Raw genomic sequence first — 68,230 nt, 5'->3', positions numbered from 1 at the left:
TATCGGCTGTGGATCTGCTCCGTTGGATCTGGATCTGGATCTGGATCTGGACATTTGCTCTGCGTCTGCCTGGTCTACTGGCCCCCTGCCGCCCCCCCCCCCCCGTCTGCTGCCCCCCCAGCAGACCAGGGAGACTCCGAGCAATGCTGCAGGGAGCAAAGCCACTCCGCGTCTCCCTGGTCCGCTGGGGGGAACCCCCAGCGGACCAGGGAGACGCGGAGCGTACTTTCTCGCTGCGGCATTGCTCTGCCTCTCCCTGGTCTCCTGGGGGAGGTTTTTCCAAAGGCAGCATTGGCAAGCCGCCGCTTTTTTTCATTTTCCTTTTCCTTTTTTTTTTTTTTTTTTTTTTTTTTTTTAAATCAGGAACGGGAGTGAGGGCTCGGAAGAGCAGAGGCAAAGACAAAAAGACTGTGGGGAGAGGGGGCGGAGCCTGTCTGCAGATGAGCCCCGGGGGCTGCCGGGAAGGGAGGAAGGCAGGAGGGAGGGAGGGAGGAGAGCTGGGCGCCGCCCAGAGGGACCCCGGCGCCCCACCACCACCTGGGCCTCCCTGGGGCGAGGGAGGGTAGGCCGGAAGAGGCACGCGGGGTGGGTGAGTCGGTCGGTCTTGCTCCGGTCGCCGTGAGCCAGGAGAGGGTGGCGGACGGTGAGCGAGCGGGCGGGACTTAGAAAATTTCTATTCCCCCGCGCTGGGGGGTGTCTTGGGAGGGGGAGAGTACGTCTGTGTGCGCCGTAAGGTGAGGTAAGCTCGAGTGTAGTATCCGCCCGGGGTCCTGTTTGAAGATCGCCTGATTAAGCAACCGCCTGGGATCGAATCCTTTGCTCCCTGGGACCCGGTCTGATCCAGCCCTTTTTAGGGCTTCTGACACCAAAACTCTGCAATCAACAGCCTTATTTCTAGGCCCCTTGGAAACCGCTCCGGAGCCTTAAAGGCTCCAGTTGTGTGCGGTTTCTTTTTTTTAGCCTGGAAGGGATTTAAACCCCTACCGCGGTTTTTCTGCCGGCCGCTCTACAGCTGATCTGCAATCAGCTGTTCAGGCCCCGCCCAGGCACGTCCTTTGAGACTGCCTATTGGCGGAGGCTCTTCTGTTGCCTTAAAGCAACAGCTGCTCTTTCCTTTTTGCTGCACTGGATCCTCTGCTATCGGCTGTGGATCTGCTCCGTTGGATCTGGATCTGGATCTGGATCTGGATCTGGACATTTGCTCTGCGTCTGCCTGGTCTACTGGCCCCCTGCCGCCCCCCCCCCCGTCTGCTGCCCCCCCAGCAGACCAGGGAGACTCCGAGCAATGCTGCAGGGAGCAAAGCCACTCCGCGTCTCCCTGGTCCGCTGGGGGGAACCCCCAGCGGACCAGGGAGACGCGGAGCGTACTTTCTCGCTGCGGCATTGCTCTGCCTCTCCCTGGTCTCCTGGGGGAGGTTTTTCCAAAGGCAGCATTGGCAAGCCGCCGCTTTTTTTCATTTTCATTTTCCTTTTTTTTTTTTTTTTTTTAAATCAGGAACGGGAGTGAGGGCTCGGAAGAGCAGAGGCAAAGACAAAAAGACTGTGGGGAGAGGGGGCGGAGCCTGTCTGCAGATGAGCCCAGGGGGCTGCCGGGAAGGGAGGAAGGCAGGAGGGAGGGATGGAGGAGAGCTGGGCGCCGCCCAGAGGGACCCCGGCGCCCCACCACCACCTGGGCCTCCCTGGGGCGAGGGAGGGTAGGCCGGAAGAGGCACGCGGGGTGGGTGAGTCGGTCGGTCTTGCTCCGGTCGCCGTGAGCCAGGAGAGGGTGGCGGACGGTGAGCGAGCGGGCGGGACTTAGAAAATTTCTATTCCCCCGCGCTGGGGGGTGTCTTGGGAGGGGGAGAGTACGTCTGTGTGCGCCGTAAGGTGAGGTAAGCTCGAGTGTAGTATCCGCCCGGGGTCCTGTTTGAAGATCGCCTGATTAAGCGACCACCTGGGATCGAATCCTTTGCTCCCTGGGACCCGGTCTGATCCAGCCCTTTTTAGGGCTTCTGACACCAAAACTCTGCAATCAACAGCCTTATTTCTAGGCCCCTTGGAAACCGCTCCGGAGCCTTAAAGGCTCCAGTTGTGTGCGGTGTGACGTAGTGGGGGTACCTGGCTGGTTTCTATGCTGCTGGCTCTGGGGGAACCCCCACTGGCTGCTGTGGGTACCACGACCCAGCAAAACAGGATGAGTCACTATGCAAACCAGTGGCCAGACACCCCCCATGGAGAGGAACAAAGGAAGGTGGAATGCTGCCTTGGCTGGGGGGCAGGGCTGGAAGTGAGTGAGTTGGTTGCTGGCTGTCGGAGGGCATGGATGAGACAGCCTAGGGAGAGGAGCTGGAGTTTAGGGGCCCAGTCTCCCCCATCTCAAGGGGGCCTGAGGCATCCTAGCCCAGTTCCTGTGACCAGATTACATCTGTGCTGCGCTGTGCTGGAGGAGCAGTAAACCACCCTCAATTCCACTGGCTGGTGCAGTCTGTTTGCGCCATTTCGGGGTGCAGGAGACGGGGGACCCCAACGCGCCGTCACACTGGTGTCAGAAGTGGGATGCACTGCACCCCGTGGATGGAGCTTCCAGCGGCAAGCGACAAGGCGCAGTAGAAGCAAGAGCCCTGGAGCCAGGCATGCTGGAGACAGAGCGAAGCGGTTCCTGGGAATCGTGGGGCGCTGCAGCACTAGACTGGTGAGTCTGCACCGAGGGGCCCAGCGGGCAGATGGCCTACGCCCGACTCTTGAAGGCAGAGCTGGTGGGGCTGTGCAGAGAGAGGGGCTTGCCTGTGCGGAAAGCAGCCAAGGCCCAGCTGATTACCCAGCTGGAAGAGAATGACCAGCCACAGGGCCAGGATCTTGTCCCCAGGGGAAGCAGCCAGACCCCCCCTGAGAGTGTGTCAGGCTCAGAGAGGGGGAGGAGCGCTGGAACCCAACGGAGAGATGAGACAGCGTCTCCCGGGAGGCCTGCAAGCCGTAGCCCATCTAGGGCAGGGGCCAGCCCAGCGGAGCTGCGGCGGCTGGAGATCCAGCTGCGGATCAGGGAATTGGAAGTAGAGGACCGAGAGAAGGAGCGCCAAGATCGAGAGAGGCAGCGACAGCATGAGCTGGCCATGGCAGAGCGGAGAACCGGCGGGGCACCGGCTGCGCCAAGTGCGGATGGGCCCCAAGGTCCCAGGGCTGCCAGCCACTTGGAGAGGCTCGTGGTGGCCCAATTGAAGGACATGGGTGACATAGACGGGTTCCTCAGCTCCTTTGAGAGGGCCTGTGGACTGCAACGGGTTCCCCCGGCTGACTGGCTGCAGGAGCTCATCCCTGCACTGAACCAGGAGGCGGCCGGAGTGCTCAGTCAGCTGGAGGACCTACAGCCAGGGGATTACAACCGAGTCAAGGAGGCCCTGCTGCACAAGTTCGGGCTGACCCCCGAGATATACAGGAAGAAGTTCCGGGGGGTACAGAAAGGGCCACGGGAGACCTATGTGGACCTGGCCTCCCGCCTGGCGCAATACTGCCGCAAGTGGGTGTCTGGAGTTGGAGCCCAGACCGCAGAGGAGCTGCTCAAGCTGGTCATGATGGAGCAGTTCTATGAAGCGTGCCCACCCAAACTGAGGCTGTGGCTCAAGGACCGGAGACCAGAGAACCCCCAGGAGGCCGGGAGACTGGCGGATGAGTTCACGGAGAGCCGGTCCGGGTGTGAACGGGAGTCCCGGAGAGAAAGGGAACCGCGCAGAGACCGGATCTCGGCTGAGCGACGGAGGGAGTCAACTACGGGGCGAGACCAAGGAACAGGTCGTCTGCGCCCCAGAGAACCAGCCAGGGCCTGGACAGAGACAGCCCAAAGCCTAACTTGCCATCGCTGTGGGCAAAAAGGCCACAAGAGGGCTCAGTGCACCAGGTCCCAGGACCGGGGACTGTCCAGGGTTAACTGGCTGGGGCGGGAGGAAGGGCAGGCTGCCCCAGAGGCAGGGGCTGGCAGGCAAACCTCAGCTCAGAGAGAGGGGAAGGATGCTCAGTGCACCTCCCCTGGGAGGTCTGATTCTCAGGAGGCGGATTCCTCCGTGTACCGGATGGGGGCAGGACGGCCCCTGCGGAGCGAGTGCCTCATACCCCTGGAGGTGGATGGTAGGAAGGTGACGGGCTTCTGGGACACGGGGGCGGAGGTGACTCTGGCCCGATCTGACATAGTGGCCCAGGAGCGGATACTACCCCACGCGCAGCTGACCCTGAAGGGCATAGACGGGTCCCCGTTTAAGGTGCCTGTAGCCAGGGTGCATCTGAAATGGGGGGCGAAGGAAGGCCTCAAGGAAGTGGGGGTGCACCCGCACTTGCCCACCGAGGTGCTGATGGGGAACGACCTAGAGGAGTGGCCCCATGAATCCCAGCGGGCTCTAGTCACTACCTGGAGCCAGAGCCAGCGGGGGGCTGACAACGTGGGTCCAGGGAAGGACTCCTGGCAGCGTCCTCAGGGTCCCATCCCAGTGGACACGGGGTCCAGCCAGGCTGGGACTCCAGACCTAGGCAGAGGTGGGGGACAGGTCCCGATCCCTGCCTCAGCAGCTGAATTCCAGGCTGAGGTGCAGGCAGACCCCTCCTTGCAGAGGCTGAGGGACCAGGCTGGCCTCCGTGCAGCTCAGCCCCGGGGGAGAGGTGGCCAGGAGAGATTCCTGCGGGAGCGTGGGCTCCTGTTCCGTGAGTGGCTCCTCCCCAGGAAGGCGAGGGCATGGAGGGTAGAGCGGCAGCTGGTCGTCCCCCGAAAGTATCGCCTCAAGCTGCTGTATTTGGCCCACGATGTCCCCGTTGGGGGCCACCGGGGGATCCGGAGCACCCGGCTGAAGCTGCTCCAGCACTTCTATTGGCCGGGAATCTTTACAGCCGTGCAGCGGTACTGCCGGTCCTGTGACTCCTGCCAGAGGGGCGGGAAGGCCCAAGACAGTAGGAAAGCGGCTTGGGGGTCTCTACCCCAGATAGACCCTCTGGGCTGGCTGAGAGAGTTATGGGAGGGGAAGTCCTCCCTGGATGGAGCATCGGGGGTGGAAGCCGCCCTGGCTGTCCAGAGAAGGCTCGCTGGGCTCATGGCCCTGGCCCGAGAGACCCCGGCCAGAGATCAAGGCCAGCGGAAGGGTGGGTGTGACCCCCGAGGACAGGCCTGGGCCAGTCACCCTGGAGCGGGGCGGCGAGTGGACAGAGGGAAGCCAATTCATGTGGGGCCTCGCCACGGCCGGCCCGAGTCAAGGGGAGCACCCATGTCCTCAGGGCGGGTTCCCACGCAGAGGACCCGAACTTCCCTAGGTCACGAGCGGAGTGACCCTGCTCAGTTCGCTCTCGGAGGGGGGAGAACTGTGACGTAGTGGGGGTACCTGGCTGGTTTCTATGCTGCTGGCTCTGGGGGAACCCCCACTGGCTGCTGTGGGTACCACGACCCAGCAAAACAGGATGAGTCACTATGCAAACCAGTGGCCAGACACCCCCCATGGAGAGGAACAAAGGAAGGTGGAATGCTGCCTTGGCTGGGGGGCAGGGCTGGAAGTGAGTGAGTTGGTTGCTGGCTGTCGGAGGGCATGGATGAGACAGCCTAGGGAGAGGAGCTGGAGTTTAGGGGCCCAGTCTCCCCCATCTCAAGGGGGCCTGAGGCATCCTAGCCCAGTTCCTGTGACCAGATTACATCTGTGCTGCGCTGTGCTGGAGGAGCAGTAAACCACCCTCAATTCCACTGGCTGGTGCAGTCTGTTTGCGCCATTTCGGGGTGCAGGAGACGGGGGACCCCAACGCGCCGTCACATGCGGTTTCTTTTTTTTAGCCTGGAAGGGATTTAAACCCCTACCGCGGTTTTTCTGCCGGCCGCTCTACAGCTGATCTGCAATCAGCTGTTCAGGCCCCGCCCAGGCACGTCCTTTGAGACTGCCTATTGGCGGAGGCTCTTCTGTTGCCTTAAAGCAACAGCTGCTCTTTCCTTTTTGCTGCACTGGATCCTCTGCTATCGGCTGTGGATCTGCTCCGTTGGATCTGGATCTGGATCTGGATCTGGACATTTGCTCTGCGTCTGCCTGGTCTACTGGCCCCCTGCCGCCCCCCCCCCCGTCTGCTGCCCCCCCAGCAGACCAGGGAGACTCCGAGCAATGCTGCAGGGAGCAAAGCCACTCCGCGTCTCCCTGGTCCGCTGGGGGGAACCCCCAGCGGACCAGGGAGACGCGGAGCGTACTTTCTCGCTGCGGCATTGCTCTGCCTCTCCCTGGTCTCCTGGGGGAGGTTTTTCCAAAGGCAGCATTGGCAAGCCGCCGCTTTTTTTCATTTTCATTTTCCTTTTTTTTTAAATCAGGAACGGGAGTGAGGGCTCGGAAGAGCAGAGGCAAAGACAAAAAGACTGTGGGGAGAGGGGGCGGAGCCTGTCTGCAGATGAGCCCCGGGGGCTGCCGGGAAGGGAGGAAGGCAGGAGGGAGGGAGGGAGGAGAGCTGGGCGCCGCCCAGAGGGACCCCGGCGCCCCACCACCACCTGGGCCTCCCTGGGGCGAGGGAGGGTAGGCCGGAAGAGGCACGCGGGGTGGGTGAGTCGGTCGGTCTTGCTCCGGTCGCCGTGAGCCAGGAGAGGGTGGCGGACGGTGAGCGAGCGGGCGGGACTTAGAAAATTTCTATTCCCCCGCACTGGGGGGTGTCTTGGGAGGGGGAGAGTACGTCTGTGTGCGCCGTAAGGTGAGGTAAGCTCGAGTGTAGTATCCGCCCGGGGTCCTGTTTGAAGATCGCCTGATTAAGCAACCGCCTGGGATCGAATCCTTTGCTCCCTGGGACCCGGTCTGATCCAGCCCTTTTTAGGGCTTCTGACACCAAAACTCTGCAATCAACAGCCTTATTTCTAGGCCCCTTGGAAACCGCTCCGGAGCCTTAAAGGCTCCAGTTGTGTGCGGTTTCTTTTTTTTAGCCTGGAAGGGATTTAAACCCCTACCGCGGTTTTTCTGCCGGCCGCTCTACAGCTGATCTGCAATCAGCTGTTCAGGCCCCGCCCAGGCACGTCCTTTGAGACTGCCTATTGGCGGAGGCTCTTCTGTTGCCTTAAAGCAACAGCTGCTGTTTCCTTTTTGCTGCACTGGATCCTCTGCTATCGGCTGTGGATCTGCTCCGTTGGATCTGGATCTGGATCTGGATCTGGACATTTGCTCTGCGTCTGCCTGGTCTACTGGCCCCCTGCCGCCCCCCCCCCCCCGTCTGCTGCCCCCCCCAGCAGACCAGGGAGACTCCGAGCAATGCTGCAGGGAGCAAAGCCACTCCGCGTCTCCCTGGTCCGCTGGGGGGAACCCCCAGCGGACCAGGGAGACGCGGAGCGTACTTTCTCGCTGCGGCATTGCTCTGCCTCTCCCTGGTCTCCTGGGGGAGGTTTTTCCAAAGGCAGCATTGGCAAGCCGCCGCTTTTTTTCATTTTCCATTTTTTTTTTTTAAATCAGGAACGGGAGTGAGGGCTCGGAAGAGCAGAGGCAAAGACAAAAAGACTGTGGGGAGAGGGGGCGGAGCCTGTCTGCAGATGAGCCCCGGGGGCTGCCGGGAAGGGAGGAAGGCAGGAGGGAGGGAGGGAGGAGAGCTGGGCGCCGCCCAGAGGGACCCCGGCGCCCCACCACCACCTGGGCCTCCCTGGGGCGAGGGAGGGTAGGCCGGAAGAGGCACGCGGGGTGGGTGAGTCGGTCGGTCTTGCTCCGGTCGCCGTGAGCCAGGAGAGGGTGGCGGACGGTGAGCGAGCGGGCGGGACTTAGAAAATTTCTATTCCCCCGCGCTGGGGGGTGTCTTGGGAGGGGGAGAGTACGTCTGTGTGCGCCGTAAGGTGAGGTAAGCTCGAGTGTAGTATCCGCCCGGGGTCCTGTTTGAAGATCGCCTGATTAAGCGACCGCCTGGGATCGAATCCTTTGCTCCCTGGGACCCGGTCTGATCCAGCCCTTTTTAGGGCTTCTGACACCAAAACTCTGCAATCAACAGCCTTATTTCTAGGCCCCTTGGAAACCGCTCCGGAGCCTTAAAGGCTCCAGTTGGGTGCGGTTTCTTTTTTTTTAGCCTGGAAGAGATTTAAACCCCTACCGCGGTTTTTCTGCCGGCCGCTCTACAGCTGATCTGCAATCAGCTGTTCAGGCCCCGCCCAGGCACGTCCTTTGAGACTGCCTATTGGCGGAGGCTCTTCTGTTGCCTTAAAGCAACAGCTGCTCTTTCCTTTTTGCTGCACTGGATCCTCTGCTATCGGCTGTGGATCTGCTCCATTGGATCTGGATCTGGATCTGGATCTGGACATTTGCTCTGCGTCTGCCTGGTCTACTGGCCCCCTGCCGCCCCCCCCCCGTCTGCTGCCCCCTCCAGCAGACCAGGGAGACTCCGAGCAATGCTGCAGGGAGCAAAGCCACTCCGCGTCTCCCTGGTCCGCTGGGGGGAACCCCCAGCGGACCAGGGAGACGCGGAGCGTACTTTCTCGCTGCGGCATTGCTCTGCCTCTCCCTGGTCTCCTGGGGGAGGTTTTTCCAAAGGCAGCATTGGCAAGCCGCCGCTTTTTTTCATTTTCATTTTCCTTTTTTTTTTTTTTTTTTTTTTAAATCAGGAACGGGAGTGAGGGCTCGGAAGAGCAGAGGCAAAGACAAAAAGACTGTGGGGAGAGGGGGCGGAGCCTGTCTGCAGATGAGCCCCGGGGGCTGCCGGGAAGGGAGGAAGGCAGGAGGGAGGGAGGGAGGAGAGCTGGGCGCCGCCCAGAGGGACCCCGGCGCCCCACCACCACCTGGGCCTCCCTGGGGCGAGGGAGGGTAGGCCGGAAGAGGCACGCGGGGTGGGTGAGTCGGTCGGTCTTGCTCCGGTCGCCGTGAGCCAGGAGAGGGTGGCGGACGGTGAGCGAGCGGGCGGGACTTAGAAAATTTCTATTCCCCCGCGCTGGGGGGTGTCTTGGGAGGGGGAGAGTACGTCTGTGTGCGCCGTAAGGTGAGGTAAGCTCGAGTGTAGTATCCGCCCGGGGTCCTGTTTGAACATCGCCTGATTAAGCAACCGCCTGGGATCGAATCCTTTGCTCCCTGGGACCCGGTCTGATCCAGCCCTTTTTAGGGCTTCTGACACCAAAACTCTGCAATCAACAGCCTTATTTCTAGGCCCCTTGGAAACCGCTCCGGAGCCATAAAGGCTCCAGTTGTGTGCGGTTTCTTTTTTTTAGCCTGGAAGGGATTTAAACCCCTACCGCGGTTTTTCTGCCGGCCGCTCTACAGCTGATCTGCAATCAGCTGTTCAGGCCCCGCCCAGGCACGTCCTTTGAGACTGCCTATTGGCGGAGGCTCTTCTGTTGCCTTAAAGCAACAGCTGCTCTTTCCTTTTTGCTGCACTGGATCCTCTGCTATCGGCTGTGGATCTGCTCCGTTGGATCTGGATCTGGATCTGGATCTGGACATTTGCTCTGTGTCTGCCTGGTCTACTGGCCCCCTGCCGCCCCCCCCCCCGTCTGCTGCCCCCCCCAGCAGACCAGGGAGACTCCGAGCAATGCTGCAGGGAGCAAAGCCACTCCGCGTCTCCCTGGTCCGCTGGGGGGAACCCCCAGCGGACCAGGGAGACGCGGAGCGTACTTTCTCGCTGCGGCATTGCTCTGCCTCTCCCTGGTCTCCTGGGGGAGGTTTTTCCAAAGGCAGCATTGGCAAGCCGCCGCTTTTTTTCATTTTCATTTTCCTTTTTTTTTTTTTTTTTTTTTTTAAATCAGGAACGGGAGTGAGGGCTCGGAAGAGCAGAGGCAAAGACAAAAAGACTGTGGGGAGAGGGGGCGGAGCCTGTCTGCAGATGAGCCCCGGGGGCTGCCGGGAAGGGAGGAAGGCAGGAGGGAGGGAGGGAGGAGAGCTGGGCGCCGCCCAGAGGGACCCCGGCGCCCCACCACCACCTGGGCCTCCCTGGGGCGAGGGAGGGTAGGCCGGAAGAGGCACGCGGGGTGGGTGAGTCGGTCGGTCTTGCTCCGGTCGCCGTGAGCCAGGAGAGGGTGGCGGACGGTGAGCGAGCGGGCGGGACTTAGAAAATTTCTATTCCCCCGCGCTGGGGGGTGTCTTGGGAGGGGGAGAGTACGTCTGTGTGCGCCGTAAGGTGAGGTAAGCTCGAGTGTAGTATCCGCCCGGGGTCCTGTTTGAAGATCGCCTGATTAAGCAACCGCCTGGGATCGAATCCTTTGCTCCCTGGGACCCGGTCTGATCCAGCCCTTTTTAGGGCTTCTGACTCCAAAACTCTGCAATCAACAGCCTTATTTCTAGGCCCCTTGGAAACCGCTCCGGAGCCTTAAAGGCTCCAGTTGTGTGCGGTTTCTTTTTTTTAGCCTGGAAGGGATTTAAACCCCTACCGCGGTTTTTCTGCCGGCCGCTCTACAGCTGATCTGCAATCAGCTGTTCAGGCCCCGCCCAGGCACGTCCTTTGAGACTGCCTATTGGCGGAGGCTCTTCTGTTGCCTTAAAGCAACAGCTGCTCTTTCCTTTTTGCTGCACTGGATCCTCTGCTATCGGCTGTGGATCTGCTCCGTTGGATCTGGATCTGGATCTGGATCTGGACATTTGCTCTGCGTCTGCCTGGTCTACTGGCCCCCTGCCGCCCCCCCCCCCCCGTCTGCTGCCCCCCCCCAGCAGACCAGGGAGACTCCGAGCAATGCTGCAGGGAGCAAAGCCACTCCGCGTCTCCCTGGTCCGCTGGGGGAAACCCCCAGCGGACCAGGGAGACGCGGAGCGTACTTTCTCGCTGCGGCATTGCTCTGCCTCTCCCTGGTCTCCTGGGGGAGGTTTTTCCAAAGGCAGCATTGGCAAGCCGCCGCTTTTTTTCATTTTCATTTTCCTTTTTTTTTTTTTTTTTTTTTTAAATCAGGAACGGGAGTGAGGGCTCGGAAGAGCAGAGGCAAAGACAAAAAGACTGTGGGGAGAGGGGGCGGAGCCTGTCTGCAGATGAGCCCCGGGGGCTGCCGGGAAGGGAGGAAGGCAGGAGGGAGGGAGGGAGGAGAGCTGGGCGCCGCCCAGAGGGACCCCGGCGCCCCACCACCACCTGGGCCTCCCTGTGGCGAGGGAGGGTAGGCCAGAAGAGGCACGCGGGGTGGGTGAGTCGGTCGGTCTTGCTCCGGTCGCCGTGAGCCAGGAGAGGGTGGCGGACGGTGAGCGAGCGGGCGGGACTTAGAAAATTTCTATTCCCCCGCGCTGGGGGGTGTCTTGGGAGGGGGAGAGTACGTCTGTGTGCGCCGTAAGGTGAGGTAAGCTCGAGTGTAGTATCCGCCCGGGGTCCTGTTTGAAGATCGCCTGATTAAGCGACCGCCTGGGATCGAATCCTTTGCTCCCTGGGACCCGGTCTGATCCAGCCCTTTTTAGGGCTTCTGACACCAAAACTCTGCAATCAACAGCCTTATTTCTAGGCCCCTTGGAAACCGCTCCGGAGCCTTAAAGGCTCCAGTTGGGTGCGGTTTCTTTTTTTTTAGCCTGGAAGAGATTTAAACCCCTACCTGGGTTTTTCTGCCGGCCGCTCTACAGCTGATCTGCAATCAGCTGTTCAGGCCCCGCCTAGGCACGTCCTTTGAGACTGCCTATTGGCGGAGGCTCTTCTGTTGCCTTAAAGCAACAGCTGCTCTTTCCTTTTTGCTGCACTGGATCCTCTGCTATCGGCTGTGGATCTGCTCCGTTGGATCTGGATCTGGATCTGGATCTGGACATTTGCTCTGCGTCTGCCTGGTCTACTGGCCCCCTGCCGCCCCCCCCCCCCCCGTCTGCTGCCCCCCCCAGCAGACCAGGGAGACTCCGAGCAATGCTGCAGGGAGCAAAGCCACTCCGCGTCTCCCTGGTCCGCTGGGGGAAACCCCCAGCGGACCAGGGAGACGCGGAGCGTACTTTCTCGCTGCGGCATTGCTCTGCCTCTCCCTGGTCTCCTGGGGGAGGTTTTTCCAAAGGCAGCATTGGCAAGCCGCCGCTTTTTTTCATTTTCATTTTCCTTTTTTTTTTTTTTTTTTTTTTTTTTAAATCAGGAACGGGAGTGAGGGCTCGGAAGAGCAGAGGCAAAGACAAAAAGACTGTGGGGAGAGGGGGCGGAGCCTGTCTGCAGATGAGCCCCGGGGGCTGCCGGGAAGGGAGGAAGGCAGGAGGGAGGGAGGGAGGAGAGCTGGGCGCCGCCCAGAGGGACCCCGGCGCCCCACCACCACCTGGGCCTCCCTGGGGCGAGGGAGGGTAGGCCGGAAGAGGCACGCGGGGTGGGTGAGTCGGTCGGTCTTGCTCCGGTCGCCGTGAGCCAGGAGAGGGTGGCGGACGGTGAGCGAGCGGGCGGGACTTAGAATATTTCTATTCCCCCGCGCTGGGGGGTGTCTTGGGAGGGGGAGAGTACGTCTGTGTGCGCCGTAAGGTGAGGTAAGCTCGAGTGTAGTATCCGCCCGGGGTCCTGTTTGAAGATCGCCTGATTAAGCAACCGCCTGGGATCGAATCCTTTGCTCCCTGGGACCCAGTCTGATCCAGCCCTTTTTAGGGCTTCTGACACCAAAACTCTGCAATCAACAGCCTTATTTCTAGGCCCCTTGGAAACCGCTCCGGAGCCTTAAAGGCTCCAGTTGTGTGCGGTTTCTTTTTTTTAGCCTGGAAGGGATTTAAACCCCTACCGCGGTTTTTCTGCCGGCCGCTCTACAGCTGATCTGCAATCAGCTGTTCAGGCCCCGCCCAGGCACGTCCTTTGAGACTGCCTATTGGCGGAGGCTCTTCTGTTGCCTTAAAGCAACAGCTGCTCTTTCCTTTTTGCTGCACTGGATCCTCTGCTATAGGCTGTGGATCTGCTCCGTTGGATCTGGATCTGGATCTGGATCTGGACATTTGCTCTGCGTCTGCCTGGTCTACTGGCCCCCTGCCGCCCCCCCCCGTCTGCTGCCCCCCCCAGCAGACCAGGGAGACTCCGAGCAATGCTGCAGGGAGCAAAGCCACTCCGCGTCTCCCTGGTCCGCTGGGGGGAACCCCCAGCGGACCAGGGAGACGCGGAGCGTACTTTCTCGCTGCGGCATTGCTCTGCCTCTCCCTGGTCTCCTGGGGGAGGTTTTTCCAAAGGCAGCATTGGCAAGCCGCCGCTTTTTTTCATTTTCCATTTTTTTTTTTTTAAATCAGGAACGGGAGTGAGGGCTCGGAAGAGCAGAGGCAAAGACAAAAAGACTGTGGGGAGAGGGGGCGGAGCCTGTCTGCAGATGAGCCCCGGGGGCTGCCGGGAAGGGAGGAAGGCAGGAGGGAGGGAGGGAGGAGAGCTGGGCGCCGCCCTGAGGGACCCCGGCGCCCCACCACCACCTGGGCCTCCCTGGGGCGAGGGAGGGTAGGCCGGAAGAGGCACGCGGGGTGGGTGAGTCGGTCGGTCTTGCTCCGGTCGCCGTGAGCCAGGAGAGGGTGGCGGACGGTGAGCGAGCGGGCGGGACTTAGAAAATTTCTATTCCCCCGCGCTGGGGGATGTCTTGGGAGGGGGAGAGTACGTCTGTGTGCGCCGTAAGGTGAGGTAAGCTCGAGTGTAGTATCCGCCCGGGGTCCTGTTTGAAGATCGCCTGATTAAGCGACCGCCTGGGATCGAATCCTTTGCTCCCTGGGACCCGGTCTGATCCAGCCCTTTTTAGGGCTTCTGACACCAAAACTCTGCAATCAACAGCCTTATTTCTAGGCCCCTTGGAAACCGCTCCGGAGCCTTAAAGGCTCCAGTTGGGTGCGGTTTCTTTTTTTTTAGCCTGGAAGAGATTTAAACCCCTACCTGGGTTTTTCTGCCGGCCGCTCTACAGCTGATCTGTAATCAGCTGTTCAGGCCCCGCCTAGGCACGTCCTTTGAGACTGCCTATTGGCGGAGGCTCTTCTGTTGCCTTAAAGCAACAGCTGCTCTTTCCTTTTTGCTGCACTGGATCCTCTGCTATCGGCTGTGGATCTGCTCCGTTGGATCTGGATCTGGATCTGGATCTGGACATTTGCTCTGCGTCTGCCTGGTCTACTGGCCCCCTGCCGCCCCCCCCCCCCCCGTCTGCTGCCCCCCCCAGCAGACCAGGGAGACTCCGAGCAATGCTGCAGGGAGCAAAGCCACTCCGCGTCTCCCTGGTCCGCTGGGGGAAACCCCCAGCGGACCAGGGAGACGCGGAGCGTACTTTCTCGCTGCGGCATTGCTCTGCCTCTCCCTGGTCTCCTGGGGGAGGTTTTTCCAAAGGCAGCATTGGCAAGCCGCCGCTTTTTTTCATTTTCATTTTCCTTTTTTTTTTTTTTTTTTTTTAAATCAGGAACGGGAGTGAGGGCTCGGAAGAGCAGAGGCAAAGACAAAAAGACTGTGGGGAGAGGGGGCGGAGCCTGTCTGCAGATGAGCCCCGGGGGCTGCCGGGAAGGGAGGAAGGCAGGAGGGAGGGAGGGAGGAGAGCTGGGCGCCGCCCAGAGGGACCCCGGCGCCCCACCACCACCTGGGCCTCCCTGTGGCGAGGGAGGGTAGGCCAGAAGAGGCACGCGGGGTGGGTGAGTCGGTCGGTCTTGCTCCGGTCGCCGTGAGCCAGGAGAGGGTGGCGGACGGTGAGCGAGCGGGCGGGACTTAGAAAATTTCTATTCCCCCGCGCTGGGGGGTGTCTTGGGAGGGGGAGAGTACGTCTGTGTGCGCCGTAAGGTGAGGTAAGCTCGAGTGTAGTATCCGCCCGGGGTCCTGTTTGAAGATCGCCTGATTAAGCGACCGCCTGGGATCGAATCCTTTGCTCCCTGGGACCCGGTCTGATCCAGCCCTTTTTAGGGCTTCTGACACCAAAACTCTGCAATCAACAGCCTTATTTCTAGGCCCCTTGGAAACCGCTCCGGAGCCTTAAAGGCTCCAGTTGGGTGCGGTTTCTTTTTTTTTAGCCTGGAAGAGATTTAAACCCCTACCTGGGTTTTTCTGCCGGCCGCTCTACAGCTGATCTGCAATCAGCTGTTCAGGCCCCGCCTAGGCACGTCCTTTGAGACTGCCTATTGGCGGAGGCTCTTCTGTTGCCTTAAAGCAACAGCTGCTCTTTCCTTTTTGCTGCACTGGATCCTCTGCTATCGGCTGTGGATCTGCTCCGTTGGATCTGGATCTGGATCTGGATCTGGACATTTGCTCTGCGTCTGCCTGGTCTACTGGCCCCCTGCCGCCCCCCCCCCCCCCCCCGTCTGCTGCCCCCCCCAGCAGACCAGGGAGACTCCGAGCAATGCTGCAGGGAGCAAAGCCACTCCGCGTCTCCCTGGTCCGCTGGGGGAAACCCCCAGCGGACCAGGGAGACGCGGAGCGTACTTTCTCGCTGCGGCATTGCTCTGCCTCTCCCGGGTCTCCTGGGGGAGGTTTTTCCAAAGGCAGCATTGGCAAGCCGCCGCTTTTTTTCATTTTCATTTTCCTTTTTTTTTTTTTTTTTTTTTTTTTTAAATCAGGAACGGGAGTGAGGGCTCGGAAGAGCAGAGGCAAAGACAAAAAGACTGTGGGGAGAGGGGGCGGAGCCTGTCTGCAGATGAGCCCCGGGGGCTGCCGGGAAGGGAGGAAGGCAGGAGGGAGGGAGGGAGGAGAGCTGGGCGCCGCCCAGAGGGACCCCGGCGCCCCACCACCACCTGGGCCTCCCTGTGGCGAGGGAGGGTAGGCCAGAAGAGGCACGCGGGGTGGGTGAGTCGGTCGGTCTTGCTCCGGTCGCCGTGAGCCAGGAGAGGGTGGCGGACGGTGAGCGAGCGGGCGGGACTTAGAAAATTTCTATTCCCCCGCGCTGGGGGGTGTCTTGGGAGGGGGAGAGTACGTCTGTGTGCGCCGTAAGGTGAGGTAAGCTCGAGTGTAGTATCCGCCCGGGGTCCTGTTTGAAGATCGCCTGATTAAGCAACCGCCTGGGATCGAATCCTTTGCTCCCTGGGACCCGGTCTGATCCAGCCCTTTTTAGGGCTTCTGACACCAAAACTCTGCAATCAACAGCCTTATTTCTAGGCCCCTTGGAAACCGCTCCGGAGCCTTAAAGGCTCCAGTTGTGTGCGGTTTCTTTTTTTTAGCCTGGAAGGGATTTAAACCCCTACCGCGGTTTTTCTGCCGGCCGCTCTACAGCTGATCTGCAATCAGCTGTTCAGGCCCCGCCCAGGCACGTCCTTTGAGACTGCCTATTGGCGGAGGCTCTTCTGTTGCCTTAAAGCAACAGCTGCTCTTTCCTTTTTGCTGCACTGGATCCTCTGCTATCGGCTGTGGATCTGCTCCGTTGGATCTGGATCTGGATCTGGATCTGGACATTTGCTCTGCTTCTGCCTGGTCTACTGGCCCCCTGCCGCCCCCCCCCCGTCTGCTGCCCCCCCAGCAGACCAGGGAGACTCCGAGCAATGCTGCAGGGAGGAAAGCCACTCCGCGTCTCCCTGGTCCGCTGGGGGGAACCCCCAGCGGACCAGGGAGACGCGGAGCGTACTTTCTCGCTGCGGCATTGCTCTGCCTCTCCCTGGTCTCCTGGGGGAGGTTTTTCCAAAGGCAGCATTGGCAAGCCGCCGCTTTTTTTCATTTTCCATTTTTTTTTTTAAATCAGGAACGGGAGTGAGGGCTCGGAAGAGCAGAGGCAAAGACAAAAAGACTGTGGGGAGAGGGGGCGGAGCCTGTCTGCAGATGAGCCCCGGGGGCTGCCGGGAAGGGAGGAAGGCAGGAGGGAGGGAGGGAGGAGAGCTGGGCGCCGCCCAGAGGGACCCCGGCGCCCCACCACCACCTGGGCCTCCCTGGGGCGAGGGAGGGTAGGCCGGAAGAGGCACGCGGGGTGGGTGAGTCGGTCGGTCTTGCTCCGGTCGCCGTGAGCCAGGAGAGGGTGGCGGACGGTGAGCGAGCGGGCGGGACTTAGAAAATTTCTATTCCCCCGCGCTGGGGGGTGTCTTGGGAGGGGGAGAGTACGTCTGTGTGCGCCGTAAGGTGAGGTAAGCTCGAGTGTAGTATCCGCCCGGGGTCCTGTTTGAAGATCGCCTGATTAAGCAACCGCCTGGGATCGAATCCTTTGCTCCCTGGGACCCGGTCTGATCCAGCCCTTTTTAGGGCTTCTGACACCAAAACTCTGCAATCAACAGCCTTATTTCTAGGCCCCTTGGAAACCGCTCCGGAGCCTTAAAGGCTCCAGTTGTGTGCGGTTTCTTTTTTTTAGCCTGGAAGGGATTTAAACCCCTACCGCGGTTTTTCTGCCGGCCGCTCTACAGCTGATCTGCAATCAGCTGTTCAGGCCCCACCCAGGCACGTCCTTTGAGACTGCCTATTGGCGGAGGCTCTTCTGTTGCCTTAAAGCAACAGCTGCTCTTTCCTTTTTGCTGCACTGGATCCTCTGCTATCGGCTGTGGATCTGCTCCGTTGGATCTGGATCTGGATCTGGATCTGGACATTTGCTCCGCGTCTGCCTGGTCTACTGGCCCCCTGCCGCCCCCCCCCCCCGTCTGCTGCCCCCCCAGCGGACCAGGGAGACGCGGAGCGTACTTTCTCGCTGCGGCATTGCTCTGCCTCTCCCTGGTCTCCTGGGGGAGGTTTTTCCAAAGGCAGCATTGGCAAGCCGCCGCTTTTTTTCATTTTCCATTTTTTTTTTTAAATCAGGAACGGGAGTGAGGGCTCGGAAGAGCAGAGGCAAAGACAAAAAGACTGTGGGGAGAGGGGGCGGAGCCTGTCTGCAGATGAGCCCCGGGGGCTGCCGGGAAGGGAGGAAGGCAGGAGGGAGGGAGGGAGGAGAGCTGGGCGCCGCCCAGAGGGACCCCGGCGCCCCACCACCACCTGGGCCTCCCTGGGGCGAGGGAGGGTAGGCCGGAAGAGGCACGCGGGGTGGGTGAGTCGGTCGGTCTTGCTCCGGTCGCCGTGAGCCAGGAGAGGGTGGCGGACGGTGAGCGAGCGGGCGGGACTTAGAAAATTTCTATTCCCCCGCGCTGGGGGGTGTCTTGGGAGGGGGAGAGTACGTCTGTGTGCGCCGTAAGGTGAGGTAAGCTCGAGTGTAGTATCCGCCCGGGGTCCTGTTTGAAGATCGCCTGATTAAGCAACCGCCTGGGATCGAATCCTTTGCTCCCTGGGACCCAGTCTGATCCAGCCCTTTTTAGGGCTTCTGACACCAAAACTCTGCAATCAACAGCCTTATTTCTAGGCCCCTTGGAAACCGCTCCGGAGCCTTAAAGGCTCCAGTTGTGTGCGGTTTCTTTTTTTTAGCCTGGAAGGGATTTAAACCCCTACCGCGGTTTTTCTGCCGGCCGCTCTACAGCTGATCTGCAATCAGCTGTTCAGGCCCCGCCCAGGCACGTCCTTTGAGACTGCCTATTGGCGGAGGCTCTTCTGTTGCCTTAAAGCAACAGCTGCTCTTTCCTTTTTGCTGCACTGGATCCTCTGCTATCGGCTGTGGATCTGCTCCGTTGGATCTGGATCTGGATCTGGATCTGGACATTTGCTCTGCGTCTGCCTGGTCTACTGGCCCCCTGCCGCCCCCCCCCCGTCTGCTGCCCCCCCCAGCAGACCAGGGAGACTCCGAGCAATGCTGCAGGGAGCAAAGCCACTCCGCGTCTCCCTGGTCCGCTGGGGGGAACCCCCAGCGGACCAGGGAGACGCGGAGCGTACTTTCTCGCTGCGGCATTGCTCTGCCTCTCCCTGGTCTCCTGGGGGAGGTTTTTCCAAAGGCAGCATTGGCAAGCCGCCGCTTTTTTTCATTTTCCATTTTTTTTTTTTTAAATCAGGAACGGGAGTGAGGGCTCGGAAGAGCAGAGGCAAAGACAAAAAGACTGTGGGGAGAGGGGGCGGAGCCTGTCTGCAGATGAGCCCCGGGGGCTGCCGGGAAGGGAGGAAGGCAGGAGGGAGGGAGGGAGGAGAGCTGGGCGCCGCCCTGAGGGACCCCGGCGCCCCACCACCACCTGGGCCTCCCTGGGGCGAGGGAGGGTAGGCCGGAAGAGGCACGCGGGGTGGGTGAGTCGGTCGGTCTTGCTCCGGTCGCCGTGAGCCAGGAGAGGGTGGCGGACGGTGAGCGAGCGGGCGGGACTTAGAAAATTTCTATTCCCCCGCGCTGGGGGATGTCTTGGGAGGGGGAGAGTACGTCTGTGTGCGCCGTAAGGTGAGGTAAGCTCGAGTGTAGTATCCGCCCGGGGTCCTGTTTGAAGATCGCCTGATTAAGCGACCGCCTGGGATCGAATCCTTTGCTCCCTGGGACCCGGTCTGATTCAGCCCTTTTTAGGGCTTCTGACACCAAAACTCTGCAATCAACAGCCTTATTTCTAGGCCCCTTGGAAACCGCTCCGGAGCCTTAAAGGCTCCAGTTGGGTGCGGTTTCTTTTTTTTTAGCCTGGAAGGGATTTAAACCCCTACCGCGGTTTTTCTGCCGGCCGCTCTACAGCTGATCTGCAATCAGCTGTTCAGGCCCCGCCCAGGCACGTCCTTTGAGACTGCCTATTGGCGGAGGCTCTTCTGTTGCCTTAAAGCAACAGCTGCTCTTTCCTTTTTGCTGCACTGGATCCTCTGCTATCGGCTGTGGATCTGCTCCGTTGGATCTGGATCTGGATCTGGATCTGGACATTTGCTCTGCGTCTGCCTGGTCTACTGGCCCCCTGCCGCCCCCCCCCCCGTCTGCTGCCCCCCCAGCAGACCAGGGAGACTCCGAGCAATGCTGCAGGGAGCAAAGCCACTCCGCGTCTCCCTGGTCCGCTGGGGGGAACCCCCAGCGGACCAGGGAGACGCGGAGCGTACTTTCTCGCTGCGGCATTGCTCTGCCTCTCCCTGGTCTCCTGGGGGAGGTTTTTCCAAAGGCAGCATTGGCAAGCCGCCGCTTTTTTTCATTTTCCTTTTTTTTTTTTTTTTTTAAATCAGGAACGGGAGTGAGGGCTCGGAAGAGCAGAGGCAAAGACAAAAAGACTGTGGGGAGAGGGGGCGGAGCCTGTCTGCAGATGAGCCCCGGGGGCTGCCGGGAAGGGAGGAAGGCAGGAGGGAGGGAGGGAGGAGAGCTGGGCGCCGCCCAGAGGGACCCCGGCGCCCCACCACCACCTGGGCCTCCCTGGGGCGAGGGAGGGTAGGCCGGAAGAGGCACGCGGGGTGGGTGAGTCGGTCGGTCTTGCTCCGGTCGCCGTGAGCCAGGAGAGGGTGGCGGACGGTGAGCGAGCGGGCGGGACTTAGAAAATTTCTATTCCCCCGCGCTGGGGGATGTCTTGGGAGGGGGAGAGTACGTCTGTGTGCGCCGTAAGGTGAGGTAAGCTCGAGTGTAGTATCCGCCCGGGGTCCTGTTTGAAGATCGCCTGATTAAGCGACCGCCTGGGATCGAATCCTTTGCTCCCTGGGACCCGGTCTGATCCAGCCCTTTTTAGGGCTTCTGACACCAAAACTCTGCAATCAACAGCCTTATTTCTAGGCCCCTTGGAAACCGCTCCGGAGCCTTAAAGGCTCCAGTTGGGTGCGGTTTCTTTTTTTTTTAGCCTGGAAGGGATTTAAACCCCTACCGCGGTTTTTCTGCCGGCCGCTCTACAGCTGATCTGCAATCAGCTGTTCAGGCCCCGCCCAGGCACGTCCTTTGAGACTGCCTATTGGCGGAGGCTCTTCTGTTGCCTTAAAGCAACAGCTGCTCTTTCCTTTTTGCTGCACTGGATCCTCTGATATCGGCTGTGGATCTGCTCCGTTGGATCTGGATCTGGATCTGGATCTGGACATTTGCTCTGCGTCTGCCTGGTCTACTGGCCCCCTGCCGCCCCCCCCCCCCGTCTGCTGCCCCCCCAGCAGACCAGGGAGACTCCGAGCAATGCTGCAGGGAGCAAAGCCACTCCGCGTCTCCCTGGTCCACTGGGGGGAACCCCCAGCGGACCAGGGAGACGCGGAGCGTACTTTCTCGCTGCGGCATTGCTCTGCCTCTCCCTGGTCTCCTGGGGGAGGTTTTTCCAAAGGCAGCATTGGCAAGCCGCCGCTTTTTTTCATTTTCATTTTCCTTTTTTTTAAAATCAGGAACGGGAGTGAGGGCTCGGAAGAGCAGAGGCAAAGACAAAAAGACTGTGGGGAGAGGGGGCGGAGCCTGTCTGCAGATGAGCCCCGGGGGCTGCCGGGAAGGGAGGAAGGCAGGAGGGAGGGAGGGAGGAGAGCTGGGCGCCGCCCAGAGGGACCCCGGCGCCCCACCACCACCTGGGCCTCCCTGGGGCGAGGGAGGGTAGGCCGGAAGAGGCACGCGGGGTGGGTGAGTCGGTCGGTCTTGCTCCGGTCGCCGTGAGCCAGGAGAGGGTGGCGGACGGTGAGCGAGCGGGCGGGACTTAGAAAATTTCTATTCCCCCGCGCTGGGGGGTGTCTTGGGAGGGGGAGAGTACGTCTGTGTGCGCCGTAAGGTGAGGTAAGCTCGAGTGTAGTATCCGCCCGGGGTCCTGTTTGAAGATCGCCTGATTAAGCAACCGCCTGGGATCGAATCCTTTGCTCCCTGGGACCCGGTCTGATCCAGCCCTTTTTAGGGCTTCTGACACCAAAACTCTGCAATCAACAGCCTTATTTCTAGGCCCCTTGGAAACCGCTCCGGAGCCTTAAAGGCTCCAGTTGTGTGCGGTTTCTTTTTTTTAGCCTGGAAGGGATTTAAACCCCTACCGCGGTTTTTCTGCCGGCCGCTCTACAGCTGATCTGCAATCAGCTGTTCAGGCCCCGCCCAGGCACGTCCTTTGAGACTGCCTATTGGCGGAGGCTCTTCTGTTGCCTTAAAGCAACAGCTGCTCTTTCCTTTTTGCTGCACTGGATCCTCTGCTATCGGCTGTGGATCTGCTCCGTTGGATCTGGATCTGGATCTGGATCTGGATCTGGATCTGGACATTTGCTCTGCGTCTGCCTGGTCTACTGGCCCCCTGCCGCCCCCCCCCCGTCTGCTGCCCCCCCAGCAGACCAGGGAGACTCCGAGCAATGCTGCAGGGAGCAAAGCCACTCCGCGTCTCCCTGGTCTGCTGGGGGGAACCCCCAGCGGACCAGGGAGACGCGGAGCGTACTTTCTCGCTGCGGCATTGCTCTGCCTCTCCCTGGTCTCCTGGGGGAGGTTTTTCCAAAGGCAGCATTGGCAAGCCGCCGCTTTTTTTCATTTTCATTTTCCTTTTTTTTTTTTTTTAAATCAGGAACGGGAGTGAGGGCTCGGAAGAGCAGAGGCAAAGACAAAAAGACTGTGGGGAGAGGGGGCGGAGCCTGTCTGCAGATGAGCCCCGGGGGCTGCCGGGAAGGGAGGAAGGCAGGAGGGAGGGAGGGAGGAGAGCTGGGCGCCGCCCAGAGGGACCCCGGCGCCCCACCACCACCTGGGCCTCCCTGGGGCGAGGGAGGGTAGGCCGGAAGAGGCACGCGGGGTGGGTGAGTCGGTCGGTCTTGCTCCGGTCACCGTGAGCCAGGAGAGGGTGGCGGACGGTGAGCGAGCGGGCGGGACTTAGAAAATTTCTATTCCCCCGCGCTGGGGGGTGTCTTGGGAGGGGGAGAGTACGTCTGTGTGCGCCGTAAGGTGAGGTAAGCTCGAGTGTAGTATCCGCCCGGGGTCCTGTTTGAAGATCGCCTGATTAAGCGACCGCCTGGGATCGAATCCTTTGCTCCCTGGGACCCGGTCTGATCCAGCCCTTTTTAGGGCTTCTGACACCAAAACTCTGCAATCAACAGCCTTATTTCTAGGCCCCTTGGAAACCGCTCCGGAGCCTTAAAGGCTCCAGTTGTGTGCGGTTTCTTTTTTTTAGCCTGGAAGGGATTTAAACCCCTACCGCGGTTTTTCTGCCGGCCGCTCTACAGCTGATCTGCAATCAGCTGTTCAGGCCCCGCCCAGGCACGTCCTTTGAGACTGCCTATTGGCGGAGGCTCTTCTGTTGCCTTAAAGCAACAGCTGCTCTTTCCTTTTTGCTGCACTGGATCCTCTGCTATCGGCTGTGGATCTGCTCCGTTGGATCTGGATCTGGATCTGGATCTGGATCTGGATCTGGACATTTGCTCTGCGTCTGCCTGGTCTACTGGCCCCCTGCCGCCCCCCCCCCGTCTGCTGCCCCCCCAGCAGACCAGGGAGACTCCGAGCAATGCTGCAGGGAGCAAAGCCACTCCGCGTCTCCCTGGTCTGCTGGGGGGAACCCCCAGCGGACCAGGGAGACGCGGAGCGTACTTTCTCGCTGCGGCATTGCTCTGCCTCTCCCTGGTCTCCTGGGGGAGGTTTTTCCAAAGGCAGCATTGGCAAGCCGCCGCTTTTTTTCATTTTCATTTTCCTTTTTTTTTTTTTTTAAATCAGGAACGGGAGTGAGGGCTCGGAAGAGCAGAGGCAAAGACAAAAAGACTGTGGGGAGAGGGGGCGGAGCCTGTCTGCAGATGAGCCCCGGGGGCTGCCGGGAAGGGAGGAAGGCAGGAGGGAGGGAGGGAGGAGAGCTGGGCGCCGCCCAGAGGGACCCCGGCGCCCCACCACCACCTGGGCCTCCCTGGGGCGAGGGAGGGTAGGCCGGAAGAGGCACGCGGGGTGGGTGAGTCGGTCGGTCTTGCTCCGGTCACCGTGAGCCAGGAGAGGGTGGCGGACGGTGAGCGAGCGGGCGGGACTTAGAAAATTTCTATTCCCCCGCGCTGGGGGGTGTCTTGGGAGGGGGAGAGTACGTCTGTGTGCGCCGTAAGGTGAGGTAAGCTCGAGTGTAGTATCCGCCCGGGGTCCTGTTTGAAGATCGCCTGATTAAGCAACCGCCTGGGATCGAATCCTTTGCTCCCTGGGACCCGGTCTGATCCAGCCCTTTTTAGGGCTTCTGACACCAAAACTCTGCAATCAACAGCCTTATTTCTAGGCCCCTTGGAAACCGCTCCGGAGCCTTAAAGGCTCCAGTTGTGTGCGGTTTCTTTTTTTTAGCCTGGAAGGGATTTAAACCCCTACCGCGGTTTTTCTGCCGGCCGCTCTACAGCTGATCTGCAATCAGCTGTTCAGGCCCCGCCCAGGCACGTCCTTTGAGACTGCCTATTGGCGGAGGCTCTTCTGTTGCCTTAAAGCAACAGCTGCTCTTTCCTTTTTGCTGCACTGGATCCTCTGCTATCGGCTGTGGATCTGCTCCGTTGGATCTGGATCTGGATCTGGATCTGGACATTTGCTCTGCGTCTGCCTGGTCTACTGGCCCCCTGCCGCCCCCCCCCCCCCCGTCTGCTGCCCCCCCAGCAGACCAGGGAGACTCCGAGCAATGCTGCAGGGAGCAAAGCCACTCCGCGTCTCCCTGGTCCGCTGGGGGGAACCCCCAGCGGACCAGGGAGACGCGGAGCGTACTTTCTCGCTGCGGCATTGCTCTGCCTCTCCCTGGTCTCCTGGGGGAGGTTTTTCCAAAGGCAGCATTGGCAAGCCGCCGCTTTTTTTCATTTTCATTTTCCTTTTTTTTTTTTTTTTTTTTTTTTTTTTAATCAGGAACGGGAGTGAGGGCTCGGAAGAGCAGAGGCAAAGACAAAAAGACTGTGGGGAGAGGGGGCGGAGCCTGTCTGCAGATGAGCCCCGGGGGCTGCCGGGAAGGGAGGAAGGCAGGAGGGAGGGAGGGAGGAGAGCTGGGCGCCGCCCAGAGGGACCCCGGCGCCCCACCACCACCTGGGCCTCCCTGGGGCGAGGGAGGGTAGGCCGGAAGAGGCACGCGGGGTGGGTGAGTCGGTCGGTCTTGCTCCGGTCGCCGTGAGCCAGGAGAGGGTGGCGGACGGTGAGCGAGCGGGCGGGACTTAGAAAATTTCTATTCCCCCGCGCTGGGGGGTGTCTTGGGAGGGGGAGAGTACGTCTGTGTGCGCCGTAAGGTGAGGTAAGCTCGAGTGTAGTATCCGCCCGGGGTCCTGTTTGAAGATCGCCTGATTAAGCAACCGCCTGGGATCGAATCCTTTGCTCCCTGGGACCCGGTCTGATCCAGCCCTTTTTAGGGCTTCTGACACCAAAACTCTGCAATCAACAGCCTTATTTCTAGGCCCCTTGGAAACCGCTCCGGAGCCTTAAAGGCTCCAGTTGTGTGCGGTTTCTTTTTTTTAGCCTGGAAGGGATTTAAACCCCTACCGCGGTTTTTCTGCCGGCCGCTCTACAGCTGATCTGCAATCAGCTGTTCAGGCCCCGCCCAGGCACGTCCTTTGAGACTGCCTATTGGCGGAGGCTCTTCTGTTGCCTTAAAGCAACAGCTGCTCTTTCCTTTTTGCTGCACTGGATCCTCTGCTATCGGCTGTGGATCTGCTCCGTTGGATCTGGATCTGGATCTGGATCTGGATCTGGACATTTGCTCTGCGTCTGCCTGGTCTACTGGCCCCCTGCCGCCCCCCCCCCGTCTGCTGCCCCCCCAGCAGACCAGGGAGACTCCGAGCAATGCTGCAGGGAGCAAAGCCACTCCGCGTCTCCCTGGTCCGCTGGGGGGAACCCCCAGCGGACCAGGGAGACGCGGAGCGTACTTTCTCGCTGCGGCATTGCTCTGCCTCTCCCTGGTCTCCTGGGGGAGGTTTTTCCAAAGGCAGCATTGGCAAGCCGCCGCTTTTTTTCATTTTCATTTTCCTTTTTTTTTTTTTTTAAATCAGGAACGGGAGTGAGGGCTCGGAAGAGCAGAGGCAAAGACAAAAAGACTGTGGGGAGAGGGGGCGGAGCCTGTCTGCAGATGAGCCCCGGGGGCTGCCGGGAAGGGAGGAAGGCAGGAGGGAGGGAGGGAGGAGAGCTGGGCGCCGCCCAGAGGGACCCCGGCGCCCCACCACCACCTGGGCCTCCCTGGGGCGAGGGAGGGTAGGCCGGAAGAGGCACGCGGGGTGGGTGAGTCGGTCGGTCTTGCTCCGGTCGCCGTGAGCCAGGAGAGGGTGGCGGACGGTGAGCGAGCGGGCGGGACTTAGAAAATTTCTATTCCCCCGCGCTGGGGGGTGTCTTGGGAGGGGGAGAGTACGTCTGTGTGCGCCGTAAGGTGAGGTAAGCTCGAGTGTAGTATCCGCCCGGGGTCCTGTTTGAAGATCGCCTGATTAAGCAACCGCCTGGGATCGAATCCTTTGCTCCCTGGGACCCGGTCTGATCCAGCCCTTTTTAGGGCTTCTGACACCAAAACTCTGCAATCAACAGCCTTATTTCTAGGCCCCTTGGAAACCGCTCCGGAGCCTTAAAGGCTCCAGTTGTGTGCGGTTTCTTTTTTTTAGCCTGGAAGGGATTTAAACCCCTACCGCGGTTTTTCTGCCGGCCGCTCTACAGCTGATCTGCAATCAGCTGTTCAGGCCCCGCCCAGGCACGTCCTTTGAGACTGCCTATTGGCGGAGGCTCTTCTGTTGCCTTAAAGCAACAGCTGCTCTTTCCTTTTTGCTGCACTGGATCCTCTGCTATCGGCTGTGGATCTGCTCCGTTGGATCTGGATCTGGATCTGGATCTGGACATTTGCTCTGCGTCTGCCTGGTCTACTGGCCCCCTGCCGCCCCCCCCCCCCCGTCTGCTGCCCCCCCAGCAGACCAGGGAGACTCCGAGCAATGCTGCAGGGAGCAAAGCCACTCCGCGTCTCCCTGGTCCGCTGGGGGGAACCCCCAGCGGACCAGGGAGACGCGGAGCGTACTTTCTCGCTGCGGCATTGCTCTGCCTCTCCCTGGTCTCCTGGGGGAGGTTTTTCCAAAGGCAGCATTGGCAAGCCGCCGCTTTTTTTCATTTTCATTTTCCTTTTTTTTTTTTTTTAAATCAGGAACGGGAGTGAGGGCTCGGAAGAGCAGAGGCAAAGACAAAAAGACTGTGGGGAGAGGGGGCGGAGCCTGTCTGCAGATGAGCCCCGGGGGCTGCCGGGAAGGGAGGAAGGCAGGAGGGAGGGAGGGAGGAGAGCTGGGCGCCGCCCAGAGGGACCCCGGCGCCCCACCACCACCTGGGCCTCCCTGGGGCGAGGGAGGGTAGGCCGGAAGAGGCACGCGGGGTGGGTGAGTCGGTCGGTCTTGCTCCGGTCGCCGTGAGCCAGGAGAGGGTGGCGGACGGTGAGCGAGCGGGCGGGACTTAGAAAATTTCTATTCCCCCGCGCTGGGGGATGTCTTGGGAGGGGGAGAGTACGTCTGTGTGCGCCGTAAGGTGAGGTAAGCTCGAGTGTAGTATCCGCCCGGGGTCCTGTTTGAAGATCGCCTGATTAAGCAACCGCCTGGGATCGAATCCTTTGCTCCCTGGGACCCGGTCTGATCCAGCCCTTTTTAGGGCTTCTGACACCAAAACTCTGCAATCAACAGCCTTATTTCTAGGCCCCTTGGAAACCGCTCCGGAGCCTTAAAGGCTCCAGTTGGGTGCGGTTTCTTTTTTTTAGCCTGGAAGGGATTTAAACCCCTACCGCGGTTTTTCTGCCGGCCGCTCTACAGCTGATCTGCAATCAGCTGTTCAGGCCCCGCCCAGGCACGTCCTTTGAGACTGCCTATTGGCGGAGGCTCTTCTGTTGCCTTAAAGCAACAGCTGCTCTTTCCTTTTTGCTGCACTGGATCCTCTGCTATCGGCTGTGGATCTGCTCCGTTGGATCTGGATCTGGATCTGGATCTGGATCTGGACATTTGCTCTGCGTCTGCCTGGTCTACTGGCCCCCTGCCGCCCCCCCCCCCCCGTCTGCTGCCCCCCCAGCAGACCAGGGAGACTCCGAGCAATGCTGCAGGGAGCAAAGCCACTCCGCGTCTCCCTGGTCCGCTGGGGGGAACCCCCAGCGGACCAGGGAGACGCGGAGCGTACTTTCTCGCTGCGGCATTGCTCTGCCTCTCCCTGGTCTCCTGGGGGAGGTTTTTCCAAAGGCAGCATTGGCAAGCCGCCGCTTTTTTTCATTTTCATTTTCCTTTTTTTTTTTTTTTAAATCAGGAACGGGAGTGAGGGCTCGGAAGAGCAGAGGCAAAGACAAAAAGACTGTGGGGAGAGGGGGCGGAGCCTGTCTGCAGATGAGCCCCGGGGGCTGCCGGGAAGGGAGGAAGGCAGGAGGGAGGGAGGGAGGAGAGCTGGGCGCCGCCCAGAGGGACCCCGGCGCCCCACCACCACCTGGGCCTCCCTGGGGCGAGGGAGGGTAGGCCGGAAGAGGCACGCGGGGTGGGTGAGTCGGTCGGTCTTGCTCCGGTCGCCGTGAGCCAGGAGAGGGTGGCGGACGGTGAGCGAGCGGGCGGGACTTAGAAAATTTCTATTCCCCCGCGCTGGGGGGTGTCTTGGGAGGGGGAGAGTACGTCTGTGTGCGCCGTAAGGTGAGGTAAGCTTGAGTGTAGTATCCGCCCGGGGTCCTGTTTGAAGATCGCCTGATTAAGCAACCGCCTGGGATCGAATCCTTTGCTCCCTGGGACCCGGTCTGATCCAGCCCTTTTTAGGGCTTCTGACACCAAAACTCTGCAATCAACAGCCTTATTTCTAGGCCCCTTGGAAACCGCTCCGGAGCCTTAAAGGCTCCAGTTGTGTGCGGTTTCTTTTTTTTAGCCTGGAAGGGATTTAAACCCCTACCGCGGTTTTTCTGCCGGCCGCTCTACAGCTGATCTGCAATCAGCTGTTCAGGCCCCGCCCAGGCACGTCATTTGAGACTGCCTATTGGCGGAGGCTCTTCTGTTGCCTTAAAGCAACAGCTGCTCTTTCCTTTTTGCTGCACTGGATCCTCTGCTATCGGCTGTGGATCTGCTCCGTTGGATCTGGATCTGGATCTGGATCTGGACATTTGCTCTGCGTCTGCCTGGTTTACTGGCCCCCTGCCGCCCCCCCCCCCCGTCTGCTGCCCCCCCAGCAGACCAGGGAGACTCCGAGCAATGCTGCAGGGAGCAAAGCCACTCCGCGTCTCCCTGGTCCGCTGAACCCCCAGCGGACCAGGGAGACGCGGAGCGTACTTTCTCGCTGCGGCATTGCTCTGCCTCTCCCTGGTCTCCTGGGGGAGGTTTTTCCAAAGGCAGCATTGGCAAGCCGCCGCTTTTTTTCATTTTCATTTTCCTTTTTTTTTTTTTTTTTTTTTTAAATCAGGAACGGGAGTGAGGGCTCGGAAGAGCAGAGGCAAAGACAAAAAGACTGTGGGGAGAGGGGGCGGAGCCTGTCTGCAGATGAGCCCCGGGGGCTGCCGGGAAGGGAGGAAGGCAGGAGGGAGGGAGGGAGGAGAGCTGGGCGCCGCCCAGAGGGACCCCGGCGCCCCACCACCACCTGGGCCTCCCTGGGGCGAGGGAGGGTAGGCCGGAAGAGGCACGCGGGGTGGGTGAGTCGGTCGGTCTTGCTCCGGTCGCCGTGAGCCAGGAGAGGGTGGCGGACGGTGAGCGAGCGGGCGGGACTTAGAAAATTTCTATTCCCCCGCGCTGGGGGGTGTCTTGGGAGGGGGAGAGTACGTCTGTGTGCGCCGTAAGGTGAGGTAAGCTCGAGTGTAGTATCCGCCCGGGGTCCTGTTTGAAGATCGCCTGATTAAGCAACCGCCTGGGATCGAATCCTTTGCTCCCTGGGACCCGGTCTGATCCAGCCCTTTTTAGGGCTTCTGACACCAAAACTCTGCAATCAACAGCCTTATTTCTAGGCCCCTTGGAAACCGCTCCGGAGCCTTAAAGGCTCCAGTTGTGTGCGGTTTCTTTTTTTTAGCCTGGAAGGGATTTAAACCCCTACCGCGGTTTTTCTGCCGGCCGCTCTACAGCTGATCTGCAATCAGCTGTTCAGGCCCCGCCCAGGCACGTCCTTTGAGACTGCCTATTGGCGGAGGCTCTTCTGTTGCCTTAAAGCAACAGCTGCTCTTTCCTTTTTGCTGCACTGGATCCTCTGCTATCGGCTGTGGATCTGCTCCGTTGGATCTGGATCTGGATCTGGATCTGGATCTGGATCTGGACATTTGCTCTGCGTCTGCCTGGTCTACTGGCCCCCTGCCGCCCCCCCCCCCCCGTCTGCTGCCCCCCCAGCAGACCAGGGAGACTCCGAGCAATGCTGCAGGGAGCAAAGCCACTCCGCGTCTCCCTGGTCCGCTGAACCCCCAGCGGACCAGGGAGACGCGGAGCGTACTTTCTCGCTGCGGCATTGCTCTGCCTCTCCCTGGTCTCCTGGGGGAGGTTTTTCCAAAGGCAGCATTGGCAAGCCGCCGCTTTTTTTCATTTTCATTTTCCTTTTTTTTTTTTTTTTTTTTTTTAAATCAGGAACGGGAGTGAGGGCTCGGAAGAGCAGAGGCAAAGACAAAAAGACTGTGGGGAGAGGGGGCGGAGCCTGTCTGCAGATGAGCCCCGGGGGCTGCCGGGAAGGGAGGAAGGCAGGAGGGAGGGAGGGAGGAGAGCTGGGCGCCGCCCAGAGGGACCCCGGCGCCCCACCACCACCTGGGCCTCCCTGGGGCGAGGGAGGGTAGGCCGGAAGAGGCACGTGGGGTGGGTGAGTTGGTCGGTCTTGCTCCGGTCGCCGTGAGCCAGGAGAGGGTGGCGGACGGTGAGCGAGCGGGCGGGACTTAGAAAATTTCTATTCCCCCGCGCTGGGGGGTGTCTTGGGAGGGGGAGAGTACGTCTGTGTGCGCCGTAAGGTGAGGTAAGCTCGAGTGTAGTATCCGCCCGGGGTCCTGTTTGAAGATCGCCTGATTAAGCAACCGCCTGGGATCGAATCCTTTGCTCCCTGGGACCCGGTCTGATCCAGCCCTTTTTAGGGCTTCTGACACCAAAACTCTGCAATCAACAGCCTTATTTCTAGGCCCCTTGGAAACCGCTCCGGAGCCTTAAAGGCTCCAGTTGTGTGCGGTTTCTTTTTTTTAGCCTGGAAGGGATTTAAACCCCTACCGCGGTTTTTCTGCCGGCCGCTCTACAGCTGATCTGCAATCAGCTGTTCAGGCCCCGCCCAGGCACGTCCTTTGAGACTGCCTATTGGCGGAGGCTCTTCTGTTGCCTTAAAGCAACAGCTGCTCTTTCCTTTTTGCTGCACTGGATCCTCTGCTATCGGCTGTGGATCTGCTCCGTTGGATCTGGATCTGGATCTGGATCTGGACATTTGCTCTGCGTCTGCCTGGTCTACTGGCCCCCTGCCGCCCCCCCCCCCCCCCGTCTGCTGCCCCCCCAGCAGACCAGGGAGACTCCGAGCAATGCTGCAGGGAGCAAAGCCACTCCGCGTCTCCCTGGTCCGCTGGGGGGAACCCCCAGCGGACCAGGGAGACGCGGAGCGTACTTTCTCGCTGCGGCATTGCTCTGCCTCTCCCTGGTCTCCTGGGGGAGGTTTTTCCAAAGGCAGCATTGGCAAGCCGCCGCTTTTTTTCATTTTCATTTTCCTTTTTTTTTTTTTTTTTTTTTTTTAAATCAGGAACGGGAGTGAGGGCTCGGAAGAGCAGAGGCAAAGACAAAAAGACTGTGGGGAGAGGGGGCGGAGCCTGTCTGCAGATGAGCCCCGGGGGCTGCCGGGAAGGGAGGAAGGCAGGAGGGAGGGAGGGAGGAGAGCTGGGCGCCGCCCAGAGGGACCCCGGCGCCCCACCACCACCTGGGCCTCCCTGGGGCGAGGGAGGGTAGGCCGGAAGAGGCACGCGGGGTGGGTGAGTCGGTCGGTCTTGCTCCGGTCGCCGTGAGCCAGGAGAGGGTGGCGGACGGTGAGCGAGCGGGCGGGACTTAGAAAATTTCTATTCCCCCGCGCTGGGGGGTGTCTTGGGAGGGGGAGAGTACGTCTGTGTGCGCCGTAAGGTGAGGTAAGCTCGAGTGTAGTATCCGCCCGGGGTCCTGTTTGAAGATCGCCTGATTAAGCAACCGCCTGGGATCGAATCCTTTGCTCCCTGGGACCCGGTCTGCTCCAGCCCTTTTTAGGGCTTCTGACACCAAAACTCTGCAATCAACAGCCTTATTTCTAGGCCCCTTGGAAACCGCTCCGGAGCCTTAAAGGCTCCAGTTGTGTGCGGTTTCTTTTTTTTAGCCTGGAAGGGATTTAAACCCCTACCGCGGTTTTTCTGCCGGCCGCTCTACAGCTGATCTGCAATCAGCTGTTCAGGCCCCGCCCAGGCACGTCCTTTGAGACTGCCTATTGGCGGAGGCTCTTCTGTTGCCTTAAAGCAACAGCTGCTCTTTCCTTTTTGCTGCACTGGATCCTCTGCTATCGGCTGTGGATCTGCTCCGTTGGATCTGGATCTGGATCTGGATCTGGACATTTGCTCTGCGTCTGCCTGGTCTACTGGCCCCCTGCCGCCCCCCCCCCCCCGTCTGCTGCCCCCCCAGCAGACCAGGGAGACTCCGAGCAATGCTGCAGGGAGCAAAGCCACTCCGCGTCTCCCTGGTCCGCTGGGGGGAACCCCCAGCGGACCAGGGAGACGCGGAGCGTACTTTCTCGCTGCGGCATTGCTCTGCCTCTCCCTGGTCTCCTGGGGGAGGTTTTTCCAAAGGCAGCATTGGCAAGCCGCCGCTTTTTTTCATTTTCATTTTCCTTTTTTTTTTTTTTTTTTTTTTTTTTAAATCAGGAACGGGAGTGAGGGCTCGGAAGAGCAGAGGCAAAGACAAAAAGACTGTGGGGAGAGGGGGCGGAGCCTGTCTGCAGATGAGCCCCGGGGGCTGCCGGGAAGGGAGGAAGGCAGGAGGGAGGGAGGGAGGAGAGCTGGGCGCCGCCCAGAGGGACCCCGGCGCCCCACCACCACCTGGGCCTCCCTGGGGCGAGGGAGGGTAGGCCGGAAGAGGCACGCGGGGTGGGTGAGTCGGTCGGTCTTGCTCCGGTCGCCGTGAGCCAGGAGAGGGTGGCGGACGGTGAGCGAGCGGGCGGGACTTAGAAAATTTCTATTCCCCCGCGCTGGGGGGTGTCTTGGGAGGGGGAGAGTACGTCTGTGTGCGCCGTAAGGTGAGGTAAGCTCGAGTGTAGTATCCGCCCGGGGTCCTGTTTGAAGATCGCCTGATTAAGCAACCGCCTGGGATCGAATCCTTTGCTCCCTGGGACCCGGTCTGCTCCAGCCCTTTTTAGGGCTTCTGACACCAAAACTCTGCAATCAACAGCCTTATTTCTAGGCCCCTTGGAAACCGCTCCGGAGCCTTAAAGGCTCCAGTTGTGTGCGGTTTCTTTTTTTTAGCCTGGAAGGGATTTAAACCCCTACCGCGGTTTTTCTGCCGGCCGCTCTACAGCTGATCTGCAATCAGCTGTTCAGGCCCCGCCCAGGCACGTCCTTTGAGACTGCCTATTGGCGGAGGCTCTTCTGTTGCCTTAAAGCAACAGCTGCTCTTTCCTTTTTGCTGCACTGGATCCTCTGCTATCGGCTGTGGATCTGCTCCGTTGGATCTGGATCTGGATCTGGATCTGGACATTTGCTCTGCGTCTGCCTGGTCTACTGGCCCCCTGCCCCCCCCCCCGTCTGCTGCCCCCCCAGCAGACCAGGGAGACTCCGAGCAATGCTGCAGGGAGCAAAGCCACTCCGCGTCTCCCTGGTCCGCTGGGGGGAACCCCCAGCAGACCAGGGAGACGCGGAGCATACTTTCTCGCTGCGGCATTGCTCTGCCTCTCCCTGGTCTCCTGGGGGAGGTTTTTCCAAAGGCAGCATTGGCAAGCCGCCGCTTTTTTCATTTTCATTTTCCTTTTTTTTTTTTTTTTTTTTTTTTTTAAATCAGGAATGGGAGTGAGGGCTCGGAAGAGCAGAGGCAAAGACAAAAAGACTGTGGGGAGAGGGGGCGGAGCCTGTCTGCAGATGAGCCCCGGGGGCTGCCGGGAAGGGAGGAAGGCAGGAGGGAGGGAGGGAGGAGAGCTGGGCGCCGCCCAGAGGGACCCCGGCGCCCCACCACCACCTGGGCCTCCCTGGGGCGAGGGAGGGTAGGCCGGAAGAGGCACGCGGGGTGGGTGAGTCGGTCGGTCTTGCTCCGGTCGCCGTGAGCCAGGAGAGGGTGGCGGACGGTGAGCGAGCGGGCGGGACTTAGAAAATTTCTATTCCCCCGCGCTGGGGGGTGTCTTGGGAGGGGGAGAGTACGTCTGTGTGCGCCGTAAGGTGAGGTAAGCTCGAGTGTAGTATCCGCCCGGGGTCCTGTTTGAAGATCGCCTGATTAAGCAACCGCCTGGGATCGAATCCTTTGCTCCCTGGGACCCGGTCTGATCCAGCCCTTTTTAGGGCTTCTGACACCAAAACTCTGCAATCAACAGCCTTATTTCTAGGCCCCTTGGAAACCGCTCCGGAGCCTTAAAGGCTCCAGTTGTGTGCGGTTTCTTTTTTTTAGCCTGGAAGGGATTTAAACCCCTACCGCGGTTTTTCTGCCGGCCGCTCTACAGCTGATCTGCAATCAGCTGTTCAGGCCCCGCCCAGGCACGTCCTTTGAGACTGCCTATTGGCGGAGGCTCTTCTGTTGCCTTAAAGCAACAGCTGCTCTTTCCTTTTTGCTGCACTGGATCCTCTGCTATCGGCTGTGGATCTGCTCCGTTGGATCTGGATCTGGATCTGGATCTGGACATTTGCTCTGCGTCTGCCTGGTCTACTGGCCCCCTGCCGCCCCCCCCCCCGTCTGCTGCCCCCCCCAGCAGACCAGGGAGACTCCGAGCAATGCTGCAAGGAGCAAAGCCACTCCGCGTCTCCCTGGTCCGCTGGGGGGAACCCCCAGCGGACCAGGGAGACGCGGAGCGTACTTTCTCGCTGCGGCATTGCTCTGCCTCTCCCTGGTCTCCTGGGGGAGGTTTTTCCAAAGGCAGCATTGGCAAGCCGCCGCTTTTTTTCATTTTCATTTTCCTTTTTTTTTTTTTTTTTTTTTTTTTTTTTAAATCAGGAACGGGAGTGAGGGCTCGGAAGAGCAGAGGCAAAGACAAAAAGACTGTGGGGAGAGGGGGCGGAGCCTGTCTGCAGATGAGCCCCGGGGGCTGCCGGGAAGGGAGGAAGGCAGGAGGGAGGGAGGGAGGAGAGCTGGGCGCCGCCCAGAGGGACCCCGGCGCCCCACCACCACCTGGGCCTCCCTGGGGCGAGGGAGGGTAGGCCGGAAGAGGCACGCGGGGTGGGTGAGTCGGTCGGTCTTGCTCCGGTCGCCGTGAGCCAGGAGAGGGTGGCGGACGGTGAGCGAGCGGGCGGGACTTAGAAAATTTCTATTCCCCCGCGCTGGGGGGTGTCTTGGGAGGGGGAGAGTACGTCTGTGTGCGCCGTAAGGTGAGGTAAGCTCGAGTGTAGTATCCGCCCGGGGTCCTGTTTGAAGATCGCCTGATTAAGCAACCGCCTGGGATCGAATCCTTTGCTCCCTGGGACCCGGTCTGATCCAGCCCTTTTTAGGGCTTCTGACACCAAAACTCTGCAATCAACAGCCTTATTTCTAGGCCCCTTGGAAACCGCTCCGGAGCCTTAAAGGCTCCAGTTGTGTGCGGTTTCTTTTTTTTAGCCTGGAAGGGATTTAAACCCCTACCGCGGTTTTTCTGCCGGCCGCTCTACAGCTGATCTGCAATCAGCTGTTCAGGCCCCGCCCAGGCACGTCCTTTGAGACTGCCTATTGGCGGAGGCTCTTCTGTTGCCTTAAAGCAACAGCTGCTCTTTCCTTTTTGCTGCACTGGATCCTCTGCTATCGGCTGTGGATCTGCTCCGTTGGATCTGGATCTGGATCTGGACATTTGCTCTGCGTCTGCCTGGTCTACTGGCCCCCTGCCGCCCCCCCCCCCGTCTGCTGCCCCCCCCAGCAGACCAGGGAGACTCCGAGCAATGCTGCAGGGAGCAAAGCCACTCCGCGTCTCCCTGGTCCGCTGGGGGGAACCCCCAGCGGACCAGGGAGACGCGGAGCGTACTTTCTCGCTGCGGCATTGCTCTGCCTCTCCCTGGTCTCCTGGGGGAGGTTTTTCCAAAGGCAGCATTGGCAAGCCGCCGCTTTTTTTCATTTTCATTTTCATTTTCATTTTCCTTTTTTTTTTTTTTTTTTTTTTTTAAATCAGGAACGGGAGTGAGGGCTCGGAAGAGCAGAGGCAAAGACAAAAAGACTGTGGGGAGAGGGGGCGGAGCCTGTCTGCAGATGAGCCCCGGGGGCTGCCGGGAAGGGAGGAAGGCAGGAGGGAGGGAGGGAGGGAGGAGAGCTGGGCGCCTCCCAGAGGGACCCCGGCGCCCCACCACCACCTGGGCCTCCCTGGGGCGAGGGAGGGTAGGCCGGAAGAGGCACGCGGGGTGGGTGAGTCGGTCGGTCTTGCTCCGGTCGCCGTGAGCCAGGAGAGGGTGGCGGACGGTGAGCGAGCGGGCGGGACTTAGAAAATTTCTATTCCCCCGCGCTGGGGGGTGTCTTGGGAGGGGGAGAGTACGTCTGTGTGCGCCGTAAGGTGAGGTAAGCTCGAGTGTAGTATCCGCCCGGGGTCCTGTTTGAAGATCGCCTGATTAAGCAACCGCCTGGGATCGAATCCTTTGCTCCCTGGGACCCGGTCTGATCCAGCCCTTTTTAGGGCTTCTGACACCAAAACTCTGCAATCAACAGCCTTATTTCTAGGCCCCTTGGAAACCGCTCCGGAGCCTTAAAGGCTCCAGTTGTGTGCGGTTTCTTTTTTTTAGCCTGGAAGGGATTTAAACCCCTACCGCGGTTTTTCTGCCGGCCGCTCTACAGCTGATCTGCAATCAGCTGTTCAGGCCCCGCCCAGGCACGTCCTTTGAGACTGCCTATTGGCGGAGGCTCTTCTGTTGCCTTAAAGCAACAGCTGCTCTTTCCTTTTTGCTGCACTGGATCCTCTGCTATCGGCTGTGGATCTGCTCCGTTGGATCTGGATCTGGATCTGGATCTGGATCTGGACATTTGCTCTGCGTCTGCCTGGTCTACTGGCCCCCTGCCGCCCCCCCCCCCCCGTCTGCTGCCCCCCCAGCAGACCAGGGAGACTCCGAGCAATGCTGCAGGGAGCAAAGCCACTCCGCGTCTCCCTGGTCCGCTGGGGGGAACCCCCAGCGGACCAGGGAGACACGGAGCGTACTTTCTCGCTGCGGCATTGCTCTGCCTCTCCCTGGTCTCCTGGGGGAGGTTTTTCCAAAGGCAGCATTGGCAAGCCGCCGCTTTTTTTCATTTTCATTTTCCTTTTTTTTTTTTTTTTTTTTAAATCAGGAACGGGAGTGAGGGCTCGGAAGAGCAGAGGCAAAGACAAAAAGACTGTGGGGAGAGGGGGCGGAGCCTGTCTGCAGATGAGCCCCGGGGGCTGCCGGGAAGGGAGGAAGGCAGGAGGGAGGGAGGGAGGAGAGCTGGGCGCCGCCCAGAGGGACCCCGGCGCCCCACCACCACCTGGGCCTCCCTGGGGTGAGGGAGGGTAGGCCGGAAGAGGCACGCGGGGTGGGTGAGTCGGTCGGTCTTGCTCCGGTCGCCGTGAGCCAGGAGAGGGTGGCGGACGGTGAGCGAGCGGGCGGGACTTAGAAAATTTCTATTCCCCCGCGCTGGGGGGTGTCTTGGGAGGGGGAGAGTACGTCTGTGTGCGCCGTAAGGTGAGGTAAGCTCGAGTGTAGTATCCGCCCGGGGTCCTGTTTGAAGATCGCCTGATTAAGCAACCGCCTGGGATCGAATCCTTTGCTCCCTGGGACCCGGTCTGATCCAGCCCTTTTTAGGGCTTCTGACACCAAAACTCTGCAATCAACAGCCTTATTTCTAGGCCCCTTGGAAACCGCTCCGGAGCCTTAAAGGCTCCAGTTGTGTGCGGTTTCTTTTTTTTAGCCTGGAAGGGATTTAAACCCCTACCGCGGTTTTTCTGCCGGCCGCTCTACAGCTGATCTGCAATCAGCTGTTCAGGCCCCGCCCAGGCACGTCCTTTGAGACTGCCTATTGGCGGAGGCTCTTCTGTTGCCTTAAAGCAACAGCTGCTCTTTCCTTTTTGCTGCACTGGATCCTCTGCTATCGGCTGTGGATCTGCTCCGTTGGATCTGGATCTGGATCTGGATCTGGATCTGGACATTTGCTCTGCGTCTGCCTGGTCTACTGGCCCCCTGCCGCCCCCCCCCCCGTCTGCTGCCCCCCCAGCAGACCAGGGAGACTCCGAGCAATGCTGCAGGGAGCAAAGCCACTCCGCGTCTCCCTGGTCCGCTGGGGGGAACCCCCAGCGGACCAGGGAGACGCGGAGCGTACTTTCTCGCTGCGGCATTGCTCTGCCTCTCCCTGGTCTCCTGGGGGAGGTTTTTCCAAAGGCAGCATTGGCAAGCCGCCGCTTTTTTTCATTTTCATTTTCCTTTTTTTTTTTTTTTTTTTTTTAAATCAGGAACGGGAGTGAGGGCTCGGAAGAGCAGAGGCAAAGACAAAAAGACTGTGGGGAGAGGGGGCGGAGCCTGTCTGCAGATGAGCCCTGGGGGCTGCCGGGAAGGGAGGAAGGCAGGAGGGAGGGAGGGAGGAGAGCTGGGCGCCGCCCAGAGGGACCCCGGCGCCCCACCACCACCTGGGCCTCCCTGGGGTGAGGGAGGGTAGGCCGGAAGAGGCACGCGGGGTGGGTGAGTCGGTCGGTCTTGCTCCGGTCGCCGTGAGCCAGGAGAGGGTGGCGGACGGTGAGCGAGCGGGCGGGACTTAGAAAATTTCTATTCCCCCGCGCTGGGGGGTGTCTTGGGAGGGGGAGAGTACGTCTGTGTGCGCTGTAAGGTGAGGTAAGCTCGAGTGTAGTATCCGCCCGGGGTCCTGTTTGAAGATCGCCTGATTAAGCAACCGCCTGGGATCGAATCCTTTGCTCCCTGGGACCCGGTCTGATCCAGCCCTTTTTAGGGCTTCTGACACCAAAACTCTGCAATCAACAGCCTTATTTCTAGGCCCCTTGGAAACCGCTCCGGAGCCTTAAAGGCTCCAGTTGTGTGCGGTTTCTTTTTTTTAGCCTGGAAGGGATTTAAACCCCTACCGCGGTTTTTCTGCCGGCCGCTCTACAGCTGATCTGCAATCAGCTGTTCAGGCCCCGCCCAGGCACGTCCTTTGAGACTGCCTATTGGCGGAGGCTCTTCTGTTGCCTTAAAGCAACAGCTGCTCTTTCCTTTTTGCTGCACTGGATCCTCTGCTATCGGCTGTGGATCTGCTCCGTTGGATCTGGATCTGGATCTGGACATTTGCTCTGCGTCTGCCTGGTCTACTGGCCCCCTGCCACCCCCCCCCCCCCCCGTCTGCTGCCCCCCCAGCAGACCAGGGAGACTCCGAGCAATGCTGCAGGGAGCAAAGCCACTCCGCGTCTCCCTGGTCCGCTGAACCCCCAGCGGACCAGGGAGACGCGGAGCGTACTTTCTCGCTGCGGCATTGCTCTGCCTCTCCCTGGTCTCCTGGGGGAGGTTTTTCCAAAGGCAGCATTGGCAAGCCGCCGCTTTTTTTCATTTTCATTTTCCTTTTTTTTTTTTTTTTTTTTTTTAAATCAGGAACGGGAGTGAGGGCTCGGAAGAGCAGAGGCAAAGACAAAAAGACTGTGGGGAGAGGGGGCGGAGCCTGTCTGCAGATGAGCCCCGGGGGCTGCCGGGAAGGGAGGAAGGCAGGAGGGAGGGAGGGAGGAGAGCTGGGCGCCGCCCAGAGGGACCCCGGCGCCCCACCACCACCTGGGCCTCCCTGGGGCGAGGGAGGGTAGGCCGGAAGAGGCACGTGGGGTGGGTGAGTCGGTCGGTCTTGCTCCGGTCGCCGTGAGCCAGGAGAGGGTGGCGGACGGTGAGCGAGCGGGGGGACTTAGAAAATTTCTATTCCCCCGCGCTGGGGGGTGTCTTGGGAGGGGGAGAGTACGTCTGTGTGCGCCGTAAGGTGAGGTAAGCTCGAGTGTAGTATCCGCCCGGGGTCCTGTTTGAAGATCGCCTGATTAAGCAACCGCCTGGGATCGAATCCTTTGCTCCCTGGGACCCGGTCTGATCCAGCCCTTTTTAGGGCTTCTGACACCAAAACTCTGCAATCAACAGCCTTATTTCTAGGCCCCTTGGAAACCGCTCCGGAGCCTTAAAGGCTCCAGTTGTGTGCGGTTTCTTTTTTTTAGCCTGGAAGGGATTTAAACCCCTACCGCGGTTTTTCTGCCGGCCGCTCTACAGCTGATCTGCAATCAGCTGTTCAGGCCCCGCCCAGGCACGTCCTTTGAGACTGCCTATTGGCTGTTGCCTTAAAGCAACAGCTGCTCTTTCCTTTTTGCTGCACTGGATCCTCTGCTATCGGCTGTGGATCTGCTCCGTTGGATCTGGATCTGGATCTGGATCTGGACATTTGCTCTGCGTCTGCCTGGTCTACTGGCCCCCTGCCGCCCCCCCCCCCCCCCCCGTCTGCTGCCCCCCCAGCAGACCAGGGAGACTCCGAGCAATGCTGCAGGGAGCAAAGCCACTCCGCGTCTCCCTGGTCCGCTGGGGGGAACCCCCAGCGGACCAGGGAGACGCGGAGCGTACTTTCTCGCTGCGGCATTGCTCTGCCTCTCCCTGGTCTCCTGGGGGAGGTTTTTCCAAAGGCAGCATTGGCAAGCCGCCGCTTTTTTTCATTTTCATTTTCCTTTTTTTTTTTTTTTTTTTTTTTTTTAAATCAGGAACGGGAGTGAGGGCTCGGAAGAGCAGAGGCAAAGACAAAAAGACTGTGGGGAGAGGGGGCGGAGCCTGTCTGCAGATGAGCCCCGGGGGCTGCCGGGAAGGGAGGAAGGCAGGAGGGAGGGAGGGAGGAGAGCTGGGCGCCGCCCAGAGGGACCCCGGCGCCCCACCACCACCTGGGCCTCCCTGGGGCGAGGGAGGGTAGGCCGGAAGAGGCACGTGGGGTGGGTGAGTCGGTCGGTCTTGCTCCGGTCGCCGTGAGCCAGGAGAGGGTGGCGGACGGTGAGCGAGCGGGCGGGACTTAGAAAATTTCTATTCCCCCGCGCTGGGGGTGTCTTGGGAGGGGGAGAGTACGTCTGTGTGCGCCGTAAGGTGAGGTAAGCTCGAGTGTAGTATCCGCCCGGGGTCCTGTTTGAAGATCGCCTGATTAAGCAACCGCCTGGGATCGAATCCTTTGCTCCCTGGGACCCGGTCTGATCCAGCCCTTTTTAGGGCTTCTGACACCAAAACTCTGCAATCAACAGCCTTATTTCTAGGCCCCTTGGAAACCGCTCCGGAGCCTTAAAGGCTCCAGTTGTGTGCGGTTTCTTTTTTTTAGCCTGGAAGGGATTTAAACCCCTACCGCGGTTTTTCTGCCGGCCGCTCTACAGCTGATCTGCAATCAGCTGTTCAGGCCCCGCCCAGGCACGTCCTTTGAGACTGCCTATTGGCTGTTGCCTTAAAGCAACAGCTGCTCTTTCCTTTTTGCTGCACTGGATCCTCTGCTATCGGCTGTGGATCTGCTCCGTTGGATCTGGATCTGGATCTGGACATTTGCTCTGCGTCTGCCTGGTCTACTGGCCCCCTGCCGCCCCCCCCCCCCCCCGTCTGCTGCCCCCCCAGCAGACCAGGGAGACTCCGAGCAATGCTGCAGGGAGCAAAGCCACTCCGCGTCTCCCTGGTCCGCTGGGGGGAACCCCCAGCGGACCAGGGAGACGCGGAGCGTACTTTCTCGCTGCGGCATTGCTCTGCCTCTCCCTGGTCTCCTGGGGGAGGTTTTTCCAAAGGCAGCATTGGCAAGCCGCCGCTTTTTTTCATTTTCATTTTCATTTTCCTTTTTTTTTTTTTTTTTTTTTTTTTTAAAATCAGGAACGGGAGTGAGGGCTCGGAAGAGCAGAGGCAAAGACAAAAAGACTGTGGGGAGAGGGGGCGGAGCCTGTCTGCAGATGAGCCCCGGGGGCTGCCGGGAAGGGAGGAAGGCAGGAGGGAGGGAGGGAGGAGAGCTGGGCGCCGCCCAGAGGGACCCCGGCGCCCCACCACCACCTGGGCCTCCCTGGGGCGAGGGAGGGTAGGCCGGAAGAGGCACGCGGGGTGGGTGAGTCGGTCGGTCTTGCTCCGGTCGCCGTGAGCCAGGAGAGGGTGGCGGACGGTGAGCGAGCGGGCGGGACTTAGAAAATTTCTATTCCCCCGCGCTGGGGGGTGTCTTGGGAGGGGGAGAGTACGTCTGTGTGCGCCGTAAGGTGAGGTAAGCTCGAGTGTAGTATCCGCCCGGGGTCCTGTTTGAAGATCGCCTGATTAAGCAACCGCCTGGGATCGAATCCTTTGCTCCCTGGGACCCGGTCTGATCCAGCCCTTTTTAGGGCTTCTGACACCAAAACTCTGCAATCAACAGCCTTATTTCTAGGCCCCTTGGAAACCGCTCCGGAGCCTTAAAGGCTCCAGTTGTGTGCGGTTTCTTTTTTTTAGCCTGGAAGGGATTTAAACCCCTACCGCGGTTTTTCTGCCGGCCGCTCTACAGCTGATCTGCAATCAGCTGTTCAGGCCCCGCCCAGGCACGTCCTTTGAGACTGCCTATTGGCGGAGGCTCTTCTGTTGCCTTAAAGCAACAGCTGCTCTTTCCTTTTTGCTGCACTGGATCCTCTGCTATCGGCTGTGGATCTGCTCCGTTGGATCTGGATCTGGATCTGGACATTTGCTCTGCGTCTGCCTGGTCTACTGGCCCCCTGCCGCCCTCCCCCCCCCCGTCTGCTGCCCCCCCAGCAGACCAGGGAGACTCCGAGCAATGCTGCAGGGAGCAAAGCCACTCCGCGTCTCCCTGGTCCGCTGGGGGGAACCCCCAGCGGACCAGGGAGACGCGGAGCGTACTTTCTCGCTGCGGCATTGCTCTGCCTCTCCCTGGTCTCCTGGGGGAGGTTTTTCCAAAGGCAGCATTGGCAAGCCGCCGCTTTTTTTCATTTTCATTTTCATTTTCCTTTTTTTTTTTTTTTTTTTTTTTAAATCAGGAACGGGAGTGAGGGCTCGGAAGAGCAGAGGCAAAGACAAAAAGACTGTGGGGAGAGGGGGCGGAGCCTGTCTGCAGATGAGCCCCGGGGGCTGCCGGGAAGGGAGGAAGGCAGGAGGGAGGGAGGGAGGAGAGCTGGGCGCCGCCCAGAGGGACCCCAGCGCCCCACCACCACCTGGGCCTCCCTGGGGCGAGGGAGGGTAGGCCGGAAGAGGCACGCGGGGTGGGTGAGTCGGTCGGTCTTGCTCCGGTCGCCGTGAGCCAGGAGAGGGTGGCGGACGGTGAGCGAGCGGGCGGGACTTAGAAAATTTCTATTCCCCCGCGCTGGGGGGTGTCTTGGGAGGGGGAGAGTACGTCTGTGTGCGCCGTAAGGTGAGGTAAGCTCGAGTGTAGTATCCGCCCGGGGTCCTGTTTGAAGATCGCCTGATTAAGCAACCGCCTGGGATCGAATCCTTTGCTCCCTGGGACCCGGTCTGATCCAGCCCTTTTTAGGGCTTCTGACACCAAAACTCTGCAATCAACAGCCATATTTCTAGGCCCCTTGGAAACCGCTCCGGAGCCTTAAAGGCTCCAGTTGTGTGCGGTTTCTTTTTTTTAGCCTGGAAGGGATTTAAACCCCTACCGCGGTTTTTCTGCCGGCCGCTCTACAGCTGATCTGCAATCAGCTGTTCAGGCCCCGCCCAGGCACGTCCTTTGAGACTGCCTATTGGCGGAGGCTCTTCTGTTGCCTTAAAGCAACAGCTGCTCTTTCCTTTTTGCTGCACTGGATCCTCTGCTATCGGCTGTGGATCTGCTCCGTTGGATCTGGATCTGGATCTGGACATTTGCTCTGCGTCTGCCTGGTCTACTGGCCCCCTGCCGCCCTCCCCCCCCCGTCTGCTGCCCCCCCAGCAGACCAGGGAGACTCCGAGCAATGCTGCAGGGAGCAAAGCCACTCCGCGTCTCCCTGGTCCGCTGGGGGGAACCCCCAGCGGACCAGGGAGACGCGGAGCGTACTTTCTCGCTGCGGCATTGCTCTGCCTCTCCCTGGTCTCCTGGGGGAGGTTTTTCCAAAGGCAGCATTGGCAAGCCGCCGCTTTTTTTCATTTTCATTTTCATTTTCCTTTTTTTTTTTTTTTTTTTTTTTAAATCAGGAACGGGAGTGAGGGCTCGGAAGAGCAGAGGCAAAGACAAAAAGACTGTGGGGAGAGGGGGCGGAGCCTGTCTGCAGATGAGCCCCGGGGGCTGCCGGGAAGGGAGGAAGGCAGGAGGGAGGGAGGGAGGAGAGCTGGGCGCCGCCCAGAGGGACCCCAGCGCCCCACCACCACCTGGGCCTCCCTGGGGCGAGGGAGGGTAGGCCGGAAGAGGCACGCGGGGTGGGTGAGTCGGTCGGTCTTGCTCCGGTCGCCGTGAGCCAGGAGAGGGTGGCGGACGGTGAGCGAGCGGGCGGGACTTAGAAAATTTCTATTCCCCCGCGCTGGGGGGTGTCTTGGGAGGGGGAGAGTACGTCTGTGTGCGCCGTAAGGTGAGGTAAGCTCGAGTGTAGTATCCGCCCGGGGTCCTGTTTGAAGATCGCCTGATTAAGCAACCGCCTGGGATCGAATCCTTTGCTCCCTGGGACCCGGTCTGATCCAGCCCTTTTTAGGGCTTCTGACACCAAAACTCTGCAATCAACAGCCTTATTTCTAGGCCCCTTGGAAACCGCTCCGGAGCCTTAAAGGCTCCAGTTGTGTGCGGTTTCTTTTTTTTAGCCTGGAAGGGATTTAAACCCCTACCGCGGTTTTTCTGCCGGCCGCTCTACAGCTGATCTGCAATCAGCTGTTCAGGCCCCGCCCAGGCACGTCCTTTGAGACTGCCTATTGGCGGAGGCTCTTCTGTTGCCTTAAAGCAACAGCTGCTCTTTCCTTTTTGCTGCACTGGATCCTCTGCTATCGGCTGTGGATCTGCTCCGTTGGATCTGGATCTGGATCTGGATCTGGACATTTGCTCTGCGTCTGCCTGGTCTACTGGCCCCCTGCCGCCCCCCCCCCCCCGTCTGCTGCCCCCCCAGCAGACCAGGGAGACTCCGAGCAATGCTGCAGGGAGCAAAGCCACTCCGCGTCTCCCTGGTCCGCTGGGGGGAACCCCCAGCGGACCAGGGAGACGCGGAGCGTACTTTCTCGCTGCGGCATTGCTCTGCCTCTCCCTGGTCTCCTGGGGGAGGTTTTTCCAAAGGCAGCATTGGCAAGCCGCCGCTTTTTTTCATTTTCATTTTCCTTTTTTTTTAAATCAGGAACGGGAGTGAGGTCTCGGAAGAGCAGAGGCAAAGACAAAAAGACTGTGGGGAGAGGGGGCGGAGCCTGTCTGCAGATGAGCCCCGGGGGCTGCCGGGAAGGGAGGAAGGCAGGAGGGAGGGAGGGAGGAGAGCTGGGCGCCGCCCAGAGGGACCCCGGCGCCCCACCACCACCTGGGCCTCCCTGGGGCGAGGGAGGGTAGGCCGGAAGAGGCACGCGGGGTGGGTGAGTCGGTCGGTCTTGCTCCGGTCGCCGTGAGCCAGGAGAGGGTGGCGGACGGTGAGCGAGCGGGCGGGACTTAGAAAATTTCTATTCCCCCGCGCTGGGGGGTGTCTTGGGAGGGGGAGAGTACGTCTGTGTGCGCCGTAAGGTGAGGTAAGCTCGAGTGTAGTATCCGCCCGGGGTCCTGTTTGAAGATCGCCTGATTAAGCAACCGCCTGGGATCGAATCCTTTGCTCCCTGGGACCCGGTCTGATCCAGCCCTTTTTAGGGCTTCTGACACCAAAACTCTGCAATCAACAGCCTTATTTCTAGGCCCCTTGGAAACCGCTCCGGAGCCTTAAAGGCTCCAGTTGTGTGCGGTTTCTTTTTTTTAGCCTGGAAGGGATTTAAACCCCTACCGCGGTTTTTCTGCCGGCCGCTCTACAGCTGATCTGCAATCAGCTGTTCAGGCCCCGCCCAGGCACGTCCTTTGAGACTGCCTATTGGCGGAGGCTCTTCTGTTGCCTTAAAGCAACAGCTGCTCTTTCCTTTTTGCTGCACTGGATCCTCTGCTATCGGCTGTGGATCTGCTCCGTTGGATCTGGATCTGGATCTGGATCTGGACATTTGCTCTGCGTCTGCCTGGTCTACTGGCCCCCTGCCGCCCCCCCCCCCCCGTCTGCTGCCCCCCCAGCAGACCAGGGAGACTCCGAGCAATGCTGCAGGGAGCAAAGCCACTCCGCGTCTCCCTGGTCCGCTGGGGGGAACCCCCAGCGGACCAGGGAGACGCGGAGCGTACTTTCTCGCTGCGGCATTGCTCTGCCTCTCCCTGGTCTCCTGGGGGAGGTTTTTCCAAAGGCAGCATTGGCAAGCCGCCGCTTTTTTTCATTTTCATTTTCCTTTTTTTTTTTTTTTTTTTTTTAAAGTAGGAACGGGAGTGAGGGCTCGGAAGAGCAGAGGCAAAGACAAAAAGACTGTGGGGAGAGGGGGCGGAGCCTGTCTGCAGATGAGCCCCGGGGGCTGCCGGGAAGGGAGGAAGGCAGGAGGGAGGGAGGGAGGAGAGCTGGGCGCCGCCCAGAGGGACCCCGGCGCCCCACCACCACCTGGGCCTCCCTGGGGCGAGGGAGGGTAGGCCGGAAGAGGCACGCGGGGTGGGTGAGTCGGTCGGTCTTGCTCCGGTCGCCGTGAGCCAGGAGAGGGTGGCGGACGGTGAGCGAGCGGGCGGGACTTAGAAAATTTCTATTCCCCCGCGCTGGGGGGTGTCTTGGGAGGGGGAGAGTACGTCTGTGTGCGCCGTAAGGTGAGGTAAGCTCGAGTGTAGTATCCGCCCGGGGTCCTGTTTGAAGATCGCCTGATTAAGCGACCGCCTGGGATCGAATCCTTTGCTCCCTGGGACCCGGTCTGATCCAGCCCTTTTTAGGGCTTCTGACACCAAAACTCTGCAATCAACAGCCTTATTTCTAGGCCCCTTGGAAACCGCTCCGGAGCCTTAAAGGCTCCGGTTGGGTGCGGTTTCTTTTTTTTTAGCCTGGAAGAGATTTAAACCCCTACCGGGGTTTTTCTGCCGGCCGCTCTACAGCTGATCTGCAATCAGCTGTTCAGGCCCCGCCCAGGCACGTCCTTTGAGACTGCCTATTGGCGGAGGCTCTTCTGTTGCCTTAAAGCAACAGCTGCTCTTTCCTTTTTGCTGCACTGGATCCTCTGCTATCGGCTGTGGATCTGCTCCGTTGGATCTGGATCTGGATCTGGATCTGGACATTTGCTCTGCGTCTGCCTGGTCTACTGGCCCCCTGCCGCCCCCCCCCCCCGTCTGCTGCCCCCTCCAGCAGACCAGGGAGACTCCGAGCAATGCTGCAGGGAGCAAAGCCACTCCGCGTCTCCCTGGTCCGCTGGGGGGAACCCCCAGCGGACCAGGGAGACGCGGAGCGTACTTTCTCGCTGCGGCATTGCTCTGCCTCTCCCTGGTCTCCTGGGGGAGGTTTTTCCAAAGGCAGCATTGGCAAGCCGCCGCTTTTTTTCATTTTCCATTTTTTTTTTTTAAATCAGGAACGGGAGTGAGGGCTCGGAAGAGCAGAGGCAAAGACAAAAAGACTGTGGGGAGAGGGGGCGGAGCCTGTCTGCAGATGAGCCCCGGGGGCTGCCGGGAAGGGAGGAAGGCAGGAGGGAGGGAGGGAGGAGAGCTGGGCGCCGCCCAGAGGGACCCCGGCGCCCCACCACCACCTGGGCCTCCCTGGGGCGAGGGAGGGTAGGCCGGAAGAGGCACGCGGGGTGGGTGAGTCGGTCGGTCTTGCTCCGGTCGCCGTGAGCCAGGAGAGGGTGGCGGACGGTGAGCGAGCGGGCGGGACTTAGAAAATTTCTATTCCCCCGCGCTGGGGGGTGTCTTGGGAGGGGGAGAGTACGTCTGTGTGCGCCGTAAGGTGAGGTAAGCTCGAGTGTAGTATCCGCCCGGGGTCCTGTTTGAAGATCGCCTGATTAAGCAACCGCCTGGGATCGAATCCTTTGCTCCCTGGGACCCGGTCTGATCCAGCCCTTTTTAGGGCTTCTGACACCAAAACTCTGCAATCAACAGCCTTATTTCTAGGCCCCTTGGAAACCGCTCCGGAGCCTTAAAGGCTCCAGTTGTGTGCGGTTTCTTTTTTTTAGCCTGGAAGGGATTTAAACCCCTACCGCGGTTTTTCTGCCGGCCGCTCTACAGCTGATCTGCAATCAGCTGTTCAGGCCCCGCCCAGGCACGTCCTTTGAGACTGCCTATTGGCGGAGGCTCTTCTGTTGCCTTAAAGCAACAGCTGCTCTTTCCTTTTTGCTGCACTGGATCCTCTGCTATCGGCTGTGGATCTGCTCCGTTGGATCTGGATCTGGATCTGGATCTGGACATTTGCTCTGCGTCTGCCTGGTCTACTGGCCCCCTGCCGCCCCCCCCCCCCCGTCTGCTGCCCCCCCAGCAGACCAGGGAGACTCCGAGCAATGCTGCAGGGAGCAAAGCCACTCCGCGTCTCCCTGGTCCGCTGGGGGGAACCCCCAGCGGACCAGGGAGACGCGGAGCGTACTTTCTCGCTGCGGCATTGCTCTGCCTCTCCCTGGTCTCCTGGGGGAGGTTTTTCCAAAGGCAGCATTGGCAAGCCGCCGCTTTTTTTCATTTTCATTTTCCTTTTTTTTTTTTTTTTTTTTTTAAAGTAGGAACGGGAGTGAGGGCTCGGAAGAGCAGAGGCAAAGACAAAAAGACTGTGGGGAGAGGGGGCGGAGCCTGTCTGCAGATGAGCCCCGGGGGCTGCCGGGAAGGGAGGAAGGCAGGAGGGAGGGAGGGAGGAGAGCTGGGCGCCGCCCAGAGGGACCCCGGCGCCCCACCACCACCTGGGCCTCCCTGGGGCGAGGGAGGGTAGGCCGGAAGAGGCACGCGGGGTGGGTGAGTCGGTCGGTCTTGCTCCGGTCGCCGTGAGCCAGGAGAGGGTGGCGGACGGTGAGCGAGCGGGCGGGACTTAGAAAATTTCTATTCCCCCGCGCTGGGGGGTGTCTTGGGAGGGGGAGAGTACGTCTGTGTGCGCCGTAAGGTGAGGTAAGCTCGAGTGTAGTATCCGCCCGGGGTCCTGTTTGAAGATCGCCTGATTAAGCGACCGCCTGGGATCGAATCCTTTGCTCCCTGGGACCCGGTCTGATCCAGCCCTTTTTAGGGCTTCTGACACCAAAACTCTGCAATCAACAGCCTTATTTCTAGGCCCCTTGGAAACCGCTCCGGAGCCTTAAAGGCTCCGGTTGGGTGCGGTTTCTTTTTTTTTAGCCTGGAAGAGATTTAAACCCCTACCGGGGTTTTTCTGCCGGCCGCTCTACAGCTGATCTGCAATCAGCTGTTCAGGCCCCGCCCAGGCACGTCCTTTGAGACTGCCTATTGGCGGAGGCTCTTCTGTTGCCTTAAAGCAACAGCTGCTCTTTCCTTTTTGCTGCACTGGATCCTCTGCTATCGGCTGTGGATCTGCTCCGTTGGATCTGGATCTGGATCTGGATCTGGACATTTGCTCTGCGTCTGCCTGGTCTACTGGCCCCCTGCCGCCCCCCCCCCCCCGTCTGCTGCCCCCTCCAGCAGACCAGGGAGACTCCGAGCAATGCTGCAGGGAGCAAAGCCACTCCGCGTCTCCCTGGTCCGCTGGGGGGAACCCCCAGCGGACCAGGGAGACGCGGAGCGTACTTTCTCGCTGCGGCATTGCTCTGCCTCTCCCTGGTCTCCTGGGGGAGGTTTTTCCAAAGGCAGCATTGGCAAGCCGCCGCTTTTTTTCATTTTCCATTTTTTTTTTTTAAATCAGGAACGGGAGTGAGGGCTCGGAAGAGCAGAGGCAAAGACAAAAAGACTGTGGGGAGAGGGGGCGGAGCCTGTCTGCAGATGAGCCCCGGGGGCTGCCGGGAAGGGAGGAAGGCAGGAGGGAGGGAGGGAGGAGAGCTGGGCGCCGCCCAGAGGGACCCCGGCGCCCCACCACCACCTGGGCCTCCCTGGGGCGAGGGAGGGTAGGCCGGAAGAGGCACGCGGGGTGGGTGAGTCGGTCGGTCTTGCTCCGGTCGCCGTGAGCCAGGAGAGGGTGGCGGACGGTGAGCGAGCGGGCGGGACTTAGAAAATTTCTATTCCCCCGCGCTGGGGGGTGTCTTGGGAGGGGGAGAGTACGTCTGTGTGCGCCGTAAGGTGAGGTAAGCTCGAGTGTAGTATCCGCCCGGGGTCCTGTTTGAAGATCGCCTGATTAAGCAACCGCCTGGGATCGAATCCTTTGCTCCCTGGGACCCGGTCTGATCCAGCCCTTTTTAGGGCTTCTGACACCAAAACTCTGCAATCAACAGCCTTATTTCTAGGCCCCTTGGAAACCGCTCCGGAGCCTTAAAGGCTCCAGTTGGGTGCGGTTTCTTTTTTTTTAGCCTGGAAGAGATTTAAACCCCTACCTGGGTTTTTCTGCCGGCCGCTCTACAGCTGATCTGCAATCAGCTGTTCAGGCCCCGCCTAGGCACGTCCTTTGAGACTGCCTATTGGCGGAGGCTCTTCTGTTGCCTTAAAGCAACAGCTGCTCTTTCCTTTTTGCTGCACTGGATCCTCTGCTATCGGCTGTGGATCTGCTCCGTTGGATCTGGATCTGGATCTGGATCTGGACATTTGCTCTGCGTCTGCCTGGTCTACTGGCCCCCTGCCGCCCCCCCCCCCCCCCGTCTGCTGCCCCCCCCAGCAGACCAGGGAGACTCCGAGCAATGCTGCAGGGAGCAAAGCCACTCCGCGTCTCCCTGGTCCGCTGGGGGGAACCCCCAGCGGACCAGGGAGACGCGGAGCGTACTTTCTCGCTGCGGCATTGCTCTGCCTCTCCCTGGTCTCCTGGGGGAGGTTTTTCCAAAGGCAGCATTGGCAAGCCGCCGCTTTTTTTCATTTTCATTTTCCTTTTTTTTTTTTTTTTTTTTTTAAATCAGGAACGGGAGTGAGGGCTCGGAAGAGCAGAGGCAAAGACAAAAAGACTGTGGGGAGAGGGGGCGGAGCCTGTCTGCAGATGAGCCCCGGGGGCTGCCGGGAAGGGAGGAAGGCAGGAGGGAGGGAGGGAGGAGAGCTGGGCGCCGCCCAGAGGGACCCCGGCGCCCCACCACCACCTGGGCCTCCCTGGGGCGAGGGAGGGTAGGCCGGAAGAGGCACGCGGGGTGGGTGAGTCGGTCGGTCTTGCTCCGGTCGCCGTGAGCCAGGAGAGGGTGGCGGACGGTGAGCGAGCGGGCGGGACTTAGAAAATTTCTATTCCCCCGCGCTGGGGGGTGTCTTGGGAGGGGGAGAGTACGTCTGTGTGCGCCGTAAGGTGAGGTAAGCTCGAGTGTAGTATCCGCCCGGGGTCCTGTTTGAAGATCGCCTGATTAAGCAACCGCCTGGGATCGAATCCTTTGCTCCCTGGGACCCGGTCTGATCCAGCCCTTTTTAGGTCTTCTGACACCAAAACTCTGCAATCAACAGCCTTATTTCTAGGCCCCTTGGAAACCGCTCCGGAGCCTTAAAGGCTCCAGTTGTGTGCGGTTTCTTTTTTTTAGCCTGGAAGGGATTTAAACCCCTACCACGGTTTTTCTGCCGGCCGCTCTACAGCTGATCTGCAATCAGCTGTTCAGGCCCCACCCAGGCACGTCCTTTGAGACTGCCTATTGGCGGAGGCTCTTCTGTTGCCTTAAAGCAACAGCTGCTCTTTCCTTTTTGCTGCACTGGATCCTCTGCTATCGGCTGTGGATCTGCTCCGTTGGATCTGGATCTGGATCTGGATCTGGACATTTGCTCCGCGTCTGCCTGGTCTTCTGGCCCCCTGCCGCCCCCCCCCCGTCTGCTGCCCCCCCAGCGGACCAGGGAGACGCGGAGCGTACTTTCTCGCTGCGGCATTGCTCTGCCTCTCCCTGGTCTCCTGGGGGAGGTTTTTCCAAAGGCAGCATTGGCAAGCCGCCGCTTTTTTTCATTTTCCATTTTTTTTTTTTAAATCAGGAACGGGAGTGAGGGCTCGGAAGAGCAGAGGCAAAGACAAAAAGACTGTGGGGAGAGGGGGCGGAGCCTGTCTGCAGATGAGCCCCGGGGGCTGCCGGGAAGGGAGGAAGGCAGGAGGGAGGGAGGGAGGAGAGCTGGGCGCCGCCCTGAGGGACCCCGGCGCCCCACCACCAACTGGGCCTCCCTGGGGCGAGGGAGGGTAGGCCGGAAGAGGCACGCGGGGTGGGTGAGTCGGTCGGTCTTGCTCCGGCCGTGAGCCAGGAGAGGGTGGCGGACGGTAAGCGAGCGGGCGGGACTTAGAAAATTTCTATTCCCCCGCGCTGGGGGATGTCTTGGGAGGGGGAGAGTACGTCTGTGTGCGCCGTAAGGTGAGGTAAGCTCGAGTGTAGTATCCGCCCGGGGTCCTGTTTGAAGATCGCCTGATTAAGCGACCGCCTGGGATCGAATCCTTTGCTCCCTGGGACCCGGTCTGATCCAGCCCTTTTTAGGGCTTCTGACACCAAAACTCTGCAATCAACAGCCTTATTTCTAAGCCCCTTGGAAACCGCTCCGGAGCCTTAAAGGCTCCAGTTGTGTGCGGTTTCTTTTTTTTAGCCTGGAAGGGATTTAAACCCCTACCGCGGTTTTTCTGCCGGCCGCTCTACAGCTGATCTGCAATCAGCTGTTCAGGCCCCGCCCAGGCACGTCCTTTGAGACTGCCTATTGGCGGAGGCTCTTCTGTTGCCTTAAAGCAACAGCTGCTCTTTCCTTTTTGCTGCACTGGATCCTCTGCTATCGGCTGTGGATCTGCTCCGTTGGATCTGGATCTGGATCTGGATCTGGACATTTGCTCCGCGTCTGCCTGGTCTACTGGCCCCCTGCCGCCCCCGCCCCCGTCTGCTGCCCCCCCAGCGGACCAGGGAGACGCGGAGCGTACTTTCTCGCTGCGGCATTGCTCTGCCTCTCCCTGGTCTCCTGGGGGAGGTTTTTCCAAAGGCAGCATTGGCAAGCCGCCGCTTTTTTTCATTTTCCATTTTTTTTTTTAAATCAGGAATGGGAGTGAGGGCTCGGAAGAGCAGAGGCAAAGACAAAAAGACTGTGGGGAGAGGGGGCGGAGCCTGTCTGCAGATGAGCCCCGGGGGCTGCCGGGAAGGGAGGAAGGCAGGAGGGAGGGAGGGAGGAGAGCTGGGCGCCGCCCAGAGGGACCCCGGCGCCCCACCACCACCTGGGCCTCCCTGGGGCGAGGGAGGGTAGTCCGGAAGAGGCACGCGGGGTGGGTGAGTCGGTCGGTCTTGCTCCGGTCGCCGTGAGCCAGGAGAGGGTGGCGGACGGTGAGCGAGCGGGCGGGACTTAGAAAATTTCTATTCCCCCGCGCTGGGGGGTGTCTTGGGAGGGGGAGAGTACGTCTGTGTGCGCCGTAAGGTGAGGTAAGCTCGAGTGTAGTATCCGCCCGGGGTCCTGTTTGAAGATCGCCTGATTAAGCAACCGCCTGGGATCGAATCCTTTGCTCCCTGGGACCCGGTCTGATCCAGCCCTTTTTAGGGCTTCTGACACCAAAACTCTGCAATCAACAGCCTTATTTCTAGGCCCCTTGGAAACCGCTCCGGAGCCTTAAAGGCTCCAGTTGGGTGCGGTTTCTTTTTTTTAGCCTGGAAGGGATTTAAACCCCTACCGTGGTTTTTCTGCCGGCCGCTCTACAGCTGATCTGCAATCAGCTGTTCAGGCCCCGCCCAGGCACGTCCTTTGAGACTGCCTATTGGCGGAGGCTCTTCTGTTGCCTTAAAGCAACAGCTGCTCTTTCCTTTTTGCTGCACTGGATCCTCTGCTATCGGCTGTGGATCTGCTCCGTTGGATCTGGATCTGGATCTGGATCTGGACATTTGCTCTGCGTCTGCCTGGTCTACTGGCCCCCTGCCGCCCCCCCCCCCCGTCTGCTGCCCCCCCCAGCAGACCAGGGAGACTCCGAGCAATGCTGCAGGGAGCAAAGCCACTCCGCGTCTCCCTGGTCCGCTGGGGGGAACCCCCAGCGGACCAGGGAGACGCGGAGCGTACTTTCTCGCTGCGGCATTGCTCTGCCTCTCCCTGGTCTCCTGGGGGAGGTTTTTCCAAAGGCAGCATTGGCAAGCCGCCGCTTTTTTTCATTTTCCATTTTTTTTTTTTAAATCAGGAACGGGAGTGAGGGCTCGGAAGAGCAGAGGCAAAGACAAAAAGACTGTGGGGAGAGGGGGCGGAGCCTGTCTGCAGATGAGCCCCGGGGGCTGCCGGGAAGGGAGGAAGGCAGGAGGGAGGGAGGGAGGAGAGCTGGGCGCCGCCCAGAGGGACCCCGGCGCCCCACCACCACCTGGGCCTCCCTGGGGCGAGGGAGGGTAGGCCGGAAGAGGCACGCGGGGTGGGTGAGTCGGTCGGTCTTGCTCCGGTCGCCGTGAGCCAGGAGAGGGTGGCGGACGGTGAGCGAGCGGGCGGGACTTAGAAAATTTCTATTCCCCCGCGCTGGGGGGTGTCTTGGGAGGGGGAGAGTACGTCTGTGTGCGCCGTAAGGTGAGGTAAGCTCGAGTGTAGTATCCGCCCGGGGTCCTGTTTGAAGATCGCCTGATTAAGCAACCGCCTGGGATCGAATCCTTTGCTCCCTGGGACCCGGTCTGATCCAGCCCTTTTTAGGGCTTCTGACACCAAAACTCTGCAATCAACAGCCTTATTTCTAGGCCCCTTGGAAACCGCTCCGGAGCCTTAAAGGCTCCAGTTGTGTGCGGTTTCTTTTTTTTAGCCTGGAAGGGATTTAAACCCCTACCGCGGTTTTTCTGCCGGCCGCTCTACAGCTGATCTGCAATCAGCTGTTCAGGCCCCGCCCAGGCACGTCCTTTGAGACTGCCTATTGGCGGAGGCTCTTCTGTTGCCTTAAAGCAACAGCTGCTCTTTCCTTTTTGCTGCACTGGATCCTCTGCTATCGGCTGTGGATCTGCTCCGTTGGATCTGGATCTGGATCTGGATCTGGATCTGGACATTTGCTCTGCGTCTGCCTGGTCTACTGGCCCCCTGCCGCCCCCCCCCCCCCGTCTGCTGCCCCCCCAGCAGACCAGGGAGACTCCGAGCAATGCTGCAGGGAGCAAAGCCACTCCGCGTCTCCCTGGTCCGCTGGGGGGAACCCCCAGCGGACCAGGGAGACGCGGAGCGTACTTTCTCGCTGCGGCATTGCTCTGCCTCTCCCTGGTCTCCTGGGGGAGGTTTTTCCAAAGGCAGCATTGGCAAGCCGCCGCTTTTTTTCATTTTCATTTTCATTTTTTTTTTTTTTTTTTTTTTTAAATCAGGAACGGGAGTGAGGGCTCGGAAGAGCAGAGGCAAAGACAAAAAGACCGTGGGGAGAGGGGGCGGAGCCTGTCTGCAGATGAGCCCCGGGGGCTGCCGGGAAGGGAGGAAGGCAGGAGGGAGGGAGGGAGGAGAGCTGGGCGCCGCCCAGAGGGACCCCGGCGCCCCACCACCACCTGGGCCTCCCTGGGGCGAGGGAGGGTAGGCCGGAAGAGGCACGCGGGGTGGGTGAGTCGGTCGGTCTTGCTCCGGTCGCCGTGAGCCAGGAGAGGGTGGCGGACGGTGAGCGAGCGGGCGGGACTTAGAAAATTTCTATTCCCCCGCGCTGGGGGGTGTCTTGGGAGGGGGAGAGTACGTCTGTGTGCGCCGTAAGGTGAGGTAAGCTCGAGTGTAGTATCCGCCCGGGGTCCTGTTTGAAGATCGCCTGATTAAGCAACCGCCTGGGATCGAATCCTTTGCTCCCTGGGACCCGGTCTGATCCAGCCCTTTTTAGGGCTTCTGACACCAAAACTCTGCAATCAACAGCCTTATTTCTAGGCCCCTTGGAAACCGCTCCGGAGCCTTAAAGGCTCCAGTTGTGTGCGGTTTCTTTTTTTTAGCCTGGAAGGGATTTAAACCCCTACCGCGGTTTTTCTGCCGGCCGCTCTACAGCTGATCTGCAATCAGCTGTTCAGGCCCCGCCCAGGCACGTCCTTTGAGACTGCCTATTGGCGGAGGCTCTTCTGTTGCCTTAAAGCAACAGCTGCTCTTTCCTTTTTGCTGCACTGGATCCTCTGCTATCGGCTGTGGATCTGCTCCGTTGGATCTGGATCTGGATCTGGATCTGGACATTTGCTCTGCGTCTGCCTGGTCTACTGGCCCCCTGCCGCCCCCCCCCCCCGTCTGCTGCCCCCCCAGCAGACCAGGGAGACTCCGAGCAATGCTGCAGGGAGCAAAGCCACTCCGCGTCTCCCTGGTCCGCTGGGGGGAACCCCCAGCGGACCAGGGAGACGCGGAGCGTACTTTCTCGCTGCGGCATTGCTCTGCCTCTCCCTGGTCTCCTGGGGGAGGTTTTTCCAAAGGCAGCATTGGCAAGCCGCCGCTTTTTTTCATTTTCATTTTCCTTTTTTTTTAAATCAGGAACGGGAGTGAGGGCTCGGAAGAGCAGAGGCAAAGACAAAAAGACTGTGGGGAGAGGGGGCGGAGCCTGTCTGCAGATGAGCCCCGGGGGCTGCCGGGAAGGGAGGAAGGCAGGAGGGAGGGAGGGAGGAGAGCTGGGCGCCGCCCAGAGGGACCCCGGCGCCCCACCACCACCTGGGCCTCCCTGGGGCGAGGGAGGGTAGGCCGGAAGAGGCACGCGGGGTGGGTGAGTCGGTCGGTCTTGCTCCGGACGCCGTGAGCCAGGAGAGGGTGGCGGACGGTGAGCGAGCGGGCGGGACTTAGAAAATTTCTATTCCCCCGCACTGGGGGGTGTCTTGGGAGGGGGAGAGTACGTCTGTGTGCGCCGTAAGGTGAGGTAAGCTCGAGTGTAGTATCCGCCCGGGGTCCTGTTTGAAGATCGCCTGATTAAGCGACCGCCTGGGATCGAATCCTTTGCTCCCTGGGACCCGGTCTGATCCAGCCCTTTTTAGGGCTTCTGACACCAAAACTCTGCAATCAACAGCCTTATTTCTAGGCCCCTTGGAAACCGCTCCGGAGCCTTAAAGGCTCCAGTTGTGTGCGGTTTCTTTTTTTTAGCCTGGAAGGGATTTAAACCCCTACCGCGGTTTTTCTGCCGGCCGCTCTACAGCTGATCTGCAATCAGCTGTTCAGGCCCCGCCCAGGCACGTCCTTTGAGACTGCCTATTGGCGGAGGCTCTTCTGTTGCCTTAAAGCAACAGCTGCTCTTTCCTTTTTGCTGCACTGGATCCTCTGCTATCGGCTGTGGATCTGCTCCGTTGGATCTGGATCTGGATCTGGATCTGGACATTTGCTCTGCGTCTGCCTGGTCTACTGGCCCCCTGCCACCCCACCCCCCGTCTGCTGCCCCCCCAGCAGACCAGGGAGACTCCGAGCAATGCTGCAGGGAGCAAAGCCACTCCGCGTCTCCCTGGTCCGCTGGGGGGAACCCCCAGCGGACCAGGGAGACGCGGAGCGTACTTTCTCGCTGCGGCATTGCTCTGCCTCTCCCTGGTCTCCTGGGGGAGGTTTTTCCAAAGGCAGCATTGGCAAGCCGCCGCTTTTTTTCATTTTCATTTTCCTTTTTTTTTAAATCAGGAACGGGAGTGAGGGCTCGGAAGAGCAGAGGCAAAGACAAAAAGACTGTGGGGAGAGGGGGCGGAGCCTGTCTGCAGATGAGCCCCGGGGGCTGCCGGGAAGGGAGGAAGGCAGGAGGGAGGGAGGGAGGAGAGCTGGGCGCCGCCCAGAGGGACCCCGGCGCCCCACCACCACCTGGGCCTCCCTGGGGCGAGGGAGGGTAGGCCGGAAGAGGCACGCGGGGTGGGTGAGTCGGTCGGTCTTGCTCCGGTCGCCGTGAGCCAGGAGAGGGTGGCGGACGGTGAGCGAGCGGGCGGGACTTAGAAAATTTCTATTCCCCCGCGCTGGGGGGTGTCTTGGGAGGGGGAGAGTACGTCTGTGTGCGCCGTAAGGTGAGGTAAGCTCGAGTGTAGTATCCGCCCGGGATCCTGTTTGAAGATCGCCTGATTAAGCGACCGCCTGGGATCGAATCCTTTGCTCCCTGGGACCCGGTCTGATCCAGCCCTTTTTAGGGCTTCTGACACCAAAACTCTGCAATCAACAGCCTTATTTCTAGGCCCCTTGGAAACCGCTCCGGAGCCTTAAAGGCTCCAGTTGTGTGCGGTTTCTTTTTTTTAGCCTGGAAGGGATTTAAACCCCTACCGCGGTTTTTCTGCCGGCCGCTCTACAGCTGATCTGCAATCAGCTGTTCAGGCCCCGCCCAGGCACGTCCTTTGAGACTGCCTATTGGCGGAGGCTCTTCTGTTGCCTTAAAGCAACAGCTGCTCTTTCCTTTTTGCTGCACTGGATCCTCTGCTATCGGCTGTGGATCTGCTCCGTTGGATCTGGATCTGGATCTGGATCTGGACATTTGCTCTGCGTCTGCCTGGTCTACTGGCCCCCTGCCGCCCCCCCCCCCCGTCTGCTGCCCCCCCCAGCAGACCAGGGAGACTCCGAGCAATGCTGCAGGGAGCAAAGCCACTCCGCGTCTCCCTGGTCCGCTGGGGGGAACCCCCAGCGGACCAGGGAGACGCGGAGCGTACTTTCTCGCTGCGGCATTGCTCTGCCTCTCCCTGGTCTCCTGGGGGAGGTTTTTCCAAAGGCAGCATTGGCAAGCCGCCGCTTTTTTTCATTTTCCATTTTTTTTTTTTAAATCAGGAACGGGAGTGAGGGCTCGGAAGAGCAGAGGCAAAGACAAAAAGACTGTGGGGAGAGGGGGCGGAGCCTGTCTGCAGATGAGCCCCGGGGGCTGCCGGGAAGGGAGGAAGGCAGGAGGGAGGGAGGGAGGAGAGCTGGGCGCCGCCCAGAGGGACCCCGGCGCCCCACCACCACCTGGGCCTCCCTGGGGCGAGGGAGGGTAGGCCGGAAGAGGCACGCGGGGTGGGTGAGTCGGTCGGTCTTGCTCCGGTCGCCGTGAGCCAGGAGAGGGTGGCGGACGGTGAGCGAGCGGGCGGGACTTAGAAAATTTCTATTCCCCCGCGCTGGGGGGTGTCTTGGGAGGGGGAGAGTACGTCTGTGTGCGCCGTAAGGTGAGGTAAGCTCGAGTGTAGTATCCGCCCGGGATCCTGTTTGAAGATCGCCTGATTAAGCGACCGCCTGGGATCGAATCCTTTGCTCCCTGGGACCCGGTCTGATCCAGCCCTTTTTAGGGCTTCTGACACCAAAACTCTGCAATCAACAGCCTTATTTCTAGGCCCCTTGGAAACCGCTCCGGAGCCTTAAAGGCTCCAGTTGTGTGCGGTTTCTTTTTTTTAGCCTGGAAGGGATTTAAACCCCTACCGCGGTTTTTCTGCCGGCCGCTCTACAGCTGATCTGCAATCAGCTGTTCAGGCCCCGCCCAGGCACGTCCTTTGAGACTGCCTATTGGCGGAGGCTCTTCTGTTGCCTTAAAGCAACAGCTGCTCTTTCCTTTTTGCTGCACTGGATCCTCTGCTATCGGCTGTGGATCTGCTCCGTTGGATCTGGATCTGGATCTGGATCTGGACATTTGCTCTGCGTCTGCCTGGTCTACTGGCCCCCTGCCGCCCCCCCCCCCCCGTCTGCTGCCCCCCCCAGCAGACCAGGGAGACTCCGAGCAATGCTGCAGGGAGCAAAGCCACTCCGCGTCTCCCTGGTCCGCTGGGGGGAACCCCCAGCGGACCAGGGAGACGCGGAGCGTACTTTCTCGCTGCGGCATTGCTCTGCCTCTCCCTGGTCTCCTGGGGGAGGTTTTTCCAAAGGCAGCATTGGCAAGCCGCCGCTTTTTTTCATTTTCCATTTTTTTTTTTTAAATCAGGAACGGGAGTGAGGGCTCGGAAGAGCAGAGGCAAAGACAAAAAGACTGTGGGGAGAGGGGGCGGAGCCTGTCTGCAGATGAGCCCCGGGGGCTGCCGGGAAGGGAGGAAGGCAGGAGGGAGGGAGGGAGGAGAGCTGGGCGCCGCCCAGAGGGACCCCGGCGCCCCACCACCACCTGGGCCTCCCTGGGGCGAGGGAGGGTAGGCCGGAAGAGGCACGCGGGGTGGGTGAGTCGGTCGGTCTTGCTCCGGTCGCCGTGAGCCAGGAGAGGGTGGCGGACGGTGAGCGAGCGGGCGGGACTTAGAAAATTTCTATTCCCCCGCGCTGGGGGGTGTCTTGGGAGGGGGAGAGTACGTCTGTGTGCGCCGTAAGGTGAGGTAAGCTCGAGTGTAGTATCCGCCCGGGGTCCTGTTTGAAGATCGCCTGATTAAGCAACCGCCTGGGATCGAATCCTTTGCTCCCTGGGACCCGGTCTGATCCAGCCCTTTTTAGGGCTTCTGACACCAAAACTCTGCAATCAACAGCCTTATTTCTAGGCCCCTTGGAAACCGCTCCGGAGCCTTAAAGGCTCCAGTTGTGTGCGGTTTCTTTTTTTTAGCCTGGAAGGGATTTAAACCCCTACCGCGGTTTTTCTGCCGGCCGCTCTACAGCTGATCTGCAATCAGCTGTTCAGGCCCCGCCCAGGCACGTCCTTTGAGACTGCCTATTGGCGGAGGCTTTTCTGTTGCCTTAAAGCAACAGCTGCTCTTTCCTTTTTGCTGCACTGGATCCTCTGCTATCGGCTGTGGATCTGCTCCGTTGGATCTGGATCTGGATCTGGATCTGGACATTTGCTCTGCGTCTGCCTGGTCTACTGGCCCCCTGCCGCCCCCCCCCCGTCTGCTGCCCCCCCAGCAGACCAGGGAGACTCCGAGCAATGCTGCAGGGAGCAAAGCCACTCCGCGTCTCCCTGGTCCGCTGGGGGGAACCCCCAGCGGACCAGGGAGACGCGGAGCGTACTTTCTCGCTGCGGCATTGCTCTGCCTCTCCCTGGTCTCCTGGGGGAGGTTTTTCCAAAGGCAGCATTGGCAAGCCGCCGCTTTTTTTCATTTTCCATTTTTTTTTTTAAATCAGGAACGGGAGTGAGGGCTCGGAAGAGCAGAGGCAAAGACAAAAAGACTGTGGGGAGAGGGGGCGGAGCCTGTCTGCAGATGAGCCCCGGGGGCTGCCGGGAAGGGAGGAAGGCAGGAGGGAGGGAGGGAGGAGAGCTGGGCGCCGCCCAGAGGGACCCCGGCGCCCCACCACCACCTGGGCCTCCCTGGGGCGAGGGAGGGTAGGCCGGAAGAGGCACGCGGGGTGGGTGAGTCGGTCGGTCTTGCTCCGGTCGCCGTGAGCCAGGAGAGGGTGGCGGACGGTGAGCGAGCGGGCGGGACTTAGAAAATTTCTATTCCCCCGCGCTGGGGGGTGTCTTGGGAGGGGGAGAGTACGTCTGTGTGCGCCGTAAGGTGAGGTAAGCTCGAGTGTAGTATCCGCCCGGGGTCCTGTTTGAAGATCGCCTGATTAAGCGACCGCCTGGGATCGAATCCTTTGCTCCCTGGGACCCGGTCTGATCCAGCCCTTTTTAGGGCTTCTGACACCAAAACTCTGCAATCAACAGCCTTATTTCTAGGCCCCTTGGAAACCGCTCCGGAGCCTTAAAGGCTCCAGTTGTGTGCGGTTTCTTTTTTTTAGCCTGGAAGGGATTTAAACCCCTACCGCGGTTTTTCTGCCGGCCGCTCTACAGCTGATCTGCAATCAGCTGTTCAGGCCCCGCCCAGGCACGTCCTTTGAGACTGCCTATTGGCGGAGGCTCTTCTGTTGCCTTAAAGCAACAGCTGCTCTTTCCTTTTTGCTGCACTGGATCCTCTGCTATCGGCTGTGGATCTGCTCCGTTGGATCTGGATCTGGATCTGGATCTGGACATTTGCTCTGCGTCTGCCTGGTCTACTGGCCCCCTGCCGCCCCCCCCCCCGTCTGCTGCCCCCCCCAGCAGACCAGGGAGACTCCGAGCAATGCTGCAGGGAGCAAAGCCACTCCGCGTCTCCCTGGTCCGCTGGGGGGAACCCCCAGCGGACCAGGGAGACGCGGAGCGTACTTTCTCGCTGCGGCATTGCTCTGCCTCTCCCTGGTCTCCTGGGGGAGGTTTTTCCAAAGGCAGCATTGGCAAGCCGCCACTTTTTTTCATTTTCCATTTTTTTTTTTTTTAAATCAGGAACGGGAGTGAGGGCTCGGAAGAGCAGAGGCAAAGACAAAAAGACTGTGGGGAGAGGGGGCGGAGCCTGTCTGCAGATGAGCCCCGGGGGCTGCCGGGAAGGGAGGAAGGCAGGAGGGAGGGAGGGAGGAGAGCTGGGCGCCGCCCAGAGGGACCCCGGCGCCCCACCACCACCTGGGCCTCCCTGGGGCGAGGGAGGGTAGGCCGGAAGAGGCACGCGGGGTGGGTGAGTCGGTCGGTCTTGCTCCGGTCGCCGTGAGCCAGGAGAGGGTGGCGGACGGTGAGCGAGCGGGCGGGACTTAGAAAATTTCTATTCCCCCGCGCTGGGGGATGTCTTGGGAGGGGGAGAGTACGTCTGTGTGCGCCGTAAGGTGAGGTAAGCTCTAGTGTAGTATCCGCCCGGGGTCCTGTTTGAAGATCGCCTGATTAAGCGACCGCCTGGGATCGAATCCTTTGCTCCCTGGGACCCGGTCTGATCCAGCCCTTTTTAGGGCTTCTGACACCAAAACTCTGCAATCAACAGCCTTATTTCTAGGCCCCTTGGAAACTGCTCCGGAGCCTTAAAGGCTCCAGTTGGGTGCGGTTTCTTTTTTTTTAGCCTGGAAGGGATTTAAACCCCTACCGCGGTTTTTCTGCCGGCCGCTCTACAGCTGATCTGCAATCAGCTGTTCAGGCCCCGCCCAGGCACGTCCTTTGAGACTGCCTATTGGCGGAGGCTCTTCTGTTGCCTTAAAGCAACAGCTGCTCTTTCCTTTTTGCTTTTTGCTGCACTGGATCCTCTGCTATCGGCTGTGGATCTGCTCCGTTGGATCTGGATCTGGATCTGGATCTGGACATTTGCTCTGCGTCTGCCTGGTCTACTGGCCCCCTGCCGCCCCCCCCCCCCCGTCTGCTGCCCCCCCCAGCAGACCAGGGAGACTCCGAGCAATGCTGCAGGGAGCAAAGCCACTCCGCGTCTCCCTGGTCCGCTGGGGGAACCCCCAGCGGACCAGGGAGACGCGGAGCGTACTTTCTCGCTGCGGCATTGCTCTGCCTCTCCCTGGTCTCCTGGGGGAGGTTTTTCCAAAGGCAGCATTGGCAAGCCGCCGCTTTTTTCATTTTCCCTTTTTTTTTTTTTTTTTAAATCAGGAACGGGAGTGAGGCTCGGAAGAGCAGAGGCAAAGACAAAAAGACTGTGGGGAGAGGGGGCGGAGCCTGTCTGCAGATGAGCCCCGGGGGCTGCCGGGAAGGGAGGAAGGCAGGAGGGAGGGAGGGAGGAGAGCTGGGCGCCGCCCAGAGGGACCCCGGCGCCCCACCACCACCTGGGCCTCCCTGGGGCGAGGGAGGGTAGGCCGGAAGAGGCACGCGGGGTGGGTGAGTCGGTCGGTCTTGCTCCGGTCGCCGTGAGCCAGGAGAGGGTGGCGGACGGTGAGCGAGCGGGCGGGACTTAGAAAATTTCTATTCCCCCGCGCTGGGGGGTGTCTTGGGAGGGGGGAGAGTACGTCTGTGTGCGCCGTAAGGTGAGGTAAGCTCGAGTGTAGTATCCGCCCGGGGTCCTGTTTGAAGATCGCCTGATTAAGCAACCGCCTGGGATCGAATCCTTTGCTCCCTGGGACCCGGTCTGATCCAGCCCTTTTTAGGGCTTCTGACACCAAAACTCTGCAATCAACAGCCTTATTTCTAGGCCCCTTGGAAACCGCTCCGGAGCCTTAAAGGCTCCAGTTGTGTGCGGTTTCTTTTTTTTAGCCTGGAAGGGATTTAAACCCCTACCGCGGTTTTTCTGCCGGCCGCTCTACAGCTGATCTGCAATCAGCTGTTCAGGCCCCGCCCAGGCACGTCCTTTGAGACTGCCTATTGGCGGAGGCTCTTCTGTTGCCTTAAAGCAACAGCTGCTCTTTCCTTTTTGCTGCACTGGATCCTCTGCTATCGGCTGTGGATCTGCTCCGTTGGATCTGGATCTGGATCTGGATCTGGACATTTGCTCTGCGTCTGCCTGGTCTACTGGCCCCCTGCCGCCCCCCCCCCCGTCTGCTGCCCCCCCAGCAGACCAGGGAGACTCCGAGCAATGCTGCAGGGAGCAAAGCCACTCCGCGTCTCCCTGGTCCGCTGGGGGAACCCCCAGCGGACCAGGGAGACGCGGAGCGTACTTTCTCGCTGCGGCATTGCTCTGCCTCTCCCTGGTCTCCTGGGGAGGTTTTTCCAAAGGCAGCATTGGCAAGCCGCCGCTTTTTTTCATTTTCCTTTTTTTTTTTTTTTTTTAAATCAGGAACGGGAGTGAGGGCTCGGAAGAGCAGAGGCAAAGACAAAAAGACTGTGGGGAGAGGGGGCGGAGCCTGTCTGCAGATGAGCCCCGGGGGCTGCCGGGAAGGGAGGAAGGCAGGAGGGAGGGAGGGAGGAGAGCTGGGCGCCGCCCAGAGGGACCCCGGCGCCCCACCACCACCTGGGCCTCCCTGGGGCGAGGGAGGGTAGGCCGGAAGAGGCACGCGGGGTGGGTGAGTCGGTCGGTCTTGCTCCGGTCGCCGTGAGCCAGGAGAGGGTGGCGGACGGTGAGCGAGCGGGCGGGACTTAGAAAATTTCTATTCCCCGCGCTGGGGGGGTGTCTTGGGAGGGGGAGAGTACGTCTGTGTGCGCCGTAAGGTGAGGTAAGCTCGAGTGTAGTATCCGCCCGGGGTCCTGTTTGAAGATCGCCTGATTAAGCAACCGCCTGGGATCGAATCCTTTGCTCCCTGGGACCCGGTCTGATCCAGCCCTTTTTAGGGCTTTCTGACACCAAAACTCTGCAATCAACAGCCTTATTTCTAGGCCCCTTGGAAACCGCTCCGGAGCCTTAAAGGCTCCAGTTGTGTGCGGTTTCTTTTTTTTAGCCTGGAAGGGATTTAAACCCCTACCGCGGTTTTTCTGCCGGCCGCTCTACAGCTGATCTGCAATCAGCTGTTCAGGCCCCGCCCAGGCACGTCCTTTGAGACTGCCTATTGGCGGAGGCTCTTCTGTTGCCTTAAAGCAACAGCTGCTCTTTCCTTTTTGCTGCACTGGATCCTCTGCTATCGGCTGTGGATCTGCTCCGTTGATCTGGATCTGGATCTGGATCTGGACATTTGCTCTGCGTCTGCCTGGTCTACTGGCCCCCTGCCGCCCCCCCCCCCCGTCTGCTGCCCCCCCAGCAGACCAGGGAGACTCCGAGCAATGCTGCAGGGAGCAAAGCCACTCCGCGTCTCCCTGGTCCGCTGGGGGGAACCCCCAGCGGACCAGGGAGACGCGGAGCGTACTTTCTCGCTGCGGCATTGCTCTGCCTCTCCCTGGTCTCCTGGGGGAGGTTTTTCCAAAGGCAGCATTGGCAAGCCGCCGCTTTTTTTCATTTTCATTTTCCTTTTTTTTTTTTTTTTTTTTTTTTTTAAATCAGGAACGGGAGTGAGGGCTCGAAGAGCAGAGGCAAAGACAAAAAGACTGTGGGGAGAGGGGGCGGAGCCTGTCTGCAGATGAGCCCCGGGGGCTGCCGGGAAGGGAGGAAGGCAGGAGGGAGGGAGGGAGGAGAGCTGGGCGCCGCCCAGAGGGACCCCGGCGCCCCACACCACCTGGGCCTCCCTGGGGCGAGGGAGGGTAGGCCGGAAGAGGCACGCGGGGTGGGTGAGTCGGTCGGTCTTGCTCCGGTCGCCGTGAGCCAGGAGAGGGTGGCGGACGGTGAGCGAGCGGGCGGGACTTAGAAAATTTCTATTCCCCCGCGCTGGGGGGTGTCTTGGGAGGGGGAGAGTACGTCTGTGTGCGCCGTAAGGTGAGGTAAGCTCGAGTGTAGTATCCGCCCGGGGGTCCTGTTTGAAGATCGCCTGATTAAGCAACCGCCTGGGATCGAATCCTTTGCTCCCTGGGACCCGGTCTGATCCAGCCCTTTTTAGGGCTTCTGACACCAAAACTCTGCAAATCAACAGCCTTATTTCTAGGCCCCTTGGAAACCGCTCCGGAGCCTTAAAGGCTCCAGTTGTGTGCGGTTTCTTTTTTTAGCCTGGAAGGGATTTAAACCCCTACCGCGGTTTTTCTGCCGGCCGCTCTACAGCTGATCTGCAATCAGCTGTTCAGGCCCGCCCAGGCACGTCCTTTGAGACTGCCTATTGGCGGAGGCTCTTCTGTTGCCTTAAAGCAACAGCTGCTCTTTCCTTTTGCTGCACTGGATCCTCTGCTATCGGCTGTGGATCTGCTCCGTTGAATCTGGATCTGGATCTGGATCTGGACATTTGCTCTGCGTCTGCCTGGTCTACTGGCCCCCTGCCGCCCCCCCCCCCCCCCCCGTCTGCTGCCCCCCCAGCAGACCAGGGAGACTCCGAGCAATGCTGCAGGGAGCAAAGCCACTCCGCGTCTCCCTGGTCCGCTGGGGGGAACCCCCAGCGGACCAGGGAGACGCGGAGCGTACTTTCTCGCTGCGGCATTGCTCTGCCTCTCCCTCGTCTCCTGGGGGAGGTTTTTCCAAAGGCAGCATTGGCAAGCCGCCGCTTTTTTTCATTTCATTTTCCTTTTTTTTTTTTTTTTTTTTTTTTTTTAAATCAGGAACGGGAGTGAGGGCTCGGAAGAGCAGAGGCAAAGACAAAAAGACTGTGGGGAGAGGGGGCGGAGCCTGTCTGCAGATGAGCCCCGGGGGCTGCCGGGAAGGGAGGAAGGCAGGAGGGAGGGAGGGAGGAGAGCTGGGCGCCGCCCAGAGGGACCCCGGCGCCCCACCACCACCTGGGCCTCCTGGGGCGAGGGAGGGTAGGCCGGAAGAGGCACGCGGGGTGGGTGAGTCGGTCGGTCTTGCTCCGGTCGCCGTGAGCCAGGAGAGGGTGGCGGACGGTGAGCGAGCGGGCGGGACTTAGAAAATTTCTATTCCCCCGCGCTGGGGGGTGTCTTGGGAGGGGGAGAGTACGTCTGTGTGCGCCGTAAGGTGAGGTAAGCTCGAGTGTAGTATCCGCCCGGGGTCCTGTTTGAAGATCGCCTGATTAAGCAACCGCCTGGGATCGAATCCTTTGCTCCCTGGGACCCGGTCTGATCCAGCCCTTTTTAGGGCTTCTGACACCAAAACTCTGCAATCAACAGCCTTATTTCTAGGCCCTTGGAAACCGCTCCGGAGCCTTAAAGGCTCCAGTTGTGTGCGGTTCTTTTTTTTAGCCTGGAAGGGATTTAAACCCTACCGCGGTTTTTCTGCCGGCCGCTCTACAGCTGATCTGCAATCAGCTGTTCAGGCCCCGCCCAGGCACGTCCTTTGAGACTGCCTATTGGCGGAGGCTCTTCTGTTGCCTTAAAGCAACAGCTGCTCTTTCCTTTTTGCTGCACTGGATCCTCTGCTATCGGCTGTGGATCTGCTCCGTTGGATCTGGATCTGGATCTGGATCTGGACATTTGCTCTGCGTCTGCCTGGTCTACTGGCCCCCTGCCGCCGCCCCCCCCGTCTGCTGCCCCCCCAGCAGACCAGGGAGACTCCGAGCAATGCTGCAGGGAGCAAAGCCACTCCGCGTCTCCCTGGTCCGCTGGGGGGAACCCCCAGCGGACCAGGGAGACGCGGAGCGTACTTTCTCGCTGCGGCATTGCTCTGCCTCTCCCTGGTCTCCTGGGGGAGGTTTTTCCAAAGGCAGCATTGGCAAGCCGCCGCTTTTTTTCATTTTCATTTTCCTTTTTTTTTTTTTTTTTTTTTTTTTAAATCAGGAACGGGAGTGAGGGCTCGGAAGAGCAGAGGCAAAGACAAAAAGACTGTGGGGAGAGGGGGCGGAGCCTGTCTGCAGATGAGCCCCGGGGGCTGCCGGGAAGGGAGGAAGGCAGGAGGGAGGGAGGGAGGAGAGCTGGGCGCCGCCCAGAGGGACCCCGGCGCCCACCACCACCTGGGCCTCCCTGGGGCGAGGGAGGGTAGGCCGGAAGAGGCACGCGGGGTGGGTGAGTCGGTCCGGTCTTGCTCCGGTCGCCGTGAGCCAGGAGAGGGTGGCGGACGGTGAGCGAGCGGCGGGACTTAGAAAATTTCTATTCCCCGCGCTGGGGGGTGTCTTGGGAGGGGGAGAGTACGTCTGTGTGCGCCGTAAGGTGAGGTAAGCTCGAGTGTAGTATCCGCCCGGGGTCCTGTTTGAAGATCGCCTGATTAAGCAACCGCCTGGGATCGAATCCTTTGCTCCCTGGGACCCGGTCTGATCCAGCCCTTTTTAGGGCTTCTGACACCAAAACTCTGCAATCAACAGCCTTATTTCTAGGCCCCTTGGAAACCGCTCCGGAGCCTTAAAGGCTCCAGTTGTGTGCGGTTTCTTTTTTTTAGCCTGGAAGGGATTTAAACCCCTACCGCGGTTTTTCTGCCGGCCGCTCTACAGCTGATCTGCAATCAGCTGTTCAGGCCCCGCCCAGGCACGTCCTTTGAGACTGCCTATTGGCGGAGGCTCTTCTGTTGCCTTAAAGCAACAGCTGCTCTTTCCTTTTTGCTGCACTGGATCCTCTGCTATCGGCTGTGGATCTGCTCCGTTGGATCTGGATCTGGATCTGGACATTTGCTCTGCGTCTGCCTGGTCTACTGGCCCCCTGCCGCCCCCCCCCCGTCTGCTGCCCCCCCAGCAGACCAGGGAGACTCCGAGCAATGCTGCAGGGAGCAAAGCCACTCCGCGTCTCCCTGGTCCGCTGCGGGGAACCCCCAGCGGACCAGGGAGACGCGGAGCGTACTTTCTCGCTGCGGCATTGCTCTGCCTCTCCCTGGTCTCCTGGGGGAGGTTTTTCCAAAGGCAGCATTGGCAAGCCGCCGCTTTTTTTCATTTTCCATTTTTTTTTTTAAATCAGGAACGGGAGTGAGGGCTCGGAAGAGCAGAGGCAAAGACAAAAAGACTGTGGGGAGAGGGGGTGGAGCCTGTCTGCAGATGAGCCCCGGGGGCTGCCGGGAAGGGAGGAAGGCAGGAGGGAGGGAGGGAGGAGAGCTGGGCGCCGCCCAGAGGGACCCCGGCGCCCCACCACCACCTGGGCCTCCCTGGGGCGAGGGAGGGTAGGCCGGAAGAGGCACGCGGGGTGGGTGAGTCGGTCGGTCTTGCTCCGGTCGCC

This window comes from Pelodiscus sinensis, chromosome 4 (genome assembly GCF_049634645.1).
Source record: "Pelodiscus sinensis isolate JC-2024 chromosome 4, ASM4963464v1, whole genome shotgun sequence".
Lineage (NCBI taxonomy): Eukaryota > Metazoa > Chordata > Testudines > Trionychidae > Pelodiscus > Pelodiscus sinensis.
Note: the sequence above shows the minus strand (reverse complement) of the source record.